General features: G+C 35.0%; 7 protein-coding genes across 8 annotated transcripts in view; 1 reads left to right on the top strand and 6 right to left on the bottom strand.

Moving 5' to 3' along the window:
* Window positions 1-114: 114 nt before the first annotated feature.
* Window positions 115-4,214, bottom strand: ADG1 (ADP glucose pyrophosphorylase 1). The gene is made up of 9 exons (XM_012985555.2): window positions 3,719-4,214; window positions 2,293-2,589; window positions 1,880-2,149; window positions 1,599-1,778; window positions 1,403-1,506; window positions 1,164-1,275; window positions 823-921; window positions 569-688; window positions 115-466 (listed from the first exon to the last, which is right to left on the bottom strand). The coding sequence occupies exons 1-9, from the start codon at window positions 3,995-3,997 to the stop codon at window positions 350-352; spliced, it is 1,578 nt and encodes a 525-aa protein (XP_012841009.2). The 5' UTR covers window positions 3,998-4,214; the 3' UTR covers window positions 115-349.
* A 10,846-nt stretch (window positions 4,215-15,060) lies between these two features.
* Window positions 15,061-17,897, bottom strand: LOC105961323 (ras-related protein RABB1c). The gene is made up of 6 exons (XM_012985556.2): window positions 17,570-17,897; window positions 16,895-17,034; window positions 16,646-16,728; window positions 15,922-16,126; window positions 15,686-15,754; window positions 15,061-15,281 (listed from the first exon to the last, which is right to left on the bottom strand). Exons 1-6 carry the CDS (start codon window positions 17,613-17,615, stop codon window positions 15,189-15,191), a joined length of 636 nt encoding a protein of 211 aa, XP_012841010.2. The 5' UTR covers window positions 17,616-17,897; the 3' UTR covers window positions 15,061-15,188.
* A 3,586-nt stretch (window positions 17,898-21,483) lies between these two features.
* LOC148765906 (uncharacterized) lies at window positions 21,484-23,966 on the top strand. Its single transcript, XM_088812413.1, has 4 exons — window positions 21,484-22,085; window positions 22,205-22,340; window positions 22,808-22,860; window positions 23,018-23,966. Exons 1-4 carry the CDS (start codon window positions 21,484-21,486, stop codon window positions 23,964-23,966), a joined length of 1,740 nt encoding a protein of 579 aa, XP_088668539.1.
* Window positions 23,967-31,246: 7,280 nt separating this feature from the next.
* On the bottom strand, window positions 31,247-31,606 carry LOC148765905 (uncharacterized). Its single transcript, XM_088812412.1, has one exon. The coding sequence runs from the start codon at window positions 31,604-31,606 to the stop codon at window positions 31,247-31,249; it is 360 nt and encodes a 119-aa protein (XP_088668538.1).
* A 117-nt stretch (window positions 31,607-31,723) lies between these two features.
* LOC148765904 (uncharacterized) lies at window positions 31,724-32,951 on the bottom strand. Its single transcript, XM_088812411.1, has 3 exons — window positions 32,865-32,951; window positions 32,396-32,748; window positions 31,724-32,255 (listed from the first exon to the last, which is right to left on the bottom strand). The coding sequence occupies exons 1-3, from the start codon at window positions 32,949-32,951 to the stop codon at window positions 31,724-31,726; spliced, it is 972 nt and encodes a 323-aa protein (XP_088668537.1).
* Window positions 32,952-51,277: 18,326 nt separating this feature from the next.
* On the bottom strand, window positions 51,278-58,552 carry LOC105961324 (subtilisin-like protease SBT5.4). 2 transcript variants are annotated; one of them, XM_088811388.1, is made up of 12 exons: window positions 58,237-58,255; window positions 58,133-58,206; window positions 57,898-58,007; window positions 57,695-57,792; window positions 57,440-57,604; window positions 55,406-55,514; window positions 53,974-54,508; window positions 53,341-53,438; window positions 53,010-53,255; window positions 52,803-52,917; window positions 52,488-52,701; window positions 51,278-51,929 (listed from the first exon to the last, which is right to left on the bottom strand). In XM_088811388.1, the coding sequence occupies exons 2-12, from the start codon at window positions 58,199-58,201 to the stop codon at window positions 51,391-51,393; spliced, it is 2,298 nt and encodes a 765-aa protein (XP_088667514.1). In that variant the 5' UTR covers window positions 58,202-58,206; window positions 58,237-58,255; the 3' UTR covers window positions 51,278-51,390. The 2 variants fall into 2 exon arrangements, with proteins under 2 accessions (XP_088667514.1, XP_012841011.2); XM_012985557.2 differs by having other exon boundaries at window positions 58,133-58,552.
* A 12,891-nt stretch (window positions 58,553-71,443) lies between these two features.
* LOC148765903 (uncharacterized) overlaps window positions 71,444-72,089 on the bottom strand; it is a 7,492-nt gene continuing 6,846 nt past the window's right edge. The window contains exons 7-8 of the mRNA XM_088812410.1: window positions 71,744-71,933; window positions 71,444-71,619 (exon numbers count right to left, since the gene is read on the bottom strand). Coding sequence (XP_088668536.1) covers window positions 71,444-71,619; window positions 71,744-71,933 — 366 coding nt within the window. The remainder of the gene's footprint in view (window positions 71,620-71,743; window positions 71,934-72,089) is intronic.

Raw genomic sequence — 72,089 nt, 5'->3', positions numbered from 1 at the left:
AATAGAATCTGCAAATTTATTTGAAATTTATAAATTTAGCCAAACGGCAGTCCGTGCCACCAAGAAAAAGTGGACAAAGTGTATTTAATGTCAACCGAAGATATCGAAACCATTAACGAAATGAATGTTCATTATAAATTAAAGGGTTTTCATAACCAACTCTCATACTTTAATTTTTATTCTAATTGAAGGGGTGTCTTTATTCATAGCCAACTCATCCAGGCTACGGAAACATGTACATCTAAATTATACTCGAAAATAACCTCAGTGTACTTGTGTCTCACTATCAGCCAAGAAATATCGAAAGCATAAACCCTAGGTAGCACTGAAAAAAGACTTGTGATTTTTTTTAGATTATAATACCACTCGGAATTAGAGCATCTTTAATCACCGTGACAATACCGCTCTTTATAAAGTACCCCTCCGCTTCTCTTGCTGCTTCTTGAACATTGTCACTGTTTATAATCTGGAACATACACCGAAAAAGTACTTATATTTGTCAATTTTTTAAAGTATAGTTGGGTTGAATAATTCAAATAAAGTAAAAGTAAAAAAACAATTATGAAACCTTCACGTTTTCGCCGATTCGGGCATTCTTGTCGATGATGGCTCTCTTGATGTGAGTGTTTTTACCTATGCCAATAGGCACGCTACCCTTTGCTGCCAGCAACCTTCTGTCAGCATCCGTCTAAAACACAAGAGTAAATCAATTGACAATTCATTATTTGCAAAAGGAATTGAAAACAGCTAAGTGAAAACTATGAAAAATCTGCTCGTATGAAGTTTGAAATCTTCTGTTTTGTTTTATGTAAGGAGAATTACCTCGTAATAATCTGCACCCATCAACAAGGTGTCCTCTATGACTGCACCCTCTGATATGCACGATCTAAGTCCAACCACAGAATGGTGGATTTTACAGTTCTGCATGGAGGAGCACGGCAGACTTATGGAATTTATCTTTATTATGTGAATGAAAGCACGTTTACAAAGTCGACGAAATAAAAGTCGATGTCATGACATTTAAAAAGTCTGAAATCAGTGGTTGTATGTATGTCATATTCCATTTTCTTGTTTCTTATGCATAAGTTAGCTAATGTTATTTCAGAATAAAAACCGAGCAGTTGGAGTAAGGAGCAGGGCTGTTAATAACTTTGTTCACTAACCTTGATCACGCAGCCCTCACCGATGACACTATCTGTGACATCAGCATCCAGCATCTTGGAAGGAGGCAGATATCGAGGTTGAGTATAGATTGGAGCTGATCGATCATAGAAGCTGCAAAACATAATTTAATCATTTCCAATTTTTTTGTAAATACGGCTACTGGCATTCTGGTAAAACAACACATTAAACAAAAACGTACCAAAAAAAAAAAAAGAAAAAAAAAAAAGACAAATCCTACCTAAAATCTGGCACTGGCTTCTTTGTGATCCCTAGATTGGCATTGTAGAAAGCTTCAATCGTACCAATATCTTCCCAGTAGCCTTCAAACAAGTAAGCTTGCACCTACACAAACAATATAACAATTACACCTACAGATTTAAATTATGAATAGAATAAAGAAAATTAGTACTAGACTACATGTCAGCATTACATACTCTTAGTCCCATAGCAGTGGCTCCAGGAATAACTTCACTTCCAAAATCATTGGCTGAAGGAAACTTATCCCTGAGAAGATTTATCATCACATCTTTGCTAACAACATATATTCCCATGCTTGCAATGTAAGGCATCTCCTTTGCTCTCTCGTCATCAAGACCCAATATAGTAGTATCAACCTTAAGAACAGAACCAATACGAAAAGAAAACTAAAATTAGATATTAATCTCATTGCGCAATTCTTAATACTCTCTACGTATTTACTATTTAACATATCTACCTTCATTGATTTCAGCTTTTCTCCTTTTGGTTTCTCAGCAAATTCGACGATGCGCCCTTCTTCGTCAATCTTCATCAGCCCAAATGATTCAGCACGCTTTTCATCCATTGGCAAAGCAGCAACAGTAATATCAGCATCTGTTTCTCTATGGGCCTGAATAAACCTCTCATAGTCCATTCTGTACAAATGATCGCCAGCAAGAATCAAGAACTCGAGAATATTGTGCTCTTCAAACAACCATAAATACTGCCTTACAGCATCTGCTGTACCCTGACAAAAAGAACATGGTCAAACAAAAGAAGCTTTAGAACTTTTGCCAATTAGATGTAATACGTGAATGCGTGAATATAATATGCATTTTGTAAGGATATCTTTCAGATGTAAGCACTAAGAATGTTGGTAAAATAAAGTACCTGAAACCAATTGGGATTTTCCGGACTTTGCTGAGCCGCAAGAACCTCAACAAAACCTTCATTCTTGTAACCGCCCATATTGCTAGCATACGCCCTTGAAAGGTGACGATTGAGCGATGCAGAATTGAATTGAGTGAGAACATATATCTTGGATATATTGCTGTTCAAGCAATTGCTCACAGGAATATCAATTAGCCGATAATTTGCTCCAAGAGGAACAGCTGGCTTTGCCCTCTTCTTTGTCAGCGGATAAAGTCGAGTACCAGCTCCACCTCCCAGAATAATTCCCAAGACACTCTGTACAAGGAGCAGAAAGACAATCATTAGCAGTCTCGCTTGATTATATGCAAAAAAATAGTATAACTATATATTCCACTTCCCGAGGAACGTAACCAAATGATAATTTTCTACTCAGTTGTGTCGATTTTGATTGCACAAAAACAGTTTTTAGATTATACTTTTTGAACAGGCAAAAAAGAATACGTGACACCCTTACAGACAAGATTAATGCTCAAACTAATCACGCACAGTTATTTGTCTGCAGAATCCCTTTTTTTCCCATGAAACTATTATCTCAATAATATCGCTAAAATGAAAATACTAACCTTTCTAATCAACTACATGCGATTTCTGTTTAATGCATGGTTTAATATTGCAAATTGCAATCATAGTGATATGATTTTGATTTCAACCATACACCTACAGAGATGCAGTTAGTGAAGATTCACTATCTAGTAATAAACGAAATACAATAATCGGGAGATCATATTGCTATTTCTAAATTCTGCATCAAGATGCTTCGTTTTTTTCCTTTAATTTTTCGTTGTTTTCAATTTTCTTCTATAATGCCGCTAATGAAATGGCAGAGCAAACCGTCCGGCTCTACTTGGATTAGAGGAATAAAACGTACCATAAAGAAAAAATAAAACATGTTACCGCTTTACTAAAAGCAACTAATAGGTTCTTATTTATAATTAAAAGCAAAGATTACAACAATAATAAAATCACACGTGCAACAAACCTCACTTCTTTTAAAACATGACATATTCTATATGTTTGTGGTATACCGAGAGAGAAAATGGTGGATCTGTGACAAATCTTAACGTAGCTTCGAATTAAAGCAAAAGTTCTACACACACATGATAGCTCTCTACTCAGATCTCCACAATCGCAACAAATTCCACACATAGTATAACGTGTATAACCAGAATTTACCAATTTCGCAACAAAAAAATAAATAATAATAATAAATAAATAAATCAGTCGCATGCAGATGAAAACAATTTGAATAAATTCATAGATTCGCAGATGAGTGCTGCAAATATATGCAGAAAGGCACACAGCGCAAAAAAAAATGTAGCCGGAGGCATTTTTCATTTAAAATAACAAAATTGAGAAGGGGATAAAGGTGATTTGATTAATTTACTCTGCTGGCGTCAGGATCAAGGCACGTTTGGGAATTCTGAGAGTCGGAAACAGCCTTTGGGGAAACAACCACCGGACATCGTCTCTCCAATTTGCCTCCGGAACGACGCCGTCGAATCCGGAGTTGCGGCGCCGCCGCCACCGTGATGCTCTCCCCGGAGACGTTGGACGCCGCGAAAGACAGCCGCGTGAACGTCGTCGAATTGGAATCTTCCGCACTCTTGTAATTAGCGACGGCGGTTGCGCTGGGAGACAGCTTCATCACGGAGGTGGCTGCCATCGCCACTCAAAATTATTCAGTTCTCAGGAGAGAGAAAGAGTGAGTGAGTGAGTGAGTGAGTGAGTGTGTGTGTGTGTGAGAGAGAAGAGAGAGAGAGAGAGAGAGAGAGAGAGAGAGAGAGAATGGGGGTTTGGAGGTTGAATGAGCTTATTATAGCTTAAGTGAAGGATTATTAAAGCTGATTCAGTGGGATATATAGTGTGAAAAAATGGGAGGTAAATAAATGTTATAAGAGGAAAGAGGGTTTGACGCTAATTACTAGGTGGTTAGTTGGTGTTTGCATTTTAATTTTTTTTTTTAGTTTTTAATTATGTTGAAAATAGTTCGATTATATTATTATCTCTCAATTTCTCAAAAGAAAAAAAAAAAAAATATATATATATATATATATATATATATATATATATATATATATATATATATATATATTTATATTATCTCTCAAAAGTACATCTATAGCATCTCTTTCAACCTATGTTGCACGGACACTTCTAGAAGGTGAAGAGTCCATGTATCCGACACTTGGACACTCGAATACGTCCGGACAAAGCTCGGACACTTGTATTGGACCGTATTGTAATTTTGCTAAAAGTAGGACACCCGTACGTATCGGGCCGTATCAGTAATTTTAAAAAAGTTGGAACACGGTTCTTATATTTTAAAAGAAAGCCATAATTAAAAAAAAAAAAAAATACGCATTTTCTTTTCAATATATTACACATTTCATCTGTCCTCTTTGAAAGTTTACCCAAAAGTCCAAAACTCTAGCGACGACGGCGACCAACAACGCGAGCATCAAGGGCAAGCGGTTCTCTTATGCGATTTGACAACTTATAAATATTTTTTTACAATTTATAAATGTACCCTATATTTTTATAATTTATAAATATTATAAATATATCCCCATATTTTTTAGGGAAAATGAGGGATAACCCCCTCATTAGGTAAAATAATATAGTACAGGCCCAATTTATAATTGCCCATTTGTAGACAAATCCATTTAATATTTTCTGAATTGTGTGACCCCCCTAAGCTTATGTTAATGCCCATTATGCCCTTTTTTGTCCATATTTTTCTCCAATTTTCTCTCTCTTCTCCTTATTTCTCTCCTATCCGTCATTTTATATCTCCATTAATTTCTCTCTCTTCCTTATTTTCCTCAATTTTTTAACGTGTTCTTTTATTCTTCTTATTTTTCTCTCTCCTCTCTCCTATCTTCTCTCTCTCTTCTTTCCCTTCTCTCTCTTCTCTCTCCTCCCCAATTTCATCTTTTCCCGTATCTTTTTCTTTTCTTCTTTTTTCTCCCTCTCTCTCTCTCTCTCTCTCTCTCTCTCTCTCTCTCTCTCTCTCTCTCTTCTTATTTTTCTCTCTCCTCTCTCTTATCTTCTCTCTCTCTTCTCTCTCCTCACCAATTTTCTCTTTTCCCGTATCATTTTTTTCTTTTTCTCCCTCTCTCTTCTCTCTCTCTTCTTTCTCTTCCCTCAATTCCTCTTTTCTCGCCTGTTTTTGTTTCAATTTTTTTTCCACTATTTCTTTTCACTACTGTACCTTTTCTTCTATATCTCATTTTTTGGTCCTTGAAATCAATTTATTTTCTACTCTATGAAATTTATGTTTTCATGAAGATGGGATATTTATCATGAGTATTCAATTTTATAACATCAGTATCTTAAATTGAAAAATAATATGGTAAATTAATGGAAAAATTATAGTTGACTACCAATTTTTTTATAGTTGACATTTGAACAATTATAGTTGACTATCTAATTTTTGTAGTTGACTCTGGCAAAAGTATAATTAACTACCATTTTTTATAGTTGACATCGTAAAAATTATAGTTGACTATCTAATTTTTATAGTTGACTTCGGGAAAAATATAGTGAACTACCGATTTTTATAGTTGACTCTTAGTGAATTACCGATTTTTATAGTTGACTTCGGGAAAAATATAGTGAACTACCGATTTTTATAGTTGACTCTGAGTGAATTACCGATTTTTATAGTTGACTTCGGGAAAAATATAGTGAACTACCGATTTTTATACTGATCTTTTCTTTGTTTTGGACTCTGATAAAACAAATTTCATAGGAAAACAAATATTTATGAGTCAACAAATAGCGCGACCATAGATCTGTAGATTTAAAAAACAATCGTGTTTACAAACTCCATTTTTGAGTAAACAACCATGGAAGACATCCGAACCGTCGCATATGGTCGTCGCGTACCGCTGTATACCGTTTCTGTAGGAGACCTCGATTTTGTCCTTCGGAGTCGCTGAAGAAGGTGTAAAAAACAGAAATTATGTGGTAAAGATGGGTATATAGCAAACTACCTGTCTTCTTCTTGTCGTTCTTCACCATTGTTTGTCAACCTGTGTTGCTGAACGAATTGCACAATATAATGGTATTCTGGTTTTTATTTTGCGCTGAAGATGTAGCAAACTAGGGCAATGTTTGAAAGGGGAAAATATCCGATATATATTGCAGTTTGTTTTTGGGGAGAATTTCTCGGCATAATTTGGGGGAGAAATTATATTGAATAATATGGTTGAAGATATGCAGTATTTGGGGAAAACGGTGGGGGGGTCTTCGCTATTACAAATTATAGGGGTAGTTCAGTAATTGACATTTCTGAGGGGGTTTGACCCATTAAAAATATTGTAAGGTGGTTAGTCCTAATATTTTTTCTAATGAGGGGGTTATATCTTATTAACCCTATTTTTTATATTTACGCGTATCCCCACATATCCGTATCCTAGTTTTTTAGAAATGCCGTATTCGCCGTGTCCGTATCCGCGTATCCGTGTCCGTGCAGCTTAGCTTTCAACTTTCAAGCTGTATTGAATATGTGTCTCTTATTATTGCATTTATATTATTTTATTAAAGTAAGCTGAAAACGAATGTTTTGCAAACATATCAAATTATAAATTAACTATTTGATTTTTAATGATATTTGTATAAATCCCCAACTTATAAAAATATGAGGTGGTTTAATAATAAAAAATATTATATATTTATTTTGTTGGTGTTTAATTTTTATTTTTTCTAGGATTTTTTCAGCATTGTTCTTTTCATTTCGTTAAACATTCGGGCAACGTGTTAGCTCATAACCTTGCTTCGTAATTTTACATATTTAGCAGGTATTTCTTCATTAAAAAAACAATTTACTTGATTTTCTTTTTGATAAAAAAAATAATAAATCTTATAAAGAAAATTAAAAACACATACTAAACAAGAATGTATACTGATTAGATCTACATAAAGATATGCTTTCAATCTTGAATAATTTACCATTTTTTGACGGTTTCACATTTCTTCCCTAGCTCAATTATTTAGCCCTTGATTAGAATTTTCAATTTTGGATTTTATTGAAGGCGTATCTACTATGTAGTAATATGTATCAACGGCTAGGAGGTATATTATTCTTCTACTTTGACAATTCAATAACAATTTAAAAATCCATGGATTTGAGTTCTAAGACGGGTTCCTTTATTATTATTATTTTTATTTTTTTTTCAGACGGGTTTTTTTCTTTTTAAACCTATAAAAAAGTTTTAAATACTAAAGGTTCGTTCAGTTATAGTATATGATGCACGAAAACTTCAACCCACATGTATTTTTATATTTTGGAAATGGAAACTCTATGATACTTGACATAAACATTTCGGGGCAATTTTTGTAAATATTTATTAGTCTCGGAGACGTTTCTGGTAATAATGAAAAAATGAAAAAGCGTTTCAAAAAAAAAAACAAAAAAGAAAATCAAAAGTCATTTAAAAAAAAACTTGGCATTGCATATGCTTAAAAAAAATCTTAAATCTTATGTCTCTTTTTCTCTTCTAGGCTCTAGTGGTGTTCTATTTTTTGCAGATGCTAATTCCATACTAAAATAAATTTATATGTCTCGAATGTAATTTGTGAAATGATAGTTCAGATTGAAACTTGTAAATTATATATAATTTGTAGATGCAAATACATAATTGATGATAAGTATATAAATTAAATGTTATAATATTTTTTTAAATTATGAATGTACCCCTTTATTTTTAATATTTACACGTTTTCTCATGTTCCCATATCCAACTTTTTTGAAATCAGTGTTTCCTCGGGCCCGTTTTCCCGTTTCCCCGTGTATGTGTTCCCGTGTACGTGCTACATAGGTTACCGGCACCGCTATAAGGTTGTACTGACGAAATAGTATGGGCTAAAACCTTAGGTCCGCTTTTAAATGTTATTATTACGTGTTAAATTAGCACTCCCAAGATTAATTTAATACACGGTTATTAAACAAGTAAAATACTATTTCATCTTTCAAACTACATATTAATTTTATTAAATAAAAGATTTTATTGACAAATCACATATAATACTAGAATTTAAGCAATGTTTGGAAGCATTCTTACTTTGTTTTCATTGTTTCTCCAAAACAAAATTGTATTTATTAAACTTTTCAAATCATTTTCTCAAAATAATTTCAAAAGTTTATCTCTCCTTCAGACATGATGTGGCTGCTACAGTAAAATGATTTGACTGCTACAGTAAAAAATGTCTTCACTAAAAAACAAATAAACATCACTTCATCTTTCATTTTTTTTCTTCAAAAATATATTTTTCTAACACATTTAAACACGATTTGACTGCTACAGTGTATTCTGTCTCCTTCCAAAATATAAACAAACATTACTTTCATTCTCAAAATTTCCCCCCAAAGCATATTTCCTCAAAATGGAATCAAAATAATATCCAAAACGCTTCCAAATATTGTCTAACATATTTAATATAAGATCGAATCCAATGTCTTACCAACTAAATAATTAATTAGCCAGTGAAAAACTAGTCCAATCTCGTCTAACCCAAACTAATCCAATATATAGGTAACAAAACGAGGCCTAACAAGATTCAACCGGTCGGGATTGGGCCCTATTACGAACATGACATGTCGGGTTTAGTCGAGACCTGCATATTTTGAACCCGTGTGCACCCCTAGAATAAATGATGTTAACAATCAATCTCAATTTATTTTATCAATTGACGAAGTGATTTTCATGGTTTTGAATAGGGGTGGTAAACGAGGGAGCCGGCTCGCGAACTCGACGAGCCGGCTCGACAAAGGGCTGGAGCTAGAGCTCACGAGTTCGAGCTTCGGACGAGCTCGAGCTCGAGCCTGATTTTAGTTGTTCGACAGCTCGCGAGCTGCCCTTATATATATATATATATATATATATATATATATATATATATATATATATATATATATATATATATATATATATATATATATATATTAATATTATTATTATTAACTAAATAGTAAATAAACTTTAATAATAAATATTTCTAGTATTTAAATAGAAACAAATCTATATTACTTAGATAATTCATAATAATATAAAATATTATAATAATAATATAAATATAAATCTATATTACTTAGATAATTCATTATTTATTTTATAATTTTTTTCATTTTACTATAAATAAGTTTTAATAAATGATTTTAATAAAAAAATAAATAAAAAAAAAAAAAAAAAAAAAAAAAAAAAAAAACCTAAATGAGCTCGAGCTCGTCAAAATTGGCTCGAGCTTGTCAGAATTGGCTCGAGCTCGAACTCGAGCCAAAAAAAAAAGACTCGATGAGCTCGAGCACAACAACATGGACTCGAGCTCGAGCTCGAGCCAGCCAAAACAGCCAAGCTCGGCTCGTTCACACCCCTAGTTTTGAAGACAAAAAAAGATATAAGACCATTGACAGAGGTTAATTCTGTTGTCCAACAAATATAATTCTAGTTCCCAAACAATATAAGACCAAATTAATTTTATGATTAAACAGATTTTTATGTTATTTTATATTTTTAAAATTAGCCACCGTGGAATGTAGTGGACAAATACACGTGAGGAAGGGCATATTGGGAAGTCGCATTTGTCGGTTGTTTTTGGTAATTAGCTGAAAAAAACTTGTGTTATATTCTGTTGGACCTTTTCTAATGCAGCTCCTTTCACAGATTTGAGGGGACAGTGTGAAATGCACTAGATATCATGTCAAATAAACTATATACAATCACTCATTTATATATATCTGTTAATTTGCATTCACCTCCCCTAAACTTTGGTCTTTTGGTAATTACACCCCAAACGTTTAACCTTCTCACATATACAATTTCTCCATTTAATATTGATATAAAATATATATCAATATTAAAAAATAATTAAGAGTAGAGGGCCACGACGACACACATGGATCGAAAGACCTTCTGATGATTTTTTATTCATTATTATTATCCTTTTTTTTTTTGGTGATAAGTTCAGTTGTTAGTACTATAATTGTTTTTCTTGTTATTGCATCCATAAAAAAATCGGCATGCCATATATGCAAATGTAATACTGATCGACTGAAAAAATATAATATTTATTAATTGAAATGTAAAATTTGAATTGTGAATGTAAACAAATAATAGAAATTAGCCAAAAGTTAAATTGAATGAGAGGGCTGCAATATAATGCAAAACATAAAATAAAAGGTATTTAAATAATAATAATAATAATAATAATAATAATAATAATAATAATAATAATAATAATAATAATAATAATAATAATAATAATAATAATAATAATAATAATAATAGAAATAATAATAAAAAAATTATTTAAGATGTACTTGCTAAAATACCAAAGTTAGAGGAGGTAAATGTAAATTAACATATTATATTCAAAGTGACGGCAAATGTGTATTTTCCACTGACAGCTAAGGTCATCTCCAACAGTTTGTCTAAAAACGGTTGTCTATATCTATAATATAATCAATGAACAGTACTGTTTTAGCACTCCACTTTTAACATTGCACTCCAACAACATTGTTTATATTTTACACAATTATAATATTTAATTATTTTTATTAAATAATTTCTACATGATATTCAATTATTATTAAATATTAATAAAAATGTGTTAATAATTTTTGTTTTACAAAATTATTTGACTTTTATTTTAGTTAATATAGAATAATACTATTTAATAAGTATACAAAAATAATTTTAAATGTGATAAAAGAAATTTCAATAACTTACTTGATATATATAAATAAACATTAAAAATCTATAATTCATTATGAAATATTTTTTATGTTAATTAAAATGATAAATATTTTTTTTAATTTTATTTATTATTAATACTAAGTAAAATAATAAATTTCATTTTTAGTACATTTATTTGCAAAAAAATAAGACAATATAAAATATTTTTTAATGATAAATATATTATAAAGAACAATATAACATTATTTTAATATTTTTTGCATTAGCTAAATTGTAGTTTTGGTTTCTCAAATTTGAGAAGCCAAAGTTACAATTTAGCCAATCTGTTAATTATGCATTTTACTCTTGGAACTCACTATTTTGATTTTGGTTGTTCATATTGTGTAAAATATAGCTTTACATTACACTCTTGGAGATGCTCTAACTCAGTAGGATGTAATTTTACAAACAAAAAGGTAAAATATTAAAATACTTACCCCATTAAAAGGTAAAATATTAAAATATTAAAAGCGAAAATAATGTACAACCTACAAAAATCCTCAATTGATTGTTGGTCGGTCCTAACAGCATACTCTTCCAATTTTTCAGCAATTTGATGACGCTTTACTTGGGTCAATTTACCCCCAAAAACACGTCTAATGAAAGGAGTTTCTATTTCCAGGTTTTTATCGATGGGTATCCCCTTAAACTGTAATCCCATCATGATGCAGAACTCCCTAGGATCAAAGACGACAGGGATAGTTTTACCTCCAAACCAGAACGTACGTGTCTCCACGTTGTATGTCTTCTTCAACAGAACAGACACCTTTAAGAAACTATGGTATATCTTAGGCATGTTTAAGAAATGCCCGAAAAGATTTTCCTCCAATGCAGCATAGTGTCTGGCCGTCATCATAGGTTTAATTATGTCCATTTGTTCTCTGAAGGCGCTAGGAGAGCACCTGCATGCTTGTTGGGCGTCATCATCTGCAAGTGTATTACGATTATAAAGGAAAAACAATAATCAGAAAAAATACAATTGTAAGATAACAATGGTACTATGTAGGTATTGTAATTATACCGTCACTATATGGTATCAATACCATACACCTACAGTACTTATACTATTGGGCAATACGACATATACTATTTAATTACATCAGAAGAAATGCCATACCTTTTTTTTATACCTTCTAACTACAATAGCACTACCGTTGTGTAGTAAGACTTATATTATTTAAACACATCTAATGCCCAAAATCAAACCCTTGTTATGACAAAAAGTGATTTGGGAAAATACTAATATTTCAGACGAATGATACCCAAGAGCGAAAGTGTTCAAAATCATGCAATTCCACAGAAAATGAACAATTTTTGCAAGCATAAACAAGAAAACAACATTTTATTGGAACCAGTTGTTCGATTTTTTTATTTCAGAAAACCCTAATCTCGCCGTTGGATACTACCCACTACTGGAAATGTTCAAAATCATTCAATATGAGAACATGCAGTTTGTTTTTTGCTAACAGCAACAAAAAACAACAACAAATTTCATTATCGATTCCTGAAAAAAAAAAAAAAAAAAAACCTTGCTTCTCCTTCCCCTTGTTTGTCTTCACCATTCTTCTACTTCGAAAATTATTACTTTAGTTTCCTGTCTACTTTCCGCCTTGTTGGGGTTATTTATACAAGCAAACAAAAACTGAAGAACCTGAAGAATCGCTTGCACGAAGAAAAACTGTCCGAAAATGCTGAGGAAATGGTTCGAAAATTGAATGACAACGGATAGTTGAAAGGTATGGAGCGTGATACTCAACCGGCGCGTGAAAAGTAGGTAAAAAGTTGTGTTAGAATTTTGCCGGTAATTTCAAAATAAAGTGAAGGGTTTTTCGGTCTTTGCACACCAGTTAGGGAGTTAAGTGCATATTTATGTTTGATTTAGGGTCCAATACGCTTAAAAAATGTTGTTGGGGACTGACCCGCACTTTATGTTTGGGTTTAGGGATTTATCAGTATTTGCCCCTTTAAATAAATATGAAATAAAACACTATTTAAAGTAAATATAATCACGTTTGGGGCCAGAAGTGAGATGAAAATGTGTCACAGGGGACACGTGAAAAAATCTGTAAAGGGAGCGCGTGATTTTGCACCGTTGCATATCAATCTCATTCGTATTATTGATGAGTGGAAAAAGACATATATGCCCATGATTGATTGCACAAAAACCACCGCAACCACTGCGTTTGGTGACAAAATGACAAATCAACTCTGCACCAACTTCTCTGAATTTTAGGTTAATTATCGCGTCACTCTCATTCATTTATGTCATAAGATTAGCCAAGATAAGATTAAATAATTTAATGAAACTTAATTATTTTATTGGAGCTCGCGACGTCAAAAAAAAATTCACTAGAAGGCAAGATAATGCATGATTATATAATTTTGGCGGATTGACCCGACAACTTATTGAGATACCAAACATCAAATTAAATCCAACTATTTAGTTAATCATGGCTTATCTTGGCAACCAAGCAGTGCATTACTACTTTATTTCAAGACCAATATCACCAATTGAATTTTGAGTTCCGTTTATTTCGATCGTGATGGTAGATTATTTGCACCCTCACTACCTCCTTCCAAATCAAACTCTTTTGAGTGTAGGAAAATTCACCTAACGTTGATTTTTTTTTTTGGGTGGAGAAGACGAATTAGACTGACGAAAATGCAAATAAAAAGAGAAAACTTGAAAGACGGTATAGAAGTGTGTGTTATTGATATTAAATCATTGTGATTGTGTCCTCTAATAGGGTTGTGTACATTCATTATATAAGAGAATTGTGTAATTTTCTATTTTAGAATCTCTATCTTCGTCGAGATTAACATTAATTGCTCAATCACGATGTCTAATTCACATACTTTCCTTATTTATTTAGGGGAAATATCTTCGAATGCTCTTATTTCAATGACTCTCCTTCAACTCGCTTCTTACCTCCTCCACCGTCTCTTGCATGCTTGGATGAGCTGACGAGCATGTCACCCTCATATCCCTGGGCATAGTTTAGCAAAGTTGGTACTGATGAGTTTTTATTCGAAGCGAGCTTCTAAAGAAACTTTGTCTTTGACGCATATTTGGTCGGTGGGCCCGATAAATCTTGTTGAACTCATTATATCCTTATACTATTTAATAAGCCCATTAGAGAAAGTTTAGCCCAAACTGACCTCCATCATATTGGAATATTTTAACTTTACTTTTTTTCTTAAAACAATTGAATGAAATTATAAAATTCTTAATATTAGTGAAAAAATGAGGGTGGTGGAAAACAGTCCCCCTATTTTGATCCAATTTTTTTCAACTTTGCAAAAAAAAATCATTATTAAAAAAAATTGGTACGCATAGAAATTACTTTTTATTTTCGATGAAACAAAGCTTCTCGGAAAATATTAATTTCGAAATCAAAAAATATTCATACTCCTTTCATAGGCTTAAAGGAATGAAGAGTCAAAATTAAGAGCTGATGGAGCAGTATCCCATATGATATACATTGTTTCTATGCAAAATCTTATTGGAAATGTTCTAAAATAAAGATAAATAAGATTTCCATTTCTTAAAACAAAAAATAAAAATTGGTTTTTATTTTATAATCACATGATCTTATTTTGGGGATTGCACAAAATCTATTGACATCTTAACACAATAGAAGCTCAGAGTAATTTATGAACAAGAAAACATGACCACCGGCTTATGAAATCCTACACCTGTTGAATTACACCACGTGGTTTTAAACTGTAGATCTACATAAATAACTACATACTAAACACACATACACATGGGCGTGTGTTACTATGTGTAGATTAATCGTATTTCACCAGGAGTAGGTTCTACAAAATCGTATATGACCAGACTTTCATGTGAAATCTTACAATAATTAGAAGACTTGAGAGAATGTAAAAAAGTAATCAATATTTTCTGACCCATTACAATTTCTGGCTACAATAATTGTCCACCATGTTAAATATATTAAAAAAAAGAAGAAGAAGAAGAAGAAAAGAATAAACAATCATATGTATATATAATAAAAAAAAGGGGGGGAAATTGCAAAGTTTTTGTTTTTATGTTTCCATTTTGCAGTGTATCAAATAAACCAGATAAAAATGAAATGAAGAGAGAGAGAGAGACACTCAGTTACAGCAACCTCCGCCTTGAGAAACAGAGCCACCTCTTCCTTCTGATGGTCCTTGTATTCCTCCATACCCAACTTTTATTCCATATGACTGTGTAAATATTTACCATTTTTCATTATTTTTTACACTATTCAATCAAACCAACTCAACAACAACACACACATCAAATTCAACCGGGCCCCGTTTCATTTGGTAACGTAGTCGAAGTCTAAACATTACGTAAGGACCTTATTCACTTATGCAATAAATAATTTACTTTATTTACGTAACGCCCAACCAACCATATAGCCCCATATATATATGTTGTTCTAAGAGTATGCTCAAATAGTTGCAATACGTCTCTTTCTAATAATTTAAACTAATCGAATATATGCTCTTCTCTACAATTTTTACTGAAAACAGTTCTAAGAATTTCATTGTAATTAGCATAAATCGTATCAAATCGAGCATCTATAAAAAGAATCAGCTAAATTAGCTTTTCTGTAACAACATACCTCATTAGACACGTCAAAAGCTCCATCCTGGATCTTCTTGTAGATTGTTGACGCAGTCTTTATAAATGCCTGCCAAAAGAAAAAGAAAAAGAAAAACGAAACAACCAGAGTATCACTACAATAGTTAACTCTCAGCAAGATGGGCGCAAAGTAAAAGAAACTCGGGTGGGTCAAATTGCACGAGATTATTTATATTAGGGATTTGACGAACGAAGAGGTGAAAAGAAGTTTATAACCTCCTCGACATTTTGAGCAGTTTTGGCAGAAGCTTCCATGAATATTAAGCCGTTCTCCTTAGCAAACTGCTCCCCTTCCTCACTGCTTACAGCTCTTCTGTGAGCCAGATCGCACTTGTTTCCTATCAGCATTATCGTCATGTTCGCATTTGCGTGCTGCCTTGCATCTTCTAACCAACTCGCAAGGTGGTTAAACGTTTCCCTCCTGAACAAGAAATTATTATATTCGGTTAATTTCATTGGTAAGATAAAAGCAACGTCATATTATTTGGTACAAGCCATGGCATATATTTGTGGTATTTTTAAGAAATATAAAATCATTTCAGTAACCGTGTAGATAAACGGGCTTCTATTTCTAATAAAAGCTAGTTTTGACTATTTGCAAAGAAATAATTACGGAGCAAAATGAAGACAGATGTAACATGTTATATTCATATGTACATTATTCAAGTTATGTGAAAGTAATAACCAGGGCCATTAGTAATTCATCAAGAAAATCTGTGTTCACAGACGAGGAGAAACTTACTTCACGAGATACAGCAAGTCCCAGGTTAATATAATCAAGAAGTTTAGAACATGCAGTCGGGAATTCAGATAATTTTGTTTATGCAAAAGGGACTAATAAGCTGTTTTGTACCAGTTCAATAATTCAATCGAAAACATGAAAACCGGAGCATCGAATTCCACCACGTATGCAATTTATAATATTCAAACACAAGAATACCTTGTGATGTCATAAACTAGAAGCGCGCCAGCTGCACCTCTGTAGTAAGACCTCGTAATAGACCTGAATGATTCTTGACCAGCCTGACACGATAAAAAAATCACTAAAGATGTCATTTATGTTAAAAGAATGCATTAATAAAATTAATCTTTTATCGTAAAATGACGACACAGAATTTTTTCACAATGTGGAAGCTATTAGTACTATATGGTGACAACACTAGGGTATTTAAATAAGTTTTTCACAAACCGTGTCCCAAATCTGTAACTTCATCGGTTTGTTGTCGATCGTGATCATTCTAGCACCAAATTCGACACCAATTGTCAAGTCATGAACTGGCTGAAATCGTTTGTCGGTGAACTGCAGAAGCAGGCATGACTTTCCGACACCTGCAAACAGCCAGACATCCTCGAATTCAATACGATCGATCGATTCAATCTCTTGCATATACAGTAGTACCAACAATATAATACACCACTTCTAACCAACTTAAATCAACACGAGTTGTTATTGCAACACAAGAATATTTAATAATCATAATATGCAAACGAAAGATATTTCTTACCCTGATCGTCAACCTTTCGACCAAAAGGCAATATGCATAAAACTAAATCAGCTTCAGAACAACAAAATTGCAACTTTTAAATGGTTCAAAGCAAACACTAGTTAAACCACATGCTGTTTCCAATTAATAATTGCATATTTCTTGATCCAAATTGATAACCGGGTTTATATACATCAGAAATAATACCCCTACAGAGGAAATAGCTATTGCGCCATCCAATTCAAATCATACCCAATTTCTATATTCCAGATCAGAGGACAACCAAATTAAGATAAAAAAAAACCTAGAACAAGCGATCACCATAATTTCGTGCAGGGAAAAACAACCAACAGAAATTAAATAATGAAAAAAACAATTACCGGTATCTCCGATGATAATGTACTTGAAGAGGTAAGCATACGACATGCTTTTTCGTCGGGATCAATCACCAAAGTTTCGTAGCAAAAATATAATTCAGAAAAAAAAAGAGAGAGATCCGAAAAATAATTAATTAACGGTTGGGTTTTGGATGAATCGGCGCTTAAGGTATGATGATTTGAGACGAAAGGAGGAGAGAGAGAGAGAGAGTTTTTGCACTCTTTAGAGAGAGAAAAATGTCGCAATGGGGAAGAACCGCAAAAAAATATAACGAGCTGTCGGTTTTGATTAGTTGACTCTTTTTTAAGTCGAATTGAATCCTTAACCAACAAGTAATATCAAGTTCCAACTTTTGTGAACCTGTTTAGCCGTGTTTTTATTTTTATTTGGGTTAAATACACTTTTCACCCACCCCTAAAGTATACCCGATGTAAGACTTACCCCCTAAAGTATCATTTGTAACACTTACCTCTCTCAAGAATAATTTAATTTGTATTTTAAATTTTAATACCTTAAAAAAATTATTTTATTGAAAGGAATAACTAGAAAAATAATCAAATTATACAACTAAAAATATCTGTTGAAAAATACAATATTTAAAAATTTAAAAATATTATCTTGCGTTGGGTACTTATTCAATAAATAACATCTAATTATTGTTAGACCAATTAATCGAATATATTCATATCCATAAATTTTAAGAAATCAATACATAACTAATAGTAATCTTAAGTATTTAAATTTATTTTAGTTCATTAATTTCTTAAAATATATTTTCATTCATGATTACACAACATATATTACTTTTTAATTTTTTTCCCAATAATTTAATTTCAGTTAATTTTGAATTTTTTATGATCCGTTATTTATTAACTTTTTATGTTTATTATTAATTTAAATTTTAACATATAAAATAATTGATATTGAGGGGCGAAGTGTTACAAATGATACTTTAAAGGGTAAGTGTTATATAAGTTACACTTCAAGGGTACAAAGTGTATTTAGCACTTTTTATTTTTTTCGGTTTTTTAATGTACATTTTCTCTTATTAATTAGTCAAAAGGCTAAAATCGTGGATGTTAATGCAAATATTTAACTAACCTAATTAATTTAAGGAATTATCGGTGCATTTTTTTCTAGTTACACTACGAAATAATTCATTTATAGAGAAATCTTTTAACTTTTTTCAAATTCTCTCAACCTCTAAATAAACCGAACTTTCTAGATTGTGATTTGTTTCCACTACAATCAAATAGAACACAAGAATTATCAACATGGCCAACATATCGATCCCAATAATGAGTTAAAAATTTACGTTTTTGTCTGATAATCGTCGATTTTTATGCGTTTCGTGTAGGATACCACGAAATGATGCATTCAATTTCGTGATTTCTATCACGAAATACACATCATATTCTGTTTTTTCAATTATTTCGTGCAAGACACTGCGGAATGTATTATATTATTTCGTGTTTTTATGTACGAAATGAAGGATAAAATCCCTTATTGCATGTTTCGTGCTTTTTGCCACGAAATGTAGCATGTATTTTTATACGAAATCCCTAGTGTTTAAAAAAAAAAATATTTCTTATTTTTGCAAGGATTAACCTTGTTAGAGTAGGTGACCAACAAGACAACTTGTGGCTGTGGTCTTTTCATTTATTCTTGTAATAAATAATCATTTTTCGTATTAATGATAAAACACCTTGGCATTCTATATCTTTGTCCCTTGTACAAGCATAGATATAGTCCTTACAGTTATTACAATTACTTATATTTGATCTATTAGGATCATGAGATATTTAATTAAGTATAATAACTGTTAAACGTGTTCCTAGTCGAAGGGTTACGCCACCAATGAGAATATCGACCTTTTCCATTAAGAGACTAGCACTTAGTGGATGTGTGCTGCGTCTCATCAGTAAACGGTATTGTGATATCGACATACATAAGTGGGTGCTCGTAAGTTGACGAGTTCACTGAACTCCCTCATCCTAGAAATCTCTAAGTGGTTCTCAATAATCGAGTAGAGATTTCTATGACATAGTTGTACACCATTAGTCCTTAAGACCTAGACATCACCGTGACTTCACTAGAAGACCAGCTATATCGTGCCTGTCCCTGGTTTCCACCGAGGACCGCCCCAAGGGCCAGTGTTCGTGCAGTCCGAAATCTAGTGGGATGTCTGTGTATTGTAGTCGGGGATTCGATCGCTAGAATAGTCTTAGATGTCCTGTGTGCTCTCATAGTTTGTAATCTTTAAGTCTCTGGCCAGAGCTGACTAACTGATGATTAGGGAATTTGATTCTCTAAGTCATGCACGCACAAATTACAACACTTAGAACGATCGCAAAATTATTGAACTATAAAGGAGGTCTCGATGAACCAACCTCTAGTTCAATCGGGACATATGTATCGAATGGATCGTACTGTACGTTAACTATATTACACGGTTCTTGCATGCACTTTATTTGTATCTAGGGAATCATGATGCGTAGTTGCTAGACGCCAATCTTGATTCGTTGGGTGATTAAGTTGAAACGAGCTTCATCTTAATTATAACTCTAGGGACGAGTTTATGCCACAAAGAGTTTTGGGCCCACGGCTAGCTTACACCTGAACCATCGAGGGTCACACTGCTCGTGCACTCGAGTTCTTTGAATAAATGGTGAAAGATAAAAATGTTTCATCTTTGCATAATTAGAAGTCAATACGATTGAGTCCAGCATTTATAATTGGGAATTATGAATGAGAATAAGAAATGGAAAGAACTAGGGGAACATGTTAGTGAACTTTCTAAATTGAGAAGTTTCCAAATTTAGCAAGTCCACTAAATTAGGGTTTCTAGTTTTAGAAATTGGAAATCGAGATTTGGCTTTCGTAATGACGAGGACGTTTCAATGATCCGAAAATATAATTGTTATAATTTTGCAATCATTGGTTTATGAGAAACGAGCGAAGAAAAACTAACGAACTTAAGTTGTTGGGCCCGGTCCAACTTAAGCCCGTTAGGGCTTACATACAAGACACTATAAATACAAGATTTATAGGTCTTGTACAAATACAAGAAACCTTAGCCGTTCTCCACTCACGTCCGCTGCCATCTCCACCGCCGCTGTCGCCATCGCCCTGTCGCCGGAAATCGGCGCCCACGCACCGCTTCTCCTCGGTAGTTCTTTTATGTTATTTTATTCTTCCGTTTAATCTAACTTTTGCGTGTCTAGTGCCACGTATTTAGTAGAACTCGGTATACGAGGTGAAATCCGAGAGGAGGAAGACAAATGAGTCAAATCGTCGAGAAGCACTCGCCGAACAGCCGCCGCACGCGCCGCCCGAAGACAGCGCGTGATTCACACGCGCCGCCGCTGCTCGCGCGTCCGTCATCGCCGCTTCGCCGCCGCTTCTCCTGACTGCACGGATTGGTTTACGTGGCAGTTTGCTTCAATCCGAGAATTCGCCTCACGCTTCAAGAGGTATTTTTCGGATCCGTTTTAATTAGATTTTAATTTAATATGATTAAATTAATTGTTGATATTTGCATTATGGTTTTTCATGTATTTCATTATGTGATTATTAATGTACGATTCGTGATTTACTGCGAGCATGCTACTTGATTTAATTACCGAATTAATAATATGCATGTTGTTTTTTAATTTCGCTGGAAGCATTAAGGTACGCAATTAATTTCTATTATCGAGTACGTGTTTATACGATTAAACTTGTTTTTCATATAAAATTTTTATTTTCCGCTGCGTACACGTGTCCGATTCGCAACATAAATAATTTATCTTTCTTTAAGCAACAACATGGAGACAACTTGTATTTTGATCCTGCAGTTTTGGAGCGAAACGAATATGAATATTTCTCTCACTTCTTCCAAGTTGATATTGTGTTCGATAGTAAGGAATAATTAATAATGTGGGCGAAAGCAACTGCAGTTAGTGATTCTATGATTTGTCAGTCAAGAACGGAGAATGCACAGTATTTGACGTGTGAAAAATACGGACATGGCCGACAAAAGAATATCAATGTGCAAGATGCTAAAAACACTGGAACAAAAATATATTGCTGTCTGTTCATATTAATTGGTAAAAAGTCAAGGTTTGGTGAGTTATGGCGGTTGACTGGCAGCAGCGGCAAGCATACTCATCCTCCGGTGTTTTTTTCTCACGGACATGGTACGGCTAGTCGTATAACTCCACACCAGAAAGCAAGAATTAAAGAATTGAGAAATCCTCACGTGAAACCAATGTTAATCATGGATAGATTGAGGAAGGATGATCCGACGATACAAACCTCTATGAAGCAGGTTTACAATGAGTTGGCCAAGACTAAATCAGAGGAAATTGATGGGATGACTGTTATTCAGTTTCTGATGCATAACTTTCAACGAGGCGGATATCGATATTGGCATTGCGTAGATAGTGAAACGAGCAACACAATAACGAATGTTATGTTTGCATGCACGAATGTTATGTTTGCATGCCCCGAATCGATTAAGCTACTACGGCTGTTCCCGTACGTTTTATTGATGAGATGCACATACAAAACCTATAAGTGAGTTAGCTTTTACGATTGTTTAACTTATAATTGTAGTTTTATAATGTATTATGTAAATATGTAAAAAAATTATGTAGGTATGGAATTTCTCTTTCGAAAATAATTGGGATTAATCCAATTGGGAATAATTTCACGATTGCTATTGCATTTATGTCGCATGGAGATGCAGACATGAGACACCTACGAGAGGACTTTGAATTCTTTGAGAGATTTGTTAGATGGCGTTGAACCTGATGCGATCCTGACAAACAAGGAGTTGGGTCTCTTGAAAGCACTGCAAAATGTCTTTCCAGTTTCGTATCACATATTGTGTATATTCCATATAAACAAAAATATTGAGGCAAATGCGATGAAAATTATGGGAGGCAACAAAGACCAATGTTTTATATTCCGACGTTGGGTGTGGGCTAAGCTGGTAAAATCAGAAACCGAAGAAGAGTATCAATACAATTATAATGAAATTGTTGGACGGTATGCAGAATATCCTAGACCGATACATTATTTGAATGATATGTGGTTCATCTACAAGGATAATTTTCTCGAGTCTATACACGCAATGTGTATCATTTTGGCAACACGAGCACCAACAGGTATTACATGTCTTAGTTATTTCAATGTTGAAATATATTATATAAAAGTAATATTTATATTATAATTTGATTGTCGTTGCAATCGGACAGGGTGGAGAGTGCTTATTCTTCTGCATAGGGTTGGTTAAATGCTTCGACCAGAGGTGTTGATAACGTGCAAGGCAAACTTTGGGACCAAGTTCATATTCAAATTAGTCAGTTGAAGTGCAATCTTTTCATTATCACCCAAGATAAAGAAGTATACTGCAGCGTGGTCGTGATTTCAGGGTTTAATTTGTTACATTAAGCATCTGGCATTAGAGAAATTGGATCAAGAGATGGAGTCCCCGACGATGCAAGATCCGAGTATTTGCATCCACTGTCTTTGGATACTCATGGGCTCCCTTGCGCGTACAAAATTGTGCAGAAAATTGAAGATAATGACACGTTCGTCATTTTAGACCTGTATCTATTTTGGAGTACCATGGCAGTTAAACCTTCGGAGCTACCTGAAGATCAAGTAAACCGCGAGGGTCTTGTGGATAGACAAATTGATGACCTCAATAGCAATTTGAATAAGATGAATTATATGAGCAAGATAAATGTCGTGGCCTCATTGCGTGGCATCGTTTATCCATCTACGACTCATCTGTGTGAGCCATCATTTGTTAAGACCAAAGGACGATCAAACAATAACTCGATAAAGACAGACCCTTCCGGATGGCAATATCATATTGATTCAGAGATAAGTAAGTCGTCTTGTGGTCCAAGGGTCGCCAATCCTCGCCTACAGCAAAGATTCCTGAAGCAAAGGTTGATAGAAGCACTGATGGAAAGGCCTCAATCGAATATGAAAAGCCGTGGTTCTCGTATTCCCACACAAGAATCTGTTGCCCCTCCAATATCTGCACATGATGGAATCGACTTTTATTCTTTCGTGCCTCATTTTATGGTCCGTCTTATTCAAGATTATATCAACGTGATGGTGGATGGCAACTGTGGGTTTCGGTGTGTTGCTCAAGCAGTGTACAAGGATCAAGAAAGATGTCCTCAAGTGAGAGGGGAGTTGCTTATTGAGTTATACGAGCATGCTGATGTGTACACGTCGATGTTTGGCAGTACTGGATACGTTGATGTGATACGCAAGTGTGACTGGCCCTTAGGCCATTATGCACAAGCTTATTGGATGGATATGAATGAAAAGATATTTGGCATTCGCTACCAAATACAGTACATTGGTGGTACTTTTGACCCAAGTGGGGGAGTATGACTTAACTTCCTATGTTTGGCAGTGGTCATTTATCATGTATGATTGTTGTGACATTGCACAACAATCATTTCATGCTTGTTAATTTGGTCGCGAATAGTTTTCTACCATCTATCCATCCGGCATGGGTACATCCAGGAGCTAAAAACCTGAGGCACTTACTTAAAATGTTCAAACCCCGACATGAGTGTGTACGAAAAATTTAAGTCTGGTCGGTAGTTTTAAAATGTTCTTTTATCAAGGGTACTCGAATCTATTCACTGAATTTCGAGGGTTATAATTGATTTTTTTGGGAAAGTTACAAATAAAATAAACCGCATGCAAGCCAGTAAAAACGTTCTATGAATATCATTTCAGTTAATTTAATCAAATACTATTCACTATAAAGAAGTTTACTATTTTCATCCTTTATTTATCATTTAATTCTCTCGAGAAAAACGCATAGACTAGACTAGGCGTAGAAATTGGAACAAGATTTCCAATTTCCGCCGATTTCGATAAAAAATTTTCAATTTTGGAACAATATTTTATAATTCGAATTCCGAAAATCCGAGTAACATTTTTTCCAAAACTATGTGGATCAAAATTTGAATATATACGAGATTTCGATTTTAGATACGGTTTTAAGTTCCGAAAATAATCTTAAAATTCCAATTATGTCCTAATATTACACTTACAATAACAATATTATTGTGTATTTTATATTTTAGGTGACCAAAAAATAGAAATTTTCGAATTCCGCCGATTCCTATCTTAAATTTTCCGATTTTGTAACAATTTTTTTATTAGAATTTCCGAAATTGTGATTCCAATATTTATTGGAACAAAATCGGTGTTAGAGTAGGTGACCAACAAGCTAACTTGTGGCTGAAGGTTTTTATTTTTTATTTTTTTTATTTATTATTATTATTATTATTATTATTGTAATAAATAATCATTTTTCGTATTAATGATAAAAACACCTTTTGGCATTCTGTATCTTTGTCCCTTGCTAAGCATAGATATAGTACTTACAATTATTATACTTATATTTGATCTAGTTGGATCATGAGATATTTAGTTAAGTAATATAATTGTTAAACCATGTTCCTAGTCAACGAGTTAAGCCCCCAATGAGGATATCGGCATTTCCCATTAAGAGACTAGCACTTAGTGGATGTGTACTGCGTCTCATCAGTAAACGGTATTGTGATATCGACATACATAAGTGGGTGCTCGTAACTTGACAAGTTCACTGAACTCCCTCATCCTAGAAATCTCTAAGTAGTTCTCAATAATCGAGTAGAGATCTCTATGACATAGTTGTACACCATTAGTCCTTAAGACCTAGACATCACCGTGACTTCACTAGAGGACCAGTTGTATCGTGACATGTCCCTGATTTCTACCGAGGACCGCCCCAAGGGCCAGTGTTCGTGCAGTCCGAAATCTAGTGGGAGGTCTGTGTATTGTAGTCGGGGATTCGATCGCTAGAATAGTCTTGGATGTCCTGTGTGTTCTCATAGTTTGTAATCTTTAAGTCTCTGGCCATAGCTGACTAAGTGATGATTAGGGAATTTGATTCTCTAAGCCATGCACGTGCAGATTACAACACTTAAAACGATCGCAAAATTATTGAACTCTAAAGGAGGTCTCGATGAACCAATGTCTCTAGTTCAATCGGGACATATGTATCAAAGGGATCGTACTGTACGTTAACTATATGACACGGTTCTTGACGCAGAACGGAAGCACGGTAAAGAATTAATTTCTACGAATTAATCCTATAGAACAAAATAACATTCAGAATCCATTTAAAACTCTGGAATCCACCAGAAAAATAGAGAAAACTCTAAATATTTTATTAAAATTCGAAATTCTTCTCAAAATAAAGTCCTAAGGCAGCTATTTATACTAAAAAACTGAAAACCCTAATTAAACTAAGAAAATACTAAAAATTACCAAAAACGGCAAAAACAAGTTAGAGTCTGATTCTAGTAGATCTCGTAATGTTGGGAACAACCCAATTTACGGAATCCCAGTCCGATTTTTCTATGATTTGATATTAATTTTCTAAACTTACCTAAAATAGCAAAAACGAACTTTTAGGAGGCTAAACGACGCTGAATTGCTGAAATTGGACGTGATTCATGAGCTTAGCTCATGAGTTTTGTTCCTTGCGTCGTTTCACTTGAGATAGAGTTCGTTTCGTACTCAAATACAATTTGAGTTCGTCGAAAACCCTTATTTTTCCATAATTTCTTTCGATATTTCCACCAATGCCCATTAATAACTCTTCTCCGAATTAAATAGTTATTTTGCAACACGAATCCAATTTGACGTTCCTTATCAATCTCCTCTTCTTCAAAAGAGTTCGACCTCGAGCTATGATCAAAATATAACGATGCATATTTCTTTGCAAATAACTTCAAGTGCTCCACCAATATTCCCGACACAAAAATGTCGATTACAAAATCTTCCTCCAAACGAGGCGTTGGAAAAATTGGCTTCTTAATCGAAAATCCCAATGGCTCCACCAATTTCTCTGGACAGGAACTTCACCGCAAACACTATCTACAATTAGATCACATACCTCAACGCAATCCACTTGTTCCTTTTCTTCAAGTGCACCTTCCTCTTCTTGAACAAATTTTACAACTTCAAATTCTTCCTCAAATTTGTTATTAACACTCTCTTTAAACTCATCGACTCCCTCTTCAACCTTGCTAATGGTATCTTCTACCCCGTTGACGCTCTCTTCGACTTTGTTGATGTTGTCTTCAAACTCGTTGACTCTCCTTTCAACTTCATCGACTTTCACCTTGATTTCGTTAATGTCATCGTTAATCATAGCTACGCTAATTTTAACTTTTGCATAAAAAATTCCGTCTTCAACTTCATTAACTCCTACGCCATGATCCTCTACCAAACTGGATGCTTGAATAACGTACGAAGTATCTTGTACCTCCTTAACTTTGACAACGGGTGGAACATCTTCGGTTTTTCTAGAAGAACTATTTCGCTTCTGATAATATTCCTTCCTCCATGTTAACTCTTGAGCCTCTTCAAGGGTGTAGAATGTACCCCACCCCATCCTAAGACGTATTGAAATATTTAATCCTGCCAAGTCCGTGAAATTTCCGTACTTTCGGATTCTTGCAGGTTATTTAGGTTTGCTAGTCTCATAAACTCAGCATTATACTTGTTAACAGATCTACTCCCTTGCGAACAATTACGATATAGTTGAAATAGACGTTGCTCATAACCTAGGGGTAAAAAACGATCCATCAACATTTTTCTCATCCTTCTCCATGATTGGATTGAAATTTTTTCTTGTCTAGCTCTCTTCGACTGTATCCCATCCCACCATGCGGATGCACTACCATTTAACTCACACCTCACCAATTTTACCATCTTATTCGGAAAAATATCCATCAATTCAAAATACCTTTCGACTTCTGATACCCAATCGATAAAATCCTCAACTTCAAGAAAATTTCCACTAAAAGAAGGAATTTCAGCTCTTATAGGCGGGTTTTCTTCAAAATAAGAGTTGCCGCTCACCTTTGAGTAGTCATCATACCTTGATTGAAGTTGAACAGGTCCATGATAATTGTGTCTAACATATGCACCTCGGGCTACACCGTCGGCAATCATCGTGTTAGATTCAGTCATTCTGTTGTTGTCGTTGTCATGGGCAAATCCCTCGCACACCAACCGCAGATTTTGAAATTTTTCAATCCCGCGATCATCGCCAACGTAGTTGTTGTCTCCATGTTTCGCACCTTTCGCCATCTAATCAGGAAAAACCTCGCTACTGATGCCAACTGACGCATACCGAAAGCACGGTAAAGAATTAATTTCTACGAATTAATCCTATAGAACAAAATAACATTCCGAATCCACCAAAAACTCTGGAATCCACCAGAAAAATAGAGAAAACTCTAAATATTTTATTAAAATTCAAAATTCTTCTCAAAATAAAGTCCTAAGACAGCTATTTATACTAAAAAACTGAAAACCCTAATTAAACTAAGAAAATACTAAAAATTACCAAAAACGGCAAAAACAAGTTAGAGTCCGATTCTAGTAGATCTCGTAATTTTGGGAACAATCCAATTTACGGAATCCTAATCCAATTTTCTATGATTTGATATTATTTTTTTAAAACTTACCTAAAATAGCAAAAACGAACTTTTAGGAGTCTAAACGACGTTGAATTGCTGAAATTGGACGTGATTCATGAGCTTTGCTCATGAGTTTTGTTCCTTGCGCCGTTTCACTTGAGATAGAGTTCGTTTCGTACTCAAATACAATTTGAGTTCGTCGAAAACCCTTATTTTTCCATAATTTCTTTCGATAGTTCCACCAATGCCCATTAATAACTCTTCTCCGAATTAAATAGTTATTTTGCAACACGAATCCAATTTGACGTTCCTTATCAGTTCTTGCAGGCACTTAATTTGTATCTAGGGAATCATGATGCGTAGTTGCTATACGCCAATCTTGATTCGTTGGGTGGTGAAGATGAAATGAGCTTCATCTTAATTATATCTCTAGGGACGAGTTTAAACCACAATGGGTTGTGGGCCCACGGCTAGCTTACACCTAAACCATCGATGGTCACATTGCTTGTTTACTTGTATTTATTGAATAAACGGTCAAAGATTAAAACGTTTGGTCTTCACATAATTGAAAGTCAATACGATTGAATCCAACATTCATAATTGTGAATTATGAATGAGAATATGAAAAGAAAAGAACTAGGCGATGATCTTAGTGAACTTTCCAAATTGGGAAGTTTTCCGATTTAGCAGGTCTACTATATTAGGTTTTCCAATTTTAGAAATTGGAAATCGAGAATTGGTACTCGTATCAACGAGGACGTTTCGGTGACTACGAAAATATAGTTGTTATATTTTTTTGATTATTGGTTTGTGAGAAACGAGTAGAGAAAGACTAACGAGCTTAATCTGTTGGGCTCGGTCCAAGTTAAGCTCGATAGGGTTTGTACACAAGACACCATAAATACAAGATTTATAGGTCTTGCAGAAACACAAGAAACTCTAGCCGCTCCCTCACTCGAACAAGCTCACGGCCGCTGCTCCACCGCCACTCCGCCGCTGCCATCTCCGGCTATTGGCCCCACGCGCCGCCTCCGTTATTCAGTAGCTGTTTTCTTTGTCCTTTTCTTCCGTTTGTTCTAACTTTTGTGTGTCTAGTGCCACGTGATTGTTGAATTCAGTATACGAGGTGAAATCCGAGAGGAGGAAGACAAATGAGTCAGATCGCCATGATCCTGCCGCCGCACACGCCCACACGCGCCGCCCGAAGCGTGTGAACTGCACGCGCCGTCGCTGCCCCGCGCGTCCGACGCCACCGCCGTTGCCCCGCGTGTCCTACGCCAGCGTTCCGCCGCAGCTTCTCCTGACTGCACGGATTGGTTTCCGTGGCAGTTTTCTTCGCCCCGAAAGTTTGTCTCACGCTTCAAGACGTAATTAATATAATTAATTATATGTTGATATTTGCTATATGGTTTTTGCTTGAATGATTTATGAAATTATTTATATGCATGATTATTGATTTAATGCGCGAGCATGCTAATTGTTTTAATTAAGAGCAGATTATATATTATGCATGTATGCATATTAATTTGCGTTGGAAGCAATAAGGTACGAAATTAATTGTTAACTTGTGCACGTGATTATATGTAAAATATGTTTTCCATATAAATTTTTTTGTTTTCCGTTGCGTACACGTGCCTGATTCCCAACAGTTGGAACTAGTATTTCACTTCCGAAAAAATTGAAGTTTTTTCCAAAAAGACTTATTCCGATCCGATTCGTCCGATTTACACCTTTAGACAAGACCTTCTTTACACCACTATCATCATTTTGCTTAGGGTTGGGATTAGGTTGGGTCGGTCGCTTACCAGCCTAAAAACCGAACCATCCGAGAAACCAAATTTGCTCAAATTTGAAAAGCATTGCCATCCCAATCTTTGTGGGTTGGTTGATGGTTGACAACCAAATATTTGATTTCAGAATGGGTCGATTGATGGTTTTACCCGTTACATAATTCTCTTTAAAAAAATTCAAAATTTGGAGTAAAAGTATACACATTGTACCTGGTGTCACTCGCCATAACCGTTTATCAGTTCAAAATAGAATAACGATTCGATAAAAAAAAATATAGTTCCGAAATTCTAGTGGTAGATTTACGTTAACTATTTTCCTTATTGATTGTTTAGTTTAATTTAAAATGTTAACCATTTTGATAATTCCTATACCCACTTACAAAAACAACACCATTTATTTTATATTTTTTTAATAAAATTTTACTACTATAGTTGGTTGACCGATGATTATCGGTCAACCGAGTTTTGATAATATAGAAACTGTCAATCGATCTATTACATATGGGTTGGTCGAAATTTCCGACCTGATCCAATGGATCAGTTAAAAATTTATTAAACGCCTAAAAATATGATGGGTAATGGATCAGCTATTGGGTAAAAACCAACCCAGTCCCGGCCTTGATTGCTATCACATTTAAATAAAATTAAAAAAAAAAAAAAATCTATTACAATTCTTATGTTACCGTTCTTCAATATTTTTTCTTGAAATTTTATTTTCAACCAAAAACTTTCATTCATCATGCATTCCCATCAACTAATTTAATTAAAGAAATTTAAATCAAATTTTACCTGTACACATACACAAATACTCTTAAACAATAACGTGATAGTAAGAAGTTGAGAGGATAAATCCGTTTACTATAGCAAAATCTCTCTCTTCTAATTTACTATGTTGCGTCCCCCTCTCTCTCTCTCTCCCTCTATCTATGTTATGTTATGAATCTGAATAATTTATGAAAAACTCAACAGCAAATCACGAGATAAAAGAGAGATATTGTATTGTCTTCAAGCTGGAATTAGGGTTACAGTCTTTCACAAAAGAAAAGCTTAGAATTAAAGCAACTATTCTAAGCTAAGCTAACTAAACTAACTAGATGATAAGATTCAACATGTGGTTTGCAGACCATGCCTCCCCTATAAATAGAAAGAGCACAACGGTCCAAAGTTGCAGAAGACAGCTAAGACATGCTGCTTTGCATGTGACGAAAATGACATGCAGTCCTTGATGAAACGACACCGTTCCTTCCCCCCTATCTTCAGCCAAAAAACGTGTTAACAAATAAAGGACCAAACACGACTCTATTAATAGAAAACGACACCGTTTAACTCGAGTTTAAAAAAAACGGTTAAAACCGTTACACTACTTCCCCCTTTTCCAAGCCATGTCTCATGGCTTAAAATCTGGAAATCTCTTACCCATCTCCACAGCCTCCTCCCATGTTGCTTCGGATTCTGGGAGGTGAGCCCAATGCACTAACCATTGCACACACGCCGCATTATTCCTCTTGATCATTCTTCGTTCCAAGACTGCCACTGGCACCAACAAAAACTGATTTTCATCATCCAAATGAGGTATATTAGTTGGCACCTGCCCTTGGTTGCCTACTCTCCTCTTCAATTGTGATACATGAAACACAGGGTGCACTTTCGACTCAGGTGGGAGTTGCAACTCATATGACATCTCCCCTATCTTTTGAATCACCTTGAAAGGGCCACAGTATCTCAGTATCTTGGGGTCAGTTTCCATAAGTGACTTTTCCTCAAACTTAGTTGCTTAAAGGGCTTTAGATTCAAGTAAACCATGTCCCCTACTTAAAAAATCCTCTCTCTTCGGTGTTGGTTGGCGTAATACTTCATCCTCTCTCTAGCTTCTCCCAATAATCCCTTCCACTTCTAAGTGATCAGTTGATGATTCTTTAACCAAGTCCCTACTCCCTCCGTTTTTTCTCAATAGATGAGCACCATACCCTAATTGAGGTGCTGGATACCCATATAGTGCCTCAAATGGGGACATTTTGATGGATGTGTGGAATGTGGTGTTATACCACCATTCTGCCAGTGGAATCCATATGCTCAACTTCTTTGGAAATTGACCACACATGCACCTCATGTAGCTTTCTAGGCATTGATTCACCCTTTCAATTTGCCCATCCATTTGAGAGTGATGAGCAGTGCTTAACTGTTGCTGTACGCCCAAGGATTGCATCAATTCTTTCCAAAAATTACTGGTGAAGATTGGATCTCTATCCGATACAATATAGTTAGGTAGTCCATGCAGCCTGTACACTTCTTCAATGAACACTTGTGCCAATTGAGATGCACTAAGTGGATGACTGAGAGCAATAAAGTGTGCATACTTTGTGAATCTATCCATTCCTTGACCTGTTGCTTCAATCCTGGCCACAAAAATGTGATTTGGATCTTCTGGAAGGTGTTTTGGATCCCAGAATGTCCCCCTATGCTTGAATTGTGCATGTGCTCCACCAATTTCTGTCTAATATCAGTAGACTTCCCCACAAATATCCTCCATTTGTACCTTATTAACCCATCCATGTAGCCATACAGTGATACATCCCAAGGTCTGAGTGTACTATTATCAATGATTTCTTGAGCTTCTGGATCTGCTTCATAGCTCTGCACTACCTCTTGTATCCACAAAGGCTGCACTATGGTGATTTGCTGAACCTCAGCTACCTCTTCTCTTCTAGATAATGCATCTGCCACCCCATTCTCCCTTTCCTTCTTATACTCAATAGTGTAGTTGAACCCCAACAGTTTAGCTAGGTACTTGTGCTGCAAAGGGGTTGATAGCTTCTGTTCCAATAAGTATTTGAGGCTTTTTTGATAAGTTCTGATCACAAAGGAGCCACAGATTAGGTAAGACTTCCACTTTTGCACAGCAAGGAGTATGGCCAGAAATTATTTCTCATAAATGGACAATTCTAAGCTCTTGGGACCCAAAGGTTTACTGAGATAGGCTAGAGGGTGTCCATTTTGCATCATACAGCCCCTATCCCATGGTAGGAAGCATCAATCTCTACCACAAAATTTTCCTTGAAGTTGGGCAATTGCAAAACTGGAGTAGTAGTCATAGCAAGTTTCAACCTCTCAAATGCCTTTTGTGCCTCCTCATTCCATTTGAACTGCCCCTTTTTGAGTTGTTGAGTGACGGTCCTGGGCTATCTCTCCATAGCCTTTGACAAACTTTCTATAGTATCCTGTCAATCCTAAAAACCCTCTCAGTGCTTTGACTGACTGTGGTATGGGCCAATTAGTCACAGCTTGTATCTTAGTAGGGTCCACCCCCACCCCTTCTTCATTAATTACATGCCCCAGGTATTCTACTTGGTTCTTCCCAAAGCTGCACTTTGATAACTTAGCATATAGTTGGTGTTGTCTTAACAACTTGCACACAGTTTCCAAGTGTTTTATGTGCAATTCCATATTCTTACTGTATACCAAAATATCATCAAAGAAGACTAGCACAAAGTCTCTTAGGTGTGCTCTGAACACATCATTCATTAATGACTGAAATGTAGCTGGGGCATTGGTGAGTCCAAATGGCATAACTTTGAACTCATAATGTCCAGCAGAGGTGACAAAGGCTGTCTTCTCAACATCCCCCTCCTTCATTCTAATTTGATGATAGCCAGCTCTCAAGTCCACTTTGGAGAACACCTTGGCTCCTCCCAACTCATCTAATAAGTCATCAATCAGAGGTATAGGGTACCCATCTTTTATGGTCATGGCATTTAGTCTCCTGAAATCCACACAAAACCTCCAAGTGCCATCCTTCTTCTTCACCAGTAGCACTGGAGAAGCAAATGGGCTGCTGCTAGCTTGTATGACCCCAGTTTCTAGCATCTCATTGACCATATTATCTATCTCTTTTCTCTGCATATAAGGGTATCTGTAGGGCTGTGATTTGAAGGGAATTGCTCCTTCCTTGAGTGGAATACTGTGCTCAGTGTTTCTCATAGGGGGTAGTTCAGTTGGTGTTTGAAAAAGGTCTGCATACTTCTTTATAACCTCTTCTACTGCATTAGAGTGTTTCTCAGTGGAGTGTGGTCTTTCTTCTTCCTCTATGATGAAGATGCATCCCATGTTGGCTCCTTGTGTCTGTAGTAAGTCTTCCAGTTCTTCTCCACTAATCATTAAGAACTGAGGATCTTCCTCCACCCCTTGTAGTTTCATTAACTTCTCTCCTTGCCTTAAGGTAATGAAGTTTTCATTATGATCAAAAGACAGAGGTCCAAAATTCTTCATGAAATCAACTCCCAAAACTAAGTCACACCCTCCCAAATCCAGTAGAGTCACTCCTAAGTAGAAGCTGCACCCCCCCATTCCCTACTGGAAGTTTGGGCATATGGAGTCACAGATTACCTTATGCTTTCCAGCCACTTTTACTGTGGTTCTCCTAGTACAAAACCTTTCATATCCTAGTTGAAAAGCAGATTTTGGATCTATGAAGCTGTGGGAGGCTCCAGTATCCAATAGGATGGTGATCTTATGTCCTCTACATTTGCCCAAGACTTTGAGTGTGGTGTGGGAAGCTTGGCCAGTAATGACATTGAGGGAAATATGCATTAGTTCCTCCACTTCAATGGGTATTTCATCATCTCCTACTTCAGACAATTCTTCATCAGCCATGCACTCAATGTAGAACAACCTCTTACATCTGTGGCCTGGGGTGAACTTCTCTTCACAATTATAGCACAATCCTTTCCTTCTTCTTTCTTCTAACTCTTGTTTGTTCAGCCTATTAGGTTGCATCCCCCCTTTCTCAGGGTATTGGATCCTTAAGGGTTGTTCAGGAGCTAGTAACCTAGGAGTCTTATAATTGTGATTAGGTGTCTTCATAGAGCTCTTGAGTTCTGCTTTCAGTTGATCCACCATATTTTCCTGCAATTTAGCTTGGATAATGGCATGAGATTAGGTTTGAGGATTCATCATCTTCACTGTGTGTTTGAGCTCTCCCTTCAATCCCTCCACAAAGTAGCTTTCTGGTAAGTCCCTGTGTTTTCTTGCCACATATCCTTTCAGCTGCTCAAACCTCAGTCTGTAAACCTCCACCTTAGTTTCTTGGTGCAGTTTGTTGAACTCTGCAGTTAAACTCACCCATTGCTCCTCTAAAAACCTCTCTAGTACCATGCTAGAGAAAACCTCCCACCCTATGTATTCTATGCCTTCAATATAATCAGCAAACCAGTCTTGAGCCTTACCTTCAAGGTTCATAGAGGCTGTCTGCACTTTCTCTCCTTCACTCATAGGGTTTAGTCTGAAATGTCTTTGGCATCTTTTCAGCCATGTCCTTGGAAATTGCCCATCAAACTTTGGAAAGTCCACCCTAATATTTTTATTTTCCATATTTCTCATAGGCATATTAGGGTTACCTGGACCTGGAGCCATTTGCTCCGGGTTTCTTGTAGGATTTTCAGAGCTATTCCCCTATTGCATTTGTTCTTTGCCTCTGCTGCTATTCATAGATCTAGTCATATCAGCTAGCATCCTATGAATCTCCTCCATCTTTTGGTTTCTTTCCACTCTGCTCCTCTCCATTTCTTCTCTTACTGCTGATAGATCTGCCTGGTTTTGGTGTTGAAGGCCATCTGTTCATCTACAAATACGTCGGCTTCAGTTCTTGTGTTGTCACCTGAGCCAGTCCTTACATGGCTCCTTGTCATCATGGTGTGGAAAGGGGTCCAGGAACGACTGCTCTGATACCAAGTGTTATGAATTTGAATGATTTATGAAAAACTCAACAGCAACTCACGAGATAAAAGAGAGATATTGTATTGTCTTCAAGCTGGAATTAGGGTTACAGTCTTTCACAAAAGAAAAGCTTAGAATTAAAGCAATTATTCTAAGCTAAGCTAACTAAGCTAACTAGACAATAAGATTCAACATGTGGTCTGCAGACCATGCCTCCCCTATAAATAGAAAGAGCACAACGGTCCAAAGTTGCAGAAGACAGCTAAGACATGCTGCTTTGCATGTGACGAAAATGACATGCATCCCTTGATGAAACGACACCGTTCCTTCCCCCCTATCTTCAGCCAAAAAATGCGTTAACAATTAAAGGACCAAACACGACTCTATTAATAGAAAACGACACCGTTTAACTCAGGTTAAAAAAAACGGTTAAAACCGTTACGTACCTTCTTCCATCATTTATTATTTTTTTATTTAGTCTAAGGTTCTTTGATTTGTTATGAATTGTTTGTGGCGAAAGATTGAATTTTTTAATAGTTCCTATTTATTGAACCTTATTTATTCAACCGCTTTTCATTTTAAAATGTGTTGTTGATGAGTATATCAGCTACCTAATTCACTTAATAAAAAATAAAAATTTGGAGTAAAAATATGAATATTATACCTAGTGCTACTGCTGCATCATCGTTAACCGGTTCAAAATAATTAACAACAATTCGATAAAAAAAAATACAATTTTGAATTCTAAATATGCATATTCTACCATGATGTCACTATGCCATCACCACTCACCAGTACATAGCAATTAACAACATATCAACAAAAAAATACTTCAAAGTTCAACCTTTCAATAATATTTGCACAAGAAAGATGGATATCTTGGTATTCGAGATTTACATACTTTAAATAAAGCAACTTTCATAATATTGGGATGGAGATTATTGACATACCCGGATGCCCTGTGAGTTAAATGCATTAAACATAAATATTTTCCTAAGGATAATCTCCTACATATTAGTAGACTAAAGGCTAATTGTAGTTCAATATGGAGAAGTATATACAAAGTTATTCCAGAAGTTAGGGACGGATGTTTTAGGGCTATTATTACTAATGAAAGAAGTGTTAGTTTTAGGTTTGGTAAATGGTTGGATCACATGTCTCATATCTGAATATGTGAAACACATCCTTATCAATATGCTAGATTATAAAGTTAGGCTGTGTTTGGTAACTCTTAATAACCTCTTAATGATCTCTTAATGCCCTATACCTCTTATTCGGTCATCCATCATTTATTCAGCATGTTTGATGCAAACCTCTAAATTGAACAATTTATGCTGACCGATTCAGCCAAAAAATTGGAGCTTATTCATTAAGAGACAATATTATGTACCAATTTATTCTCATAATTAAAGTTTGATATTTCCAACCACCTTTTTCTCTTCTCTCAAATGTTAAAAGGCTGCACCGCTGCAGATGAATGGTCCAAAAACTTGTCCTTCAATTAAGAATTTAATTTCCTTTTCTTTTCTTTTATCTATCAAACATTTTTAGTGAAATATAATGAATTATATTCAAAACATACGCTTTTATATGTTTTTCAAAATTAGGACTAGATTTATTCAGACATATTTATTTTTATCAAAACAAGATATCACATTTCGTAATTTATTTTACTTAGATATTATTGGTAATTCATTTAGTAAATAAACCTATATATCTAACAATTTTGAGGGCTACGTAAATAGAGTTAAATGCGAAAACACCCCCTATGATTTTTCTAAAGGCCAAAAAATCCCCTGGGTAAAATTAAGTGACTAAAACCCCCTTGTAATTAGTAGTCAAAGTCATACAACCCCATCTATCTCATTCGTGTCATTCACGCGCTACCAATGCGACTGCTTGTGCGATTTTTTGTGTGAAAAGACGCAAGTGCCCTCTAAATCTCTCTTAGTTTTTCTTGTTCCATTTTAAACCAAAAAAAAAATAATAATAATTACTAAATATAAATAAATTAATTAAAAAAGAACAAAACAAGAAAAAATAAAAAAAAGAAAAACAAATTGGAATTTCTTCCTTCGTCAAACTCACGCCAACCCCAAATTCATCTTCTTCGCCTCGCCCATTTTCTTGTCCGACATTGCCATCTTCTTCTCCGACGTTGCCCAGCGACCGCCGCCGCAGCCGCGAGTTCAGATCCCCCTCCAAAGTCGCCTCCAATCGAAGTCCGGCGAGCTCTACTTCGCTGAATTCTCCGACGAATAACAAAGCCCATCGCAAAATCCTCTCAAACGCAGCTGCCGCTGCAGCCGCCGCTGAGTGAGAGTTGAGTGGGTGAGGCGTGTCTATGTGAGCTATGAGCTGAGAAATTAAAATTGAAGTGTGCGTTGTTTTTTTTTCAATTGGAGAAGAGGGCTAAATTGAAAGTGTTAGGGACTGAATTGAAAATTTTGAAAATTTCATTTGAGTCATAAAATTCTAGAGGATGGATATATTTATCTGGAGGGCTTTTTTGTCTTTTCGCGAGCGGTCAACGGACAAAAATAAAAAAGGGTCGAGTGTGCTTGATTGAACACTTGTTAGGGGGGTTTTTGTGACTTATTTTTTCTGAGGGGATTTTTTGCATTTCACTCTATGTAAATATGATTTCTCAGACACTTGTCCTTCTACTGTTGGTATAGTGAAACTTAATTTTCATACCTTTTAACTAATTTTATCGATTATGTGTTTTTAGTGAATTTTTAAAATTAGAATTTTACTTTAATATATTTGTCCAAAATACAGATTTTAGATTTACAGTACTATTTAATTTTTTTCAAAGTAAAATTTATAAAATAATAATTACAAGGGTCATAATTAAAATTTTATTTAGATACTAGTGATAATTTTGTTAAATATAAATATTTGTTCAACAATTATGAGGACTATTACATTTATAAATTATTCAGATACAATATTTTTCAGTTATCAAACAAACTTAAACGTTCAACATTCAATATTTCGACACTAATCTTAATCATTCCGATATGTATTTAACATTCAGTGTTCAGTGCTTAATTATGTGAAACACAACCTTAGTCATTTCATTGATATACAATCTCTTAAATGGAATCTTAATGAGGTTGAGAACACTATACCTAGTTTTATTATTGATAGGATCTATGGCACGCACATTCCTTCTTGTAGTGGAAACACATGTTATTTTCGGCTTGGAGTAAACAAGGTAAGTTTACTCTTAAAAGTTCATTCAATAGACTTTACACTAAAGAGAACGGGAGTTAAATCCAAGGTTGTTGTTGAGTGTGGATTTTACACTCAATTTATACTTTGTTACAAGGATTTTTGTGGAATTTTATCGATATAATAGTGCTTAATGATTTGTTTATTGTATTGTAGGTACAGTTTGAAGATTCGGGAGTTTTGAGGATGAAACGAGCAAAAACGGGTCAAAACCGGGTAAAACGGAAGAAAACATGTTGGAGGACGAAAATTGGGCACAAAACAACAGGAAGACGACTACGAACAATGCAGAGATCTAACAAATCTCCAGCATAATTTTCTTCTCTTCTTTAGAATTATCTTGTTTTATATTTTTATGATGTTTTTCGTAGGATTAACTAGTAGCTAAGTTTTAATCTAGGATTTTGTCGGAACCCTATGTGGTGATTTTGAACCTAATGTACTTTTATAATATTATATAAATTTGATTTACTGACAATTTCTTCTAATTGATTTTATTTAGTGCATGAATCTAGCCAATTTATATTACTATGTGTTACTGTTAAAATTGAACCGACAGATCGTTTTAATAATTAGAACATGGATAGAAGAACCTTCGAGTAGTTTTCACTGGATTAGTGTGTTAATTGCATGTGATATCATAGACATGCATGTATCACCTAAGATAACCATTGGCATAACTTGCTATTTAATGCATTATTCATAATCGGTTTGCATAATCACATAGCAATTATTTGTGAATAATAGAATTATAATGCACGCGACAACGAATTATTATTAATATAGTGTCTCGGGTTAATAGTTAGGAGTTTAACTTCCATTATAAATGTTTAACTGAGTAATGAATTAACGCATAGAGGGGATATAAAATCCTAGGTCTTTGTCCCGAGCGGTCGCTAGGCACCCCGCCTGCCTTGCTTTATCAATCAGTTGCCAACTCTTTGCCCACACGGTCGTTAGGACACCCGCTCATCGGACTGCCTTCCTTGACTTGCCAACCGGTCGTGCCAACCCGCCCTCACTTGTCAAATGGTGATCAATTTCCTTCGAACGATAGTTTGCCCAAGTTCTCAGTCACATGTCGATTACGGGCCACGGTTGTCCGCATTAGCTGCCGAGCAACACCCGTGCTAGCCACAAGTCTTGCCGAGCATTACTCATGCCGTTTGGCGAGACACGCCCGTCGTGCCAAACGCCAAGTATTGCCGATACTCACTTGTGCCATCAGCCAAATACTTACGATCACCGTTTCCATTGAACCAAGCCGCCCTTGCTTTCTCGGATAAACACCACAAATGCTTGCCCAACAATCGACCACTCATTGGCCGATTGTGTGGATGTCTTGTGCCAAACCTCGTTTGGCACCGTGTCTCGGCCATGACTCAACCACACTCGATTCAGAGCCAATGTCACCAACTAAGGGGGTAATAGACCTCCCCCACCAACGGTCTTCGATGGCCTCGTCGAACCGAAAACATCAGCTTTTGCCTTTGAATTCAACACTTGCCTCTCGTCTGCCCACGACCATTGGTTTATATCGGACGCCCAAGAAATCAGCCAATCACGTCTGTCTTTCCTTTAGTTGTGCTTGATCAACAGCACGCTTCCCACAGCTTTGTTTCGAAATTAAACCAAATTGTCCACCAGTTCTTTCAGCCCACGAAACTCCGAATGCAACGAGCATAAAAACGGCCTCATCCAACAACGAGTAAAGCAGCAGCTAGCCTTTGACACAATTAGCAATTTTACTCGACTCAATCACAAGTCAATGAATGAGACTTCTAAACCACATAAATCACCTACAACTGGCTTTCATTTCATCAACAATAGAAAAATCGACAATAACCTAACATGCCTCACAAATTCAGAATATACCACATTTCGAACCCATAAACGAAGCCACAAATTCCACAACACATGGCAATAACTTAGAACAAAAATAAGGCCACATTGTCCATTCACACACTCAAGTGAATACATCAACTTTCCCTCGGCCCTTGACTCATTTGCACAGCGATGCACGTACAAATGAGTCAAGGGAGTCCACCATCTTGTTTCCAATGGCTGCAATTAGGCTCGATGACTCCTCGTCGTTCGATTGTGCCTCAAATTGCCGCCACCAACAATTCCGTTGGTTTCTTTCCCGCATTTGCATTAGTCACGTACGAGCATTCCACGAAGCATGGACACTCTTCGTCCATAATCATCAACCCTCCGAGAAATGGTATCATTGCGTCCGTGGCAGCAAGTAGGAACTCTTTCCCCAACACCACGTCGAAATCATCTAGTGGTATTGCAGTCAACCCTCACTGCCCTTTCCAAAAACCGATCACTAAATCGACATCGGTTCTGCCTTTCACCGGTCCCGCTTCTGAATTCACATCCTTAACCTGACTTGCATGTTTTGAGAGACTCAAGCCCAGCTTCTTGACTTCTCTCTCGGCAACAAAGTTATGAGTTGCTCCCGAGTCAACCATTGGCTTCACTTATTTGCCATTCAGCAGTACCGTAGCATCCCTTGGTGACGTTAGGTGCCTATTGCACGACCAAAGCACTCAACAATTGAATCGGATTCGCACGCCTAATGTCGTCCGATACTTCCTCACTATCTGACTCCCGCATCAAAGCATTCAAATTGCTTCTTTTAGGACAATCTTTCATCCGGTGGTTGCCTTCACATAGAAAACAACCACGATTTTTCCTGTTGACGATAGGCGGTCCACCGGCCTTGGCCTGCACCGTAGATCCTTCGCCATCACCGTTCTTTTTTTGCTACCAATTTCGGCCACCCTTGCCACCGAACTTTTTTCCCTTGGATTTATGCTTCTTCGAGCCTTCTTTCTAGGAACTATCGGGTCCCATCACTTTGTAATCGACAAGGCGATCCGCTGCGGAAATTGCGCAAGGCAGATCTTTCACTCGTTGTCTCTGCAACTCAGTTTGGGCCCATGGCTGCAATCCAGCCATGAAATTGAACAACTTATCTTCATTGGACATATCACGTATGTCAAGTAGCAGCGAACTGAAGTCCTTGACCTACTCCCTCACAGTTCCCTTGTGCTTCAACTGTCTAACTGATTCCTTTGCAATCTAGCCCATGTTGCAAGGAAGGAATTGCTCTTTCAATTCCCGTTTTAGCGCTTCCCAAGTCTCAATGTTCACTCGGTTGACACTTACATCATCTAACAAACGAGCACGCCACTACAACTTTGCATCTCCCACAAGATACATGCTTGTGATGGTCACTTTCTCGCGATCCGAAACCTTACCTTCCTTGAAGTAATTCTCCATATCCCACACGGAGCTTTTGACTTTCTTAGCACTACGTACTGATAAGTGTTTGTTTTGCACGATTTTTGCTTATCAATTCTTCGAGTTTTGGTCTTCGTTCGTCCAAGTTTTCGGCTTTATTTGTATATATTTTGTTGTTTTTGTTTTATTTATATTTTAGGTAAAGAGAAGCTATTTTTGCCGATTCGAAACGATTTTGGAAGCGAAGCCGAAAATCAAACCAAACACGTGCAAAAGTGCATTCTCGCGGATTGTGGCACTGTTTCGTATTTCCAGCATCACTCTTTCATACGACCTCCGATTGAGCTGATTCAAGTGGCCTTAGAAAGCTAACTTCAATATCTACAACTTTTGTGAAATGCAAAATTGTCAAATTCGGGCTAAAAAATGGTCAAAACAGTGTTTGAAGATGGCGCAGAAGCCCAGATCGCGATCCAGCATTCCGGATCGCGATTTGGGGGTGCTGACAGAGAAGAAATAGGGGTCAAATCCAGATCGCGGTCCGGGAAGTCGGATCGCGATCTGTGGGGTCCGACAGAGCTGAAATGATTGAAGATCCAGATCGCGATCCACATTCCCGGATCGCGATCTGGCATGGCGGTGGGCAGTTCCCCGAGGCTGCCAGATCGCGATCCAAACAACCCGGATCGCGATCTGGGCACGCCTTTTGAGAAAGATATTTTGAAATGGAAAGCTTCTTGAGGAAGCTTTGCATTTCACTATAAATAGAAAGGCCCTTTCATTCTTGATGTCCACTTCGACTTTTTACGGTTTTCGACGGTTCTTCGCGGGAAGCTTCGACTCGGGTTTCGACTCGGGTTTTTCATAAGCTTTTCTTTACGTTTAGTTTATAATTTCTCGTGTTCTTCATTTTGATGCTATGTTTGTAATGAACTGAGCATTTTCTTTTAGGGAAATGAAACCTTGTATATATTGATTTTGATTTCCAGATCTGTGATCTATTTGTCGTTCTTTGATTATGTTTATGTTTTCCTGTATTAAATGCTTTCGATTGTTTGGCCAACAGTTGAATTGATTCTAAATGGGAATGAACTCGAGAGAGGATTTCTCGTTTGATTTTAGGAAAACATAGCTCGGGTTGTGGAAACGGAGACATGATGCACCTCGGGTAGCCCTTAAGGACTTGACCTAAATGCTCTCTTAATATCAGGTTCTGAATGGAGACGTCGGACCTGTGGGTAGACTCTAACTACACTGGAGACGGGGGTTAGGGTACTTTAGTGTCTGGGTTAGCGAATATAGAATTGACATTAGATTCGGATTTGTAGATCTTTATCGATAGTACACTGGTGGATTTTACCCTAAAAGCCATCACACGTCGGAATTCCTCGCTTGTCCTGGCGGACCGTTGTTTTTATTTTTGTTTCCTTTTGGTTTCATGTCATCTCCCATATTTTTCTCCCGTCTAGATAAAGTTTAGGATAGTATAATTACGGTACTTGATAGATTTAGGAACTTAATTCCCTGTGGATCGACATCTGGAATTCACTATTCTACAAAACGCGATACTGTACACTTGCGGTTATTGATACGTAGGTTTTACGCGTATCAAGTTTTTGGCGCCGTTGCCGGGGAATTAGTTAATCTTGAATTTACTAATATCGTTACCAACTATCCTTGCTTTACTTTAGACATTTTTTTTTATTTTTTTTTCTCTTTGATTTATTTTATTTATTTTCACAGATTTGTATACATTGATGTCCTCGATTTATGATCTCTCTCTTGGCGAGATTCAATCCAGAGCTGATTACATTCAACAAGAGTTGGAGGATATTGAAAGACATTGAAGGTTGAACCCAGAAAATGGATTTGCACAGACAAATGAGCACTTGTGCTATTTACAAGACGAACTCCAGTTTCTGGCAAATATTTTCAAAAATTTTCAGAGATGTCACATTCACAAACCACATCCGACCATCCTACATGAAGACAACGAGGTATTTACAGATTTTCGTATGAACGATGAGGTTGAACACCTTGAGGGAATTATTCATCCCAGTTCTGTAGATACTTTTGCGTGTGATGAGAGTGGGATGAAGATGATGGTAGAGGAACTTGACGAACAAAATCCTATCCACATTGCTACTCCAGATTTGAGTGTGAGCGAGGAGACGAGTTTCAAATTTGAGGTAGAGCTTTCTCCAAAGCTCGAGTATCTTGTATACGAGTTTGAGAGATCGGTAGGCAAGCAACCCATCCTAGTCTCCTACCGACTGATTTCCAAAGCAAACGAAAAGTACCATGGGTTGGGATGGTCATTACAAGATTGCAATCTAGTCCATGATATGATTGCAAAGTATGTATCAAGACTGACGGATGGATGCGCAATCTACAAGGCTTTGGATTGGACATAATCCGTCCAAATCGTGTCGGGCCGTCGACTGTAAAACAGGTGCTGAATGGGAGGCAACCCATTATTTATTTTTCGTCATTTATTTTGTTAGTTCTCTTTTATTTTTTCATTTTTTTGGTTTAAATCTAAATTTCACCCATTTTTCTTGATTTTTGCCGGTATCTCGTCCCCAAGGAAAGAAGAGTAAGAAGTCGGGAAGTCTAGGCAATTCCGGCAATTGGCCCTCGGTGCCAAAATTGACGGCACCCCGTGCAACCAAAGAACACTTTCGCAACCGTAGAACACTGATCAATCTGCGGCACGACTGTTCATGGCGTATTTCTTTCTCATATCTTTTATTTTTCGCATTGAGGGCAATGCATGATTTAAGTTTGGGGGTGAGTTTAGCTTATTTTGATTTGGTCTTTTGCATGCATATCATATAATTTAGTTTCATTTATGTATTTCGATTTCCGTAATTGTGTTATGTTTGTCACATGCATTTCATTTAGGATCCAGTGTAAGTTGCATTTCCGGATTCTATTGAAGCAAAGCAATTAATGAATTAGTAGATGGGCTAGTTGATTTTAAAATTGAAATTATGGATAACCGACTAATTATAGATGTACCTTCCGACTGCGTTTTTGCAACTTGTGTGGGATAGCCTTTCGAATCCTTTCCGATTAAGCTTGAGCGCACTTTTCTGAGGGGTATAATAGTTTAAGGTTTGGGAGGCGAGTTAGAATTGAATTATGTGTTCACGATTTCCAGTTGTTGGCTAAAAGTTCTATCAATGGTCTTTACGTTTTTATTTTATGTTCGATGTTAAAAAAAAAAAAAAAAAAAAAAAAGAGAAAAATAATAATTTGTGGTATTGTTGTGATTCACGCTCTGATTTCCCCGCCTTTCTGACTCGAGCTTAACCCGTTGGGTGCACCTCGTCGCCTAAGTCTCCCGAGCTGTCGAGCTTGGGGGTTTCTTGGACTAAAGTTCGATAAATGGGTCAGGGAGATAACACAGTGATGTCGGGCCTTGCACGAGTCACGATTATGCCCGTTTCCAAAAAAAAAATGAAAAAAAGAAAAAGTTGTGATGAAAATCACCAAAAATATTGTAGTTGTCATTTCTTTTATTTGAATAAATAGACCTACTTATGCCCAACTCGAGTTTTTGAATTTCTGAATCAAAACTTACTTTTCACCCACATTTCTACTCAAAACCCTCGATAATTGTGTTTATTGTTTAATTACGGATTCTTGAGTCTATCTTTCATTTTGGTGTAGAAACAACTAATTGCGTCGGTAAGAAAGTCGAATACCTTAAGCCGTATGCCATTCTAAGATTTTAGGTTATCTAGCTCGTTTCATCTTTCGAATTAATTGCAATGCTTTGACCAATCCGGCAACTTTGTGGGTGTGTTGTCTGAAAACCCTCACGAGACACAACTCGTCCTTTGGGGGTACCCAGGGGTTCAACGGCTTGTTGCATACGCTAAACGCAATCGTGATTCCCTACGTCAGTGGCCTAGATATAGTTTGTTGTTTTGTTTTCTTTTGGTTGTAGGTTCGTTTTGATTTACTCGGGACGAGTAAAAATCTAAGTTTGAGGGTGTGATAAGTGTTCGTTTTGCACGATTTTTGCTTATCAATTCTTCGAGTTTTGGTCTTCGTTCGTCCAAGTTTTCGGCTTTATTTGTATATATTTTGTTGTTTTTGTTTTATTTATATTTTAGGTAAAGAGAAGCTATTTTTGCCGATTCGAAACGATTTTGGAAGCGAAGCCGAAAATCAAACCAAACACGTGCAAAAGTGCATTCTCGCGGATTGTGGCACTGTTTCGTATTTCCAGCATAACTCTTTCATACGACCTCCAATTGAGCTGATTCACGTGGCCTTAGAAAGCTAACTTCAATATCTACAACTTTTGTGAAATGCAAAATTGTCAAATTCGGGCTAAAAAATGGTCAAAACAGTGTTTGAAGATGGCGCAGAAGCCCAGATCGCGATCCAGCATTCTGGATCGCGATCTGGGGGTGCTGACAGAGAAGAAATAGGGGTCAAATCCAGATCGCGATCCGGGAAGTCGGATCGCGATCTGTGGGGTCCGACAGAGCTGAAATTATTGAAGATCCAGATCGCGATCCACATTCCCGGATCGCGATCTGGCATGGCGGTGGGCAGTTCCCCGAGGCTGCCAGATTGCGATCCAAACAACCCGGATCGCGATCTGGGCACGCCTTTTGAGAAAGATATTTTGAAATGGAAAGCTTCTTGAGGAAGCTTTGCATTTCACTATAAATAGAAAGGTCCTTTCATTCTTGATGTCCACTTCGACTTTTTACGGTTTTCGACGGTTCTTCGCGGGAAGCTTCGACGAGGGTTTCGACGAGGGTTTTTCATAAGCTTTTCTTTACGTTTAGTTTATAATTTCTCGTGTTCTTCATTTTGATGCTATGTTTGTAATGAACTGAGCATTTTCTTTTAGGGAAATGAAACCTTGTATATATTGATTTTGATTTTCAGATCTGTGATCTATTTGTCGTTCTTTGATTATGTTTATGTTTTCCTGTATTAAATGCTTTCGATTGTTTGGCCAACAGTTGAATTGATTCTAAATGGGAATGAACTCGAGAGAGGATTTCTCGTTTGATTTTAGGAAAACATAGCTCGGGTTGTGGAAACGGAGACGTGATGCACCTCGGGTAGCCCTTAAGGACTTGACCTAAATGCTCTCTTAATATCAGGTTCTGAACGGAGACGTCGGACCTGTGGGTAGACTCTAACTACACTGGAGACGGGGGTTAGGGTACTTTAGTGTCTGGGTTAGCGAATATAGAATTGACATTAGATTCGGATTTGTAGATCTTTATCGATAGTACACTGGTGGATTTTACCCTAAAAGCCATCACACGTCGGAATTCCTCGCTTGTCCTGGCGGACCGTTGTTTTTATTTTTGTTTCCTTTTGGTTTCATGTCATCTCCCATCTTTTTCTCCCGTCTAGATAAAGTTTAGAATATTATAATTACGGTACTTGGTAGATTTAGGAACTTAATTCCCTGTGGATCGATATCTGGAATTCACTATTCTACAAAACGCGATACTGTACACTTGCGGTTATTTATACGTAGGTTTTACGCGTATCACGTACACAATCAAACGCAGTCGGTTCCGGCACACGAACTTTGGACCCCGACATTCTGCCCTCAGAACTTGGTGCTTCATTTCGGACTGCCCTCTTCAGTGCCGTCAAGTCTGTAAGCATTCCGTCAAGCTTCATCTCAACAATATCAATGAAGAGTCCCATCTCCTTAGCAATAAACATGAACCCACCTTCCACAAACTCGGGCAGATCATCCAATGATCTTGTCAAACGGTCGAGTTCTCTCTTCCCATCGGCGAGCCTTTGCAAGATTGGTGGATCCATTCGATCTAGGGGCTGCCCAACCAGGGCATCAAGGTGTTGTAGCCTTGAATCCATCTCTAGCATCATCACACCAGTAGGATTTGGATTTGTAAAACATCCAGAATCTCCTGCCATACTGACCAACAGCACGTTCAGAACCCTTGAACCGGACTCTGATACCAACTGTCACTGGGGTTTCTTTCCTCAAGAAATTTTCACCCGTGCAGCTTGATCTCCCCACAAGATAAGTCAGCCTTCCTCTTGATTCTTTTTGCACAAACGCACAAACACAAAGTCTTTTAAGGCAACGTAAACGTAAAAAAGAGTATGCAGCGGATAACAACACACAAACATATTTACGCGCAATGCAACCTTTATATTGATTTCCTAACAAATAATAGAAAGGAGACTAAGGTGCACAGACAAAATTCTTACTCAGAATGCCCACAGTTACAATATGAACTCTCTAATACTAGATGATTGGATTTGTGCACTCTTAGCGCTATAAATACAAGGAATATGGCAATTTACACCCCCAAACTGCCTAGGGACACTTAGCGGCACGCAGGCCTTACATGTGACTAACTTTTTCAATTTACAAAGGTCAGTTTTGCATGTTTTCTAACCCTCAACTGCTCCGCAACTGCCCACCAAAACGGTGCAAATAATAAAGTAGCGCGCCCACTCTTATTCGGGCGCGCGCACGTCAAACGGCCGAATAGCCCAGCCGGTCGCCAGGCAACCCGCCTGCCTTGCTTTGTTAATCACTTGCAGCTCTTTGCCCACACAGTCGTTAGCACACCTGCTCATCGGGCTGTCTGATACGCGTTAAACCTACATACGAATAACCGCAAGTGTACAATATCGCGTTTTGTAGAATAGTGAATTCCAGATATCGAACCACATGGAATTAAGTTCCTAAATTTTCCAAGTACCGTAATTGTACTATCCTAAACTTTATCTAGATGATTAAAAGGATGGGAGAAATGAAGCTAAAAAGAAACAATAATAAAAACATCGGTCCACTAGGACAAGCGAGGGATTCGGACGTGTGATTGCTTCTAGGGTAAAATCCACCAATGTACTATCGATAGAGATCTACATATCTAGATCTAATGTCAATTCTATATTCGCTGACCCAGACACTAAAATATCCTAACTCCCCGTCTCTAGTGTAGTTAGAGTCTACTCACAGTTCCGACGTTTCCATTCAGAACCTGATATTAAGAGAGCATTTAGGTCAAGTCCTTTAGGGATACACGAGGTGCATCACGTCTCCGTTTCCACAACCTGAGCTATGTTTTCCTAAAATCAAACAAGAAATCGTCTCTCTCGAGTTTATTCCCATTTACAATCAATCCAACTGTTGGCCAAACAATCGAAAGCATTTAATACATGAAAACATAAACAAAATCAAAAAATGACAAATAGTTCACAGATCTTCCAAAATCGTTTAGAATAGGCAAAAATAGCTTCTATTTACCTAAAACTGATAAAACAAAAACAACGTTAAATATACAAATAAAGTCGAAACCTTGGACAATGAAAACCAAAACAGGAAGATTCGATAAGTAAAAGTCATGCAAAACAAACACTTATCACTGCCTTCCTTGACTTGCCACTTGGTCGTGCCAGCCTTCCCTCACTTGTCAAGTCGTGATCAATTTCCTTCGAACAATCGTTTGCCAAGTTCTCAGCCACATGTTGATTACTGCCCACGCTTGTCCGCATTGTCTGCCGAGCAACGCCTGTGCCAGTTACAAGTCTTGTCGAGTATTACTCATGCCGTTTGCCGAGACACGCCCATGCCAAACGCCGAGTATCGCCGATACTCACTTGTTCCATCAGCCAAGTACTTACGATCATCGTTCTCACTTGAACCAAGTCGTTCCTTGCTTTCTCGGACAAACACCAAAAATGCTTGCCCAACACTCGACCACTCATTGGCCGATTGTGTGGCTGTCTTGTGCCAACCCTCGCTTGGCACCATTTTTCGGCAATGACTCGGCCACACTCGAGTCATAGCCGATGTCACCGACTAAGGGGGAAATAGATGGGTTGGTTGAAATTTCCAACGGATAGAGTAAATCGATTAAGAATTTATTATCGGCCTAAAAATATGGATTGGTTGTTGGGTAAAACCAACCACGTCACAACCCTAATTTAGAAAAATCTTCATACCACATGGATGCCAATAGATACAATTACATTTAAGTTTTAAGTAAGTAACTCCTTAGTGCTTAGTTTGTTTTAGTGTTCAATCCTCATAGAAATTTTTAAACACTGCACTCCCTATTTATTTTATATTTATTATATTTAGCTACCTACCCTTCACTTTACCAATATTGCCCTTGTTTTACAATAAAAGTACGAAACAGTAACACCATAATGTTGGTGATGTTTTATGCACGTAAGTGCACGTATCGTAACAAGTAATGATAGTGGACCCGTGAGAGTCGGGATATCGTACCTACAAGGAGCAAGTTATTTTTCTACTACTAAGTACCTGAATCGTCACAACTTATTTTTATCCAAACAACAAAATTGAGTTTATAGTTAATTAATTCTACGATTATGAAAAACAAATAATAGCAAAAAACAAATAAAGAAGAATTTAATCAAATTGGGAAAACGTGTGTATGGCCTCTCGGACTGCCGTCCCACAGCATACTGTGATTCTCGGGCTGCTGTCCGAGTGTACAGTAGTTCAACCCCTCTGTTTCACTAGAGGGACCACGGTCTCACATCGCTGGCTATTTCTCGCGCCGCAGTCCTAGTCGGCATAAGGTATTTTTGCACATTACATGACTCTAAATCTTTTTTTGACCCATGTACGCTTTGAATTTTGATAATAGTCCTCAAATAGTAGATGTAGCCCTTCGAGATAGATGTCTAGTGACGCAAAATCAAATTATATATTTGGAGTTCAGATGAGTGAGTTAGGACCAAATATTGTAAATACTGCCAAAATCATCCTTCTAATTTCTTCTTCAAACATTGATTTTGCCTCCGAACTTATAACTTTCCACCCATTATTATTTCGTTTCCACGTGTTTACCTACATACTAAGAACACCAAAAACACCTGAAAAGAATAAAAATGACTAAGAAGCGAGCAACAATCCATATCATAAAATAATGAAACAGACTGCAAATCATGGACTCATCCCATAACACATGCCCATCTTATTTTCTCGTTCAATCTTGCGTTGCATTTTATTTTATACAATTCATATAACATATTCATGCTACGTGTATACAACTAATGTCAAACATACGTACAGAAAAAATATATAATAATACACACTGAACACAATATACATAACATTGAAAGAAATTATACACTGAACACATGGAAGAAATTCATTGGACCACGAATAGCCAATAGACTTAAAAGAAAACTCAACTTGCAAGAATTTCCATTGGATAAAAACATGTGTAAATTCCTTTATAAGTTGTTTGCACAACATGAATTGGACTTCTCATGACATATAATAATGCCTACCATCAACTGGCAAAAGAATGTGTCAAAATCCTATAGTTGTTTAACAACAATTGGACTTCTTACATAATGCCTACCATCGGACCAAGTCAACTGTCCAAACACATAGTCCCTCACACCACTTTTTTTAGCCTTTAAAGTAACCCTAAACTCCTTCTCCTCTCCTTCTCTTTCAAACTTCAAACTATTCGGTTTCACACTAACCGATATTCCATGCGGGCTTCGCACCCGAGCTTTGTAAGTACCCGGAGAACCAACATTCTTCACCTTTCTACTCACGGTCACCGTGCCTTTGAGGCTCGGAACTGTGATCGAAGGGTAGTTGAAGTCGATGAGGCTAATCGGATCGCGGCACTTGTATGTTTGTGATTCGTTAGAGAATTGTTGGATTTGAGTGGCGTTGTATCCGAGGGCGCATAGGAAGTCCAAGTAATCGTTTGCGGATAGATCGTAAACCAAACCGGGGTCCATTGCACGGTTAGGTTGGATGTGTCCTCCTCCGTAGTTGAACGGTGTAGCTTTGGAGTAGGACGCGTTTGTCAACGGCTTCATAGTGTTGTCGCGCGTTCTTGCTGTAAGAAAAAAAAACACGGTGACAACTTAGTTGGAGTAGGTGTGAAAATGAGAAGGATCGGATCAAAATTAGCATTTTCTATGAAAAATTCCATTTTTGTCGAAAGTGGAAAATTAATTCCAATTCAGTTCCAAACAAAGTCGGAAGAATGGGAAATCGGAATGAAAAAACTTGTTTCAAAATAAAAAATAAATAAACAATTATTGGAATCGGTAGCATTCGGAAATTCCATCTTTTTGTCACATATAACTATAATACCAAATACATAATAATATTGATATTATAAATATAATTTTCGGGAAAAAAAATCATTTTTTTTGGAAACTTCTTTTAAATAAAAATCGGTATCTAATATGTATTCCAATTCCATTAAGAAAATCGGAAACATCAGAAATTTAAAATGTTGGAATTCAAAATGATTAATTTTCGGATCGGAATCGTCGAAATTTGGAATTTTCATTCTGATTTCCACCCTAATTAGGAAATATCAAATGATTACTGAAAAAAATCGAGAAAGTCTCTTTCGGTCATTTTCGAAGCATTATGTTGTTCTTACCGGTGGTTATTATAGCCGATTTAATAGCTGCGGGGCTCCAATGTGGGTGGAGGGTCTTCAATAGGCCGACAACTCCAGACACGTGAGGGCACGACATTGAAGTGCCTGATACTGAGTTGAACAAAACTCTTCGCGTGTCGAAATCTTGATTAGTCGGTCCTTGAGCCTCTGTGTACGCAGCTATAACACTCACCCCCGGAGCTGTAATATCCGGCTGCAAAATAAATTAGAACGACGTGTTAAATAAGTAGGCACAAAACAAAAGAGAAACACCATTTGTTTACTAGCTAGTACCAATAAATAAATAAAACAAACCTTGAGAATCTCTGGATTTAAGGTATTGGGTCCGTTGGACGAAAAAGCTGCCATGAATGGAGCGGGCTTCGTCCCCAACTCCGTCGTAGCTTTGGTGATGTAAGCAATCGGAGACCTATAAATATAAAATAAAAAAATAATCAAAAAAACGGACTTTCATTAGTGCTAGATTTGTGACAAAAAAGAAAAACACAAGATTTTTCTAACCTTGTAGAATTGATGTAAGAGAAAAGAGCAAGACCATCAGTGTAATTGATGTGTGAAGCAGGGAGAACATGTGGATCAGCAAGTATTTCATTACCGGATATCTGATTGTTCGCTAACACCATTCCGACCGCTCCGCATAAAGCAGCTTGCTCCCCTTTGTCAACTCTTGCATTGTCTCCCCTCAGACAAACCAATATTTTCCCCTTTACTTTTTTAGCATCCAGAGTTCCGGCTTTGCACAGCAACCTGCGTTTAATTCGTACCCAAAAAGAACGTAAGATTGGAGTTTGCAAAAAGTAGAAGAATATACGAAGATGTTTATCGGGCTTACGCTTGGTCAGCAGACGCATTAGCAGCTTTAGCATCTGTAGCAGAGATTATTTGGAACGACTTCTTTTTCGGCAACGATTTAGCTGAGAGGCTTTCTCCCTGTGGAGCATTATGAAAATTAGTTTCTCCAATATTAGAGTTTCCGGTGGAATCGGACGATCGGATGGAATTAGCACTTTCGGAAAAAAAATCAATTTCTTTTTTCGTAAAAATCGAAAACTGGAATATTCGGAAATTGGAATGAAAAAACTGGTTCCAAAATCGGAAATTTTCGGAATTGAGTTTGCAGAATCTGGAAATTCCAATTTTTTGTCACCTATAGGCTAAAATACTTGCATACATAATAATATGGATTTCATAAGTGTAATTTTCGGACAAAAGTAGTAATTTTCGAAAAAATAAAATCAGAAAGAAGAAATTTTGGAATTCGGAATGTAAAATATTGTTCCAAAATTGGAAATGTACGAATCGGAATCGGCTGAGTTCGGAATATCCTTCGTTTCAATTTCCACTGTAAGGACAGCTTAAGTATGTTTTACAGAAAGCAGAGTGAAGAAAAGGACAATATATGTGTATATCAAATATGAATGTCATAAGTAAATAATTGAAGCCCAAAGGGGAAAAGAAGACCTACCCTCAAACGCATTTTATTTCCGAGAACAACATAGCTCGGAAACTGCCGATCCATAGTGCTAGCCCCGACGGTGATCTGCCAAGGCGCAACATTCGATACCGTTCCAGCACCGGGCCCCGAGTTTCCGGCCGAGCAAACCACAACAACCCCACGCCGGACCGCGTGAAACGAGCCAATTGCAACACTATCGTTGTAAAACGGGACGGCATCGCCCCCTAGAGAAACCGACAGCACGTCAACTCCGTCGTGAATGGCGACATCGAAGGCGGCCAATATATCGGCGTCGAAGCACTCGTTGCCGCCGACGGGAGGCCAGCACACCTTGTACGCCGCCACCCTGGCACGAGGAGACCCCCCCTTTGCCGTCCCGTTTCCGAAACCGAATACGCTAGCTCCGGCGACAAAGTTGCCACCGGCAGTTGATAGGGTGTGGGACCCGTGGCCCTCGGTGTCTCGTGGGGTGCGGAATGTGGAGTTGAGTGGGCCCACTGCTGAGCTGTATCCTTTGTTGAAGTATCTGGCTCCAATCAGCTTCCTACACACAACATGAATAGGAATTAGGATCACAACAAATTTATAAAAATGCATTAATTAGGTGTATGAGTGTATCCTAGTGCATATTTATCAAATGACATGCTCACTAATTCTATCGAATGTTTTATTGCACCCACAAATTTCGTGGCCTGAACGGACATTTTCTTAGAAAATTACTAATAAAATTTAATTTTTTTAAAACAAAATTATCAATAATAGAATTGTATATAATAATAATGCACAAAATGGTAATACAACTTCAAAAGATTATTTAAATTTTCATTAAAATATTTGAATTAGTAATTTTTTTTTTCTCTACTTGATGTTCCTTTCAACAGTTCTTTAGTCAGTTCTAACAAATCGCTCTTGATACTCTACATCCTATGCATAACGTATGGGTCCGGCCACAACTGAGGTAAGGTCAAATTACGGAGAAAAAAAAATTCATGTTTGGATGATTACGATCACCCCTTCAACTTTGAATCTTACACGTTCATCATTGCGGTCTCAAATTTAACGTAATCTTTTAGATTATGTGGAATTTTTTGTTCCCGTTTTACCACCTTCCAGCTCCACATTTTGAAACAAGATAATCATAAGAGGTATCTCTTGGCTTGTAAATATCATATTGTGGTGCATCACAAACTGCATTTTTTTTTATAAAACAAGTACAAACTAAGATTATGTTGAATTTGACACCGTAAGGATATATGTGTAAGACGATTCATAGTTTAAGGGGTGGTTGTAATTACCCAAAAACAAAATATTTTTTTATAATTTGACATTACCTCAAGAACGGCCGTAATTATCCTATTAAGTATTTGTAAAATAAAGAAAAGAAAGAAAAGAGGAGAGAGAGAGAGAGAGAGAGAGAGAGAGAGAGAGAGAGAGGGGAAACCTGTTGCAATGGAAGGAGGCATCAAAATTATTTTGGCAAACTCCTCTCCACTTTGATGGGATTGATCCAAAATTTTCGTCACTAAAACTTTTGGAATCTGGCCACACACCTGCTTTCAATAATCACACAATTAACCTAAGTGCTTAATGATAATGAAACCACTATAATTTACATAATCACCCCCCATGTGCTTATGTCTTTTATTTAATGATGATGATATCTTTATTAAATTATAACACTTTTATTTATTTCAATTTATCACACGCACCCGTGGTGTAGTATGAGAAAAAAGAAGATTCCAATCAAGTGTACATTAACCTTTGCTCATTAAACAACTCTTTTCATCAGTTAATAGAGTCAACCCAGTGACATTTTTTTATTAATAACAAGAAATGCTATATAATTACCAAAATATTTGTGGAAGAAGGTGCCAATAGTTGGCCACGTGTATATTATTTATATATACTCAATAAATTAATAATCTCATTTAAACAGTAGTTTTAATCGGTCTCAATTGAAGGACAATACTTTAAAAAAAAAATTATTAAATTAATATTTCGCTAAATTAATAGAATTTTTGACAGATCACAACGATTGTATTAATTTATAGAAGTATTTAACTGTAAAACCTCTATAAATTAATACAGCCGGGACTAGCAAAATTCTATTAATTTAGCGAGATATTAAATTATCGAACTAATAATTTAAAATACATGTTTATCGAATCGGGACCAAGAGAAATTATTATTTAAATAAGATTATTAATTTATCATATTTTGTTTATGTGGAAAGTATAATTAAGTAATTGGGAAGCGTAATTTCTTATCCAGAAAACCTAATAGGCAAGATTATTATAATAGGTGGATCATATCATAAACAAACAAATCTTGTTAAATCAATGATGCATATGCTAAGTCAATAATAATTGCCAGATTGATTTCCTGTCACAAACTTCCAAACAGAGATGGGAGAAGACAATAAAATAATTCAACAACCCAATCCCATTCATTTTTTTTTTCAAATGAATTCAAACTCTCGAGCTATCATTTAGTATTGTAGTGACAGAAACTTCAATATTACTCAATTAAAAATTTAGTGCTTCGAGTCAAATTCAATTTAGACAATAATACGGGAAGAATACACCTTTCGCCCCTTCAATTTATCTTAATTTTACATTTGACCGCCCCTGTTCACAAAAATTAGATTTAATCTCTTATGTTTCTATAGTTTAATATTTTTGGTATTTTCTATGTCAATTTACCTTTGGTCCATCATTAGTTAAGACAGTGATGGTCACATGTTTGATTCCGTTAGACAAAATTGATGGGAATGACAAAAAATGTGTATGTTTGTTTAGGTTTTCAAATTCTTTTCATTCTTTCCCCAAAATAAAATTATCCTTTTGAAATATTTTCAAAAAATTTTCCCAAAAAATAATTCAAATATTTTTCTCTCTAACATACATGATTTGACTGCTACTTAAAAATTGTCTTCACTAAAATACAAATTAAAATGACTTTATGCTTCAAATTCTTCTTCCAAAATACCTTTTTCCAACACCTTTTAGAAATGATTTGACTTGCTACAGTACAAATTGTCTCCTCTCAAAACACAAACAAATTTTATTTTATTTTCAAATTCTTCTCCTAAAACATCTTTCTCTAGAATAAAATGGAAATGGAAGCCCAAAAGCTTACCAAACATAGAGATTTTTTTATTTTTTTAAAAGGGACTAAATCTTCTTTTTTTATGAACAAAAGGACCAAATATGAAACCAAGATGAACTTAAGGGACCCGAAAGGGTATTTTTCCCATAATAATACTATATAATATCCCAGACTCTAGGTCCCTCAATAGCTCAGTAGCTACTGGCCCATTGAGCTGTTAGGTATCAAAAGTTAATGGATATTTATTGACGTTTGAAATTAAATTATGTATAAGTTAGACAGATATTTCCGATTCTGTATAAATTATGAATAACGGTATTCTTGAAAAAAAAAAAAAAAAAAAAAATTGACAGGATAAAAAACAAACCAGTATCAAGATTGCCGATAATGGTATCTTCACCGAATCTAGCCTTCTTCCAAAGAGAATTCGCTCGAATTTCACCATTTTCTTCGAGCCCTAGAAAATCCCATGATCTGGTTGTGTGCAGTTTTCTTCCCTGATTCAAGAACACCGACACAACCTTCGGATGCTCTGCACACCAGGTGTTTGATGAAAAACCTCACTCAAAAAAAAAAAAAAAAACTCACCAAACAATTCTCTAGAAAATAGAAACCACTTAACTGGATATTTGCAACGCTTCTTCATCTTCAAGATTGGCCGCGAATCCATTGATGTGTTTCGTGTAAGAATAAAAAATTGCATCTTTGGCCTTATCACTACTGCAGTGTGAGAGAAGAAAAAAAAAACGAAGATTAGGTGAAAATTCAAATAAGTTGGAAGGAAAAAAAAATGAAATCTTGGGCAAAAATTAGAAACTTGTTCACCTTCCCAAGAATGATCCAAGAAACTCATAGTGAGACTGTGTCACTGTATCATAGTCAACAGATGTGACACGTGTTCCATGTGAGTGAGCTCCCAAGTACACTACATATGACTAGACAAAACAGAGAGTGCAACAATCAAGAATCAAGAAACCAGATTGATTATGCTTCTATTATTATTAACCACTACCAAAATTAAAAAAATAAAAATTAAGAATATATATATATATTTGTATACCTTTTTGGTAGCAAATGTGGGACTGAGCAATAGTGTGAAAACAAGTGGAATGAGAAAATAAACTCTCATTGCTCACTCCTTTAATTTGAGAGTAATATTTGCTCTCTTTTCTTTTTGGTTGAGAGCTCTTTGCCCACTAAAAGATAATAGTATGCATCTCTATTGGGGGTGCAATTGCTATTTATAATATATAGTTGTTGATGATGCTGTGGAGTTGACCTTTTGAATGGGTGAAAAGTTTTAGAATCTCTCATCATTGTCTGACATTGGTTTTTTTCTTTTTTTTTTTTTTTTTTCCTAATTGGTGCTATTTGTGATTCATATGGTGTAAAACTCATGATTTAAGACTTGTGTTTGTTTTGTAGATACTACATTCGGTTTATGTGATATATCATGCAGTTTTACATTGTTAATCTATCGACAATCATACACGTGGCCGGTCCCCAGGGGTGGACCCAAGGTATGCTTTGGGGGGGCCTCCGCCCCTGCAGAAAATTTTTTTTTACCTGTTTTTTTATTAAATTTTTTAATATTTTATGTTATTTATCTATTAATTTATACCATTTAGCCCCCCAAACTTCAAATTTAGTATCATTTTAGTCAAAAATAAATAAATTCTAGCCCCCCACCCAATACTCCGTGGGTCCGCCCTTGTCGGTCCCGGTGTTTGAGAAGCCATAGGCAAGAATAGTTTCTTATTTTTATGTAATATTTAATATTTCAAATAATTAGAAAATGAATAAAGTTGTATAATTGTATATTTTCACAATAATTTGATATGGATTCATTGAGTTGAATTTACAAGTCTTGCGTAAAAATTAAAGAGTAGTATAGTTGAGCTTTTTAGAGGTTCTTTAGTAACATAATATTAAAATAAAAATGGTAAATTACAAACACCCCTGAGGTATGGTTAAATTACGAAGACATTCCTCGTATTTGGGTAATTACAAGCACCCCATCAACTATAAATCTTATTACATGTCCACTCTCGCGGTTTCAAATTTATTGGAATCTTCTAGATTATATGGAATATTATCACATTTGTATCCGCTTTATCCCATTGGAGCTCCACATTTTGAGGCAAGAAGATGATCATAATATGTTTTTTTGGCTTGTATATATCAGATTGTGGAGCATCGGAAACTGTATTTTAACACTAAACGATTACAAACTAGAGCACATTCTACGAAATCTAGATGATTATGTTGAATTTGACACTATAAGGATGGAAATATAAGAAAAATCATAATTGATGTAGGGTCGATGTAATTATCCAAATAACAGGGGTTTTTCGTAAATTGACCATACCTTAGGGGTGGTTGTAATTTATCCAAATAGAAGTAAGAAATACACATTATTTTATAATGGATTTACATTTTTGTTATCCAACATTGAAGTAATAACATTAGTGGACCGTTCTAATTAATGGTGAATGGTCACCCAATGGTTAATGGGTGAGTATGTTCGATTTTCAAATGGTTAGCTAACGAGTCTAAGAGTCAATTTATTTTTTTATGGTTAATGAACATTGGTGGTAATAAACGATATAAATTACTACTATTTTTGTTATATTTTTCAGTGTACTAAATATTCTTTATTTAATATTTTTTTCTTCTTTCATGAAAACCAATGTACTAAGTATCCTTTATTTTTGTTATATTTCTCCTTTGTTATATTATTAGTTCAGGGGTAGTTGTAGACTAGTCTTATTCAACTACCCTTCACCTAATAATAGTGTCAGTCCTATTTCATATCGTACTATAGTTGGTAGTTTTAAATCTCATTTTAATCGTATTTTGATATCGTAAAATGAAGTTCGTGTTGTTACTCCATTTGTTGCTTCCGCAACTAGAATTTATTGAGCGGATGTTATTTGAATATTGAGATATTCTCAATGAGTAGTTTTTTCGGACCTTTTTACTTTCATTAACCTCGTCTCTGGAGTTGCATGCTTTTGAAGTCGATCATGGTAGTGACACCACATATCAAAGTCTATTACTAAATTTCGTATTTTTTTTTTTCACAGATTCTCCTATTTATTGAAAGAACAAGAAACATCGATTTGTTGTTTCGAAATCGTCCGCATAAGCCGAGTATTGTGATATAACGTCAAAGTACTAAAATGTTTGGATATATACTTTTCTCTTCTTCATGTCAACGCTCGAGCTACTTCTTCGAGATCCAAAATTTGAAGTAGAAAAAGGCTAGAAGACAATGAAACCAAGCAAAGTCGGGCCGGGGTAGGGGTGGGTTGGATAGAGATAGAAAACAAATTAATGATAAGGTTGTTTTGGCAAAGAGCATGCGGCCATCGTGTAGTGTTTGTGTGGGGGTAGCTTCCCTAGTTATGGAGGGGACCCCTTGTCCACATTCTCCAACTCTTATGGCCTAAGAAATTTACTAGTTATGTCCAATTCATGATTCAAATTGATATTCATATTTGAATTGACTCTTTCTTCTAAACCTTTGATGAATGATTAGTTTGAAATTTATTTATTAGAGTAAGTTCCTCACACTTTGAAATTTCAAATGTATTCTTACTACATAATATATAGCACATATAATTTCGTATACCACATTATAAAAATAATAGGTTGCATTGGAATGGAAGAGTTAGAACTCAATAAAAAGATTTAGAGAAATCATTTCATATATTTTTTTTTTAACGAAGGAACTCGAAGCCGACCATATAGGTGCATTGGGTAAATCTGCACTCTCGTATAATAGATTACAAATCATACGAGAGACATAAATCACACTAGTCTAACCATGTGTGACAAGCTAACTTTTATAAGTAAGGGATTATTAGGAAAAACCCCCTCATTTGTAAATTATTTTTGACATAAATCCTAATTTAATATTAAATTATCTCTTCACCGCCATCTCTCTCCTTTGTTTTCTGTCTTTTTTTTTTTTTATTGTTTCAATTTCTCGACCGCCGCCCGCAGCAAATTCTCTTCTCCGCTCCTTCGACAACAACAACACCGCCCCTTCTATGTATGCCATCAAATGGATTTATGACTTATATGAGTCTAAAATTTGAGGGTATCACAATTTGAAATTTCATTGAGAGAGTTTTGTCAAGTAGCTCGAATAAAATAAGAAAATGAGAGAGCATATTTATTTTTTTGTTAGCGATGTTGATTTTCCAAGTACATAAAAATTGGGTTGGAGATTGAAGCAGCCTTCGAGAGTTGCAACTGCGTGCGAGCCGCGCACTACAAAAAATAAGTCAAATGCTTGGGATTCGGTTCCCACTATAAATGCCAACCCCCAAAAGTATGTGAAAATTGACAACTCACAAAAATAATTCATCTTTCAACAAAAGTTTTGGAGTTTGGTTCACAATGTTTATAAGATTTCATTGCCATACCCCAAATTAATTGGGGCTTATTACAAAAAAAAAAAAAAAAAAAAAAAAAACCATTTTGATAGATACTCGATTCTCGGGTCAAGACGGATTAATGAAAATTTATAATGTACTTATATTGAAATTAGTTAAACCTTTTGATCATTTGAACTAGTAATTAGAATATATAAATATATATATTTTTTAATGAAGGAACCCGCATCCAACTACAGTAGAATCTCGATAAATTAATACTCGATAAATTAATAACCTCGCTTAAATAATAAATTTTCGCGGTCCCGACTCGGGGACAACGTGCTAAATTAATAATTCGCTAAATTTATAAGATAATACACATTCAAAAATTTTAAGAAGCCCCATATAATATATAAATTAATAATTCATAAAAATAATTCTTAAATTATATGGTACAATACATATTTTATAGATCTATGAAGGTTTACTAAAATATAATTTCATTGTCGTTTGTTTCTTGTTGAAGTTCACATTACCATCAATCTCGTGTTTCACTTTTTTTAACATGGTTAGAACTTCTGGTATAACTTTCGTAATACTCAACATGAAATTGTTTAATACCATTGCTGCTTTAAGAGCTTCTGTTCGTGAAACGGGCTCTATAGTACATTGAACTAATGGTACAATGAATAATATACACGTAAAAAATAAAAAAAAAATATAATTATTGAAAATAATAATAAAAATAATTTCATAAATTAATAAATTATTAATTAATGTATAAATTAATAATTATTAATTTATCGATAAGTTAATATTTCGCTAAATTAATGGAATTTTGATGGTCACATCTGTATTAATTTATAGAGGTTTAACTGTATATAAGTGCATTCGATTAACATACACACTCGTATAATAGCTTGCAAACTTCATGATACATAAACCATATTAGGTTAGCCGGCCATGTGTGACAGCTCGACCTAACGACCATTGACAAGAGGATTCGAACGTAGGTCAATTGACATATATTCAGGAGCCGACCCAAGGGGTATTGGGTGGGGGGCTAGAATTATTTTTGGGCTAAAATAGTACCAAATTTAAACTTTGGGGGGCTAAATGGTATAAATTAATAGATAAATAACATAAAGTATTAAAAATATAATAAAAATGAGGTAAACAATTTTTTTTCGTGTAGGAGCGAGGGCCCCCCAAGGTGTACCTTGGGTCTGTCCCCGCATATACTCACTTGCTCCAACCATTAAATCATCTCTTGCCGTACATAAATCCATTTCTTCAGAACACGACAACTGGTTCAAGTAGTTTGAATTCGATCGAAATTTGAATCATTGAAATTCTTTGGTCATTTGAACTAGAAAAATCGTATGAGTTAATTACATGCGGCGTGCTCGTGTTGAATCAATTTTTCTAAATATTCATCAATTGTAAATACTAGCATAAGTTCCCTGTATTGTATTCTATTGGTTTTAGTTTTTAGCACAATGCCCGGATTTAGCTGTTCAGCCATGGATTTTTCTTTTAGCTATCGACAGAATGTATACATATTTTTTGCAGTGAACCAAAATATATTCTTTCTTTTACCTATATGATTCAAGACTTACAATATTTTATTTAAACTTCATGTTTTTCCGCATTTTTATTCTTTTATTTGTGACATGTAGTTTTAAAATTACCACATTCTTTAATTTGTTAAATTTATTTATTTTGTAAATGTATTAAAAGAATATGCATATTTTGTATAATTTTGAAATATTTGTATAATTACATAGTTTATCTATGATTTCCTACAATTATTATATATGTTTTTCAAAATTGGAGTAATTTTATAAATTTCGTACAATAATATTGCATATAGTTTTTAATTTTTTGGGCAAATTACGAGAAATCCACTAGGCAAGGCCTAATCATGAAAATCCCCATCATATTTCCGTAATTACAAAAATCACCCATATTACCGGTGTTTGAGCGTTTAAATCTACAAAAAATATATTTTGACCATTTTACCCTTCAGTTAATTGAAAAATAATAAATGGTAAATTACGAGAGTCCCACCTGATGTAAGGTCTACTTACAGAAATCCCCCCATATTTGCGACATTATGAAACCCCCTGAGGTATGTTTGCCGGATAATTATGCAAGAAATTTGTTCGAAAAACACTTGTCGAAAAATGGTTTGTTATTACGACTTTTTTTTTGCTACGGTAAAAAGCCGTAACAAAAGATATCTTTTACTACGAGACAATCTAGGATTCGTAGTAAAGGCTAGGACTTACCGTAGCACAAAAATATTTTCTACGGCAATTTAGCGTAGCTAAATTTTTGTCACGCCCGTATATGCTACAGGGTAATTTCATAGCAAAAGATTTTTTTATTACGAATTTGGTCCCTTTTGCTAGGGTTGATGGTAGTAATAAAAAATCATTTTTCTACTAGTGAAAGTATTTAAAATAATAAAAATATTTATAACATAAAATTGATTTTACTTAATAAAAATTATAAAAATATGTCAAATCAATTTTAATGCTAGTATTATTAATTGAAAAAGATTGTTTGCAGTTCGATTGAAGACATAGGTGTTGCATACAATTATGGAGTGATTACAAATAAGCTCATCAAAGGGTACTTATTCATAAAGAAATCCAGATAAAAATATCATTTACTAATAAATTCATACATGGTCTAGTTGTAAAGGAATAAAATAACCCCTCATACTTTAATATGCTCCAATTTCATCCTTAACTTAATTTTACCTCAATTTGACCCCAAATTTAACAAATTATTCAATTTTGACCCAAAACTTTTTTTTTTCAAAAATATTTTTTTTCCCGCCGGATTCCGGCGTTGACTTTTCAATTTTTTTTCTCTTCCGGATTTTTTCGCCGGTTTCCGGCGTTGACTTTTTCGATATTTTTTTTTATTTTTTATTTATTTTTTATTTTTTATTTTTTTTATTTTTTCTTTCTGTAACTTTTTTTTTTCGTTTAAACAACAATATTACTGTGATTGACAGTAATATTTACTATATTACTGTTAAACACAGTAAAATTAACTAAACTACAGTTTAACACAGTAATATTGCTATATTAATCTCTAGCACATTAATATTAACACAACAAAACTCATTATTATTGTGTAATAGAGTAATATTACTATGTTGACCGTTCAACAAATGTAAACATAATAAAAAGCCAAAAGAATTAATATTACTGTGAGTGACAGTAATATTACTATAACAACAGTAATATTACCGTCAACCACAGTAATATTACAATAATAGACAGTAATATTATTACGTTACTCCGTAAATAACTCAAACAAACAAAAAAATTCAAACAAAATAATAATATTGATGTGGTTGACAGCAATATTACTATATCAACAGTAATATTACCGTCAACCACATTAATATTATTGTGTTTACAGTAATATTACAATAATAGACAGTAATATTATTACGTTACTCCGTGAATAACTCAAACAAAACAAAAAACCCAAAAATAGTAATATTGATGTTGTTGACAGTAATATTATTGTGTTTACAATTATTTTACTGTCAACGACAGTAATATAATTACGTTGACTTGTCAACAAATCAAACAAAATAAAAAAAATAATAAAAAATAAAAAATAATAATATTACGTTAATTTACTGTCAACGGCAGAACAGTTACATAAATGTATTGTCAACGGCAGTACAATTACGTTAATTAACTGTCATTGACAGTATAATTACGTTAATTTACTTTCAGTGACAGCACAATTACGGTCAACGTTTAGCAGCGGACGTAAAAAAAGGAAAAAAAAAAAAACTTAAAAAAACACTAAAAAAAGTCGACGCCGGAAACCGGCGAAAAAATCCGGAAGAAAAGAAAATAAAAAAAAAGTCAACGCAAATCTGAAAGAAAAAAAAGTAAAAAAAATTTGAAAAGTCAACGCCGGAGACCAACGTTGACCACCGGAATCCGGCGGCAAATTTCTTTTTTTGAAAAAAAAAAGTTTTGGGTCAAAATTGAATAGTTTGTGAAATTTAGGGTTAAATTGAGATTAAATTAAGTTAAAGATGAAATTGAAGCGTATTAAAGTATGCTCCACAAAAAAGTCAAAATTGAATTTTTGTGGTCAGAATTGAATTTTTGTGGTCAAAATTGGATTTTTGTGGACAAAATTGATTAAATTGGGGTTACAATTAAAAATTGGGTATAAATGATTGGGGGTAATATTGGCATATACAGGAATGCTTTCTTTATTTATAATAAATATTAAAGGGATGAGTTTATTGGTGAAAGAGATATAACTCCTAAACCTAGAATAATAAAAATGCTTGATTGAGAACTTATGCAAAAAAACCCCTACAATTATTAAGTTAACTTGAAACTAAATTCATAGAGTTTCTCATAAACGTTAGCTCTCGGATAGAGAAAAAAAAAAGAAAAAAAAGGCCTGGGAGATTATGTTTATTACTTTATTCTATGCTATACCGGGTGAGATACACATGATATATCTTTACCATTCATATCGAAATTGGGGTAATAAGATAGTTGTAACTTGCAAGTAAGGATGGGAACATAATTGCACAAAAATGCGGCTAAGATCACGCAATCACATTATTAATGCCAACGTTTCTTAATTCTCAATACATTAATTATTCCTACTTTGTTGACTTTTTTCAGTTCAAATTTTAGACCGAAACTTGGTCCAAACATCTCCACATGTATATATCCAAATGACATTAGTCATTTTCCCCACGTGTGATCCCGCACATTTTGGTTTTCTTTTTTCTTTTTTCTTTTTTCTTTTTTCTTTTTTTTCTTTCTCTTAGAGAATCTTCGATCGGTCACCGTATCGTCATTTTTTCTTCTAATTTATGTGTTTTTAGTTTTCCATCCAAAGTTTCTATATCACAATTACAACTAAAATTATGGAGATTTGGTTTTAGCCTCCCACCGTGGTCAACTCCTATATCGTCATGTACCCAAATCTTAGTTTTCCACCAATTTTTTTGGTGAATTAATTTTCATCTACCACTCATCCACCATTTTCCTATTTTTTCCACCAAATTCTATTTTTCCTACCAAATATAGAGGTGAAAATAGGATTTGGTGTAATTAACACCATCTTATTAATTAACATATAGATGATGAATTTAACTAATTGCACCTGATTACCGACTTATTAGTATATTTATTGTAAATACATTAGTGTTAATAACTATATTAGTTTTTTTATTATTAATGAAAACATTAATTCTAATAATGCGGCATATGTTAGTTTTCTTGGTCGGCATCGAAATCTGATAAATCAAGGAAAACACCGTGAATTAAAAGGGAGACTGGTAGCACAATTGTGGGATAAACGTGCTCAAAACGATGATATTGAAGGTTATGATGGTGATGATGATGATAATAATGGTTGAATGAGATTTTTTTTATGATTTTAAATTAATTTATATTGTAATATTTTTATTCATGCAATAATTTATGAGATTATTGTTTCTGTATAATTTTATTGTATGTAAAATAATTTGAGTTCAAGTTATTCCATGTTTAGATAGTTTTTTAAAATTCATACAACAATTTGAGTTCAAGTTATATATATAAAAAAAAAATAACTACTTAAAATTGGATCTATAATTAATATTAGGAAATAAAATCTAGGGTTAAATACAAAAACACCCCTGTACTATGGACTTTGTATCATTTACCCCCCTGTACTACACATAAATACAAAAACCCCCCTCACATTGCATTTTTTCTAGAATATGACGAAAATATCCCTACTCAAGCATATATATATATATATATATATATATATATATATATATATATATATATATATATATATATATATATTTTGAGCCATTTTCCACTATATATTTTACCATTTTTAGTCAATTTTACGTTGAAAATTTTGGTATTTATATTTTTTTCTCCAAAACATCTAATTGCTTACATTTTTTTTATTTTCTAAATAAAACCTTTTATTTTTGTCATTTTGAGTTTCTTCATTTTTTTTTCTTAAATGTCTTCCGGTAGTTCAAACATCCTAAGATTACAAACATCTTTACAATCCTATTATTGTTGAAAATTTGAACTACCGGAAGACATTTTAGAAAAAAATTAAGAAATTCAAAAGGACAAAAATAAAAGGTTTTTATTCAGAAAATTAAAAAAAAAAATCTAAGTAATTAAATGTTTTGAAGGAAAAAATAAAAAAATAAAAATCCCCAAGTAAAATTGACCGAAAATGTTAAAAAATATAGTGGAAAATGGCTCAAACAGACGCTTATATTTATAGGTTTAGCAGGGGTATTTTCGTCAGATTTCGGAAAAAATATAATAGCAGGGGGGTTTTTGTATTTATGTGTAGTACAGAGGGGTAAATGATACAAAGTCCATAGTACATGGGTGTTTTTGTATTTAACCCTAAAATCTACTAAAATTACGATAAATATTAGATTTACAGTTTTAGGGTATATATGGTGAAATGCAATGGGAGACCAAAGCAAATCTCACTTCCTATAGGTGGTGAAATGATGAAATATTATTATTTTAATATTTAACCTAAAATTTTGGTGAAATCCATGAAGACCAAAAACACCATTTTTTCACAAAAAATGGTAGAAGGGTAAAATAGTGTGTTACTGGTGGGAGATGAACCCATATTTTTACCACAAAAAAATGATATTTAATGAAAAAATGGTAAAATCGGTTGAAGATACTCTTATTATTGTCTAAGATAGTAATATTACTTGTCTGAGTCTATACACGGCCACGGGTAGGATCGGTTCCGATTCCGGGTCGGACGGGTCCAACTTTTAGGGGACCCGTAACCGACCCGTGGGGGTCCGGGTCGGGTTCCATTCGGGTCCTCCCGGGTATGGGCCGGTTCCGGACCGAATTTTTAATATTTTGTTCAAAATCTTTTGAACAAAATATTCATTATTACAATTGATTAAATCCACTTCGATTCTTCGAAAATGAATTGCATTCCTAACCAGTGAGACATGGTAAATACTTGAAAAATAACTTGCAAGAATTGTATATAACATAACCTAAAAGTATAAAATGATTATAATAAATAATGTTAAATAGATTATTAATTATCATATTCATTATTATTATTAAATAATTTTAATTAAATTATTAACAAATATAATATAATAAAAAAATAAAATAAAGAAAATAAATAAATTGAAAGGACCTGAACTTAGTCCATTTTAAATCTTACGATTCGATTCAAATATTTCAATAAATGTAAATGTAAAAAAAATGATTAAATCATACGATCTACGATTTTATTTTTACAATTTTTACAAATTAATTTTTATTACTTTTTTAGAATAAAAACTCAATTAGAAAGATATTATTTAACTTATAAATAGTTAATTTGATTAATACGTCATTGTCAATAGTTGAGCTTAATCAATTTAAATTCTTGTATAAAGCTTGCGAATTGAAAGAACTTGAGGTTAACCGATTCAAATCTTACGATTAAAAGATTTATTCTTACAAGTTTTATGAATTATATTTTACTTTTTTTATGATAAAATTCAATCAAAAAGATACTACACTTTAATTTTGAAGAATCAATTCGATTAATATGTTCTTGTCAATACTATATCCCTTTAAATTATTATTAAAAGATAAATCATATCATAATATTTTAATTTTACTCGTTATGTATAGTTTTATTTTAAAGTAGGAAAATTATGGATGAGTTATAATCTATTTTTGTGAAAACAAACACCATCTATATTTTTGTTATAAATATGTTCTTGCCAATAATTGTGCTATGATAAAATGATCAATAATTTTAATAAGTTCTTGTCAATAATTGAGGTTAATCGATTTACATCAATTGAAATGGGTTATAATCTTTTTTTTTTTAAATAAACATCTTATTTTATTTTTCATTCGAATTTTTCCCACTATCGATTTTAATAACATAGTAAGTTTGTATCAAGTCATGTATTTATTTATATATTAAATTGATTCAATATTTTATTTTTTCAATAATGGAGATTATATTGAATATAGTAACTGATAGTAGATGTTAGGAACTTGGAAGTATTGACCCTCAATTGTTTATATTTTTAAAAACTTATTCTATTACATTTGTTAATAATTTAATCAAAATTATTTAATAATAATTCATATGAAACTTAATAATTTATTTAACATTATTTATACATCAATTAAATCATTTTATTATAAACATTTATTGCTAAATAATTATCAAACATCTTCTTTGGCCCAGTGGTTAGTACTATCAATACCATGCAAGAGTCTCGAGTTCAAGTCCTCGAGCCGGGTCCCACAAAAAGACCCCTCGGGTCCTCAAATACAAGTAAGGGTGAGCAAGTCGGACCCATCAATCCATTGAACCCGCCAAACCCGTGAAGATCCGTTCCGCTAGGACTATATATATATATATATATATATATATATATATATATATATATATATATATATATATATATAACAAAATAGGATAAAAGTCGTTATTGCTCATATAATAACATCAACAAAGTTTAAAATTTGAATCCCTAATTTCTAAAAATACTAATCTATCACTCATAATCTTCAAGATCAATGTCACTTAAATCATTTTCACCCACCAATTTCAAACAAGCGTTTAAATTTCTAGGACCTAATATGTAAAAAAAAACATATTAAATAGTATTGAAATCCGTTTTTCATGCTCTGATTATGTGAATATTTCGTTTCCTTCTTTTTTCTTTTATTTTTTTATTTGTTTTTAATTTTTTTTAATACTTTGACTAATATCGTATCGTATCATGATATGGCGATACGATACAATATCTCGCAATATTTACCGATATTTATGCACAAACGATACAGAGCATGAGTTGTATCGTTTTGATTGGGACCGTACCGTCTCCTGATATATATCGTGGTATCTCGCGAGTTTAACTACTATGTTGTTTACAAATTTGCCTCTATTGATAGTCACTTTTGTTATTAGGGTCGATTATTGAATTTGAATGTCAAATTCAAGAATTAAGTAGTAACTCACATGTGCGATGCACGGGGATTAATTAAAAAAAAACAAAATGAGTTAATGTAGAAAACCAACGAAGAAAAAATATGTCGAGAATGTAAATAATAGAATTAAACAAAAAAATAAAAAAATTGTATGTTAATTTATCGATAAAAAGTCTACATAAAAAATAAGCTGACAATGTTCTACACACCATTCACGTTGAAATGTAGCAAGTAACTCCCAGACTAAAATCAAAGCAATGTACCAGTCTTGCACATGAATCTGAATGTGTTGTTAATGAAGACCATGAAACTACAATCAGATATACGATCAGAGGACGAATAATCTGTTTTTTTCATCATTTTCAATAAAAATAAAATTTGAAGACATTACGTAGATAAAGAATACTGATATATATATATATATATATATATATATATATATATATATATATATATATATATATATATATATATATATATATATATATATATATATGTGTGTGTGTGTGTGTGTGTGTGTGTGTGTGTGTGTGTGTGTGTGTGTGTGTGTGTGTGTGTGTGTATAAAAAAAAAATTCGAATATTTCTTTGAACACGACGTTGCTAGTAATACTGGACAACTCACCGTATTCACCCTTAATTAAAATCTTTATTCCAGATCTACTCTTCACCCGATAAAACGCTACATACAATTGACCGTGACTGAAAATATGCCTTGGAATGTAAAATCCAACGAGCGGGTTTGGCCTTGACTTTTGTTTATTGTCATGGCAAATGATATAATCACCGTATATTGTCGTCTTTAAAATTTAACTGGCAATGTGGAATTCGAAGATATCAAAGTCATCTGATGAATAAATACCATGTCGTCAACATTCTTACCGGACAATACCTTGCAACTAATTACGTGCATGCCCAATCTTTCAACTTTGAGACAAGTTCCATTGCACAAACCTCTCGCTTGTTAGATATTCCTAATGAGCATGACATGAACGCCTTTCTTTAATTTCAACTTATGCGAGGGAAGACCGGAGTACGATATTGTATTGAGAAACTCGGTTGAGTAAATTTCTCCATTAATCTCGGAACCTGCTTCGTCCAAGCACAGGCTGTCAGAGCTCAGGTAAACCTTTTCTTCTTCTTCAATTAGCGACGACAGATAATTGTTCAAATATATACACTCTCATTTGTAGGCCTCAGAATGGACCTCCCCTGAAAGAAATGAGGATTGACAATGCTATTCAGCAAATCCGGATACACGAACTGCAGGAGCTCTGAAAAAGCATGTCCTCAGGAATTTCAATTGAGGCTTCATTATCATTGTAATCTCTAGCTTCAACGTTTCCAATTCTCAGAATCCATTCAGCAAATTCTCTTATTTCATCTTCATTAGACGAAGATGCATCCGACTGAAGCCTCGTGTTCTTGTGCAACCTCATGACACGACATTCTCTCTACAATGGTGATGAATTGATCGTAGCATGTACGATGTCTTGCTTCAATGCTTTAAGTACAACAAGTAATATCTGTCTAAAGACACCACCAAGAACGATAACCTTACCACCAAAAGGTTTTTCAGAAGTCAAAATCGATCGCATGGTTCTGTCCAA

This window comes from Erythranthe guttata, chromosome 13 (genome assembly GCF_056151865.1).
Source record: "Erythranthe guttata isolate IM_541 chromosome 13, IM_541, whole genome shotgun sequence".
Lineage (NCBI taxonomy): Eukaryota > Viridiplantae > Streptophyta > Magnoliopsida > Lamiales > Phrymaceae > Erythranthe > Erythranthe guttata.
The sequence above is the reverse complement of the archived record's forward strand: the minus strand, read 5'-3'. Positions and strand labels throughout refer to the sequence as shown.

Excerpts from the sequence above, each read along its gene's own strand:
- ADG1 (XM_012985555.2), bottom strand. The coding sequence starts at position 3,997 with ATGGCAGCCACCTCCGTGATGAAGCTGTCTCCCAGCGCAACCGCCGTC. Across the intron at positions 1,507-1,598 it reads CCACTGCTATGGGACTAAGA|GTGCAAGCTTACTTGTTTGA; the intron begins GTATGTAATGCT and ends TTGTTTGTGTAG. Across the intron at positions 922-1,163 it reads GTGAGGGCTGCGTGATCAAG|AACTGTAAAATCCACCATTC; the intron begins GTTAGTGAACAA and ends TCCTCCATGCAG.
- LOC105961323 (XM_012985556.2), bottom strand. The coding sequence starts at position 17,615 with ATGTCGTATGCTTACCTCTTCAAGTACATTATCATCGGAGATACCG. Across the intron at positions 16,127-16,645 it reads CTAGTTTATGACATCACAAG|GAGGGAAACGTTTAACCACC; the intron begins GTATTCTTGTGT and ends TTTCTTGTTCAG. Across the intron at positions 15,755-15,921 it reads CTGCTCAAAATGTCGAGGAG|GCATTTATAAAGACTGCGTC; the intron begins GTTATAAACTTC and ends TTCTTTTGGCAG.
- LOC148765906 (XM_088812413.1), top strand. The coding sequence starts at position 21,484 with ATGTGGGCGAAAGCAACTGCAGTTAGTGATTCTATGATTTGTCAGTCA. Across the intron at positions 22,341-22,807 it reads TTGAATTCTTTGAGAGATTT|GGTGGAGAGTGCTTATTCTT; the intron begins GTTAGATGGCGT and ends GCAATCGGACAG. Across the intron at positions 22,861-23,017 it reads GTTAAATGCTTCGACCAGAG|AGAAATTGGATCAAGAGATG; the intron begins GTGTTGATAACG and ends ATCTGGCATTAG.
- LOC148765905 (XM_088812412.1), bottom strand. The coding sequence starts at position 31,606 with ATGGAAACTGACCCCAAGATACTGAGATACTGTGGCCCTTTCAAGGTG.
- LOC148765904 (XM_088812411.1), bottom strand. The coding sequence starts at position 32,951 with ATGACTACTACTCCAGTTTTGCAATTGCCCAACTTCAAGGAAAATTTT. Across the intron at positions 32,749-32,864 it reads CCTACCATGGGATAGGGGCT|TGGAAGTCTTACCTAATCTG; the intron begins GTATGATGCAAA and ends GCTGTGCAAAAG. Across the intron at positions 32,256-32,395 it reads TACATGGATGGGTTAATAAG|GATTGAAGCAACAGGTCAAG; the intron begins GTACAAATGGAG and ends TTTTGTGGCCAG.
- LOC105961324 (XM_012985557.2), bottom strand. The coding sequence starts at position 58,201 with ATGAGAGTTTATTTTCTCATTCCACTTGTTTTCACACTATTGCTCAGT. Across the intron at positions 52,702-52,802 it reads TAAATCCAGAGATTCTCAAG|CCGGATATTACAGCTCCGGG; the intron begins GTTTGTTTTATT and ends TTTATTTTGCAG. Across the intron at positions 51,930-52,487 it reads ATCGGCTATAATAACCACCG|CAAGAACGCGCGACAACACT; the intron begins GTAAGAACAACA and ends TTTTTCTTACAG.